This window comes from Ascaphus truei, chromosome 5 (genome assembly GCF_040206685.1).
Source record: "Ascaphus truei isolate aAscTru1 chromosome 5, aAscTru1.hap1, whole genome shotgun sequence".
NCBI lineage: Eukaryota > Metazoa > Chordata > Amphibia > Anura > Ascaphidae > Ascaphus > Ascaphus truei.
In genome coordinates, this window is record NC_134487.1 from 155,496,422 (window position 1) to 155,568,510 (window position 72,089).

The 72,089-nt window shown below is 44.1% G+C and overlaps 2 protein-coding genes across 8 annotated transcripts in view; one reads left to right on the top strand and one right to left on the bottom strand.

Annotated features, from left to right (window-relative positions):
* Window positions 1-12,397: 12,397 nt before the first annotated feature.
* Window positions 12,398-16,663, bottom strand: SOWAHA (sosondowah ankyrin repeat domain family member A). The gene has a single exon (XM_075601101.1). The coding sequence runs from the start codon at window positions 16,518-16,520 to the stop codon at window positions 14,904-14,906; it is 1,617 nt and encodes a 538-aa protein (XP_075457216.1). The 5' UTR covers window positions 16,521-16,663; the 3' UTR covers window positions 12,398-14,903.
* A 21,903-nt stretch (window positions 16,664-38,566) lies between these two features.
* SEPTIN8 (septin 8) overlaps window positions 38,567-72,089 on the top strand; it is a 113,245-nt gene continuing 79,722 nt past the window's right edge. The window contains exon 1 of one of the 7 annotated variants that reach the window (XM_075601103.1): window positions 38,567-38,864. In XM_075601103.1, coding sequence (XP_075457218.1) covers window positions 38,835-38,864 — 30 coding nt within the window. In that variant the 5' untranslated portion in view covers window positions 38,567-38,834. Of the gene's footprint in view, window positions 38,865-52,859; window positions 52,879-72,089 lie in introns of those variants that run through there. The other 6 variants (XM_075601102.1, XM_075601104.1, XR_012801754.1 and 3 more) reach the window with 6 other exon arrangements.

Consider the following 72,089-nt stretch of genomic DNA (forward strand, 5'->3'; position numbering starts at 1 on the left):
TATGAACATACGGAGTGTTATGGGCATATGTAACAGTTACAAACAAGATAAAAATATGTTTGGCTGCAAAACTGGGGGAAATAATCTGCACCAACCGCCCCAAAGAAAATAATTTTTGGGGATGACAATGGGAATAGGATTTTTTTCTTTGATACAACAGCTGCAGATTATGTGCCCCAGTTTGACCCTGGTTTTGCAGATGGCAGACTTTAGTACATTACCAAAAATCTTTTTACTCCTCCCGTACTGCAGGGTGGAGTGGGTACTGCACTACTAAACTAGGTGTTATAGGCCACTTCTTTGCTTATATGTTATCATTTACATGCATGCAAAAAAAAGTTAATTATTATTTTACTTTTTTTTTCCAAGTTTACTCTTGCGTTGGAAATATTTGCTCCACTGCTTGCAAAATTATGTTTATTGAGCAGCATGTCCTGCTTCTCATACCAGCCTGTACATACCAGTCAAAATGATTAATCGGGACAAACGTCTCAGTGAAAAAAAAGGGTGTGTGTGCAGAGCACGCACATTCTAAGTGAAACTTCTTTGTCTTTTCTCACAGAAATTGTATTTGTGATGGTGATGTTTTTAATTAAAAATCAAAACACAATTTCAGTGACAAAACGCAAAGAAGTTTGACTTAGAACGTGGGTGCTCGGCACACCCCTTGTTTTAGCTATTTGTGCTGCTATATTTATACTAACTTAATTCCTAGTGTGTGACTCCACGTGTGTGTGATTACGTGTGTGTGATTACATGTGTGTGTGTGACACCATGTGTGACACCGTGTGTGTGTGACTCTGTGTGTGACTCTGTGTTTGTGAGTGACTCTCCGTGTGTGTGGGTGTAACTCCATGTGTGATACTTCGTATGTGTGAGACTCCGTATGTGTTAGACTCCACGTGTGTGAGAGTGTCTGTGAGAGTCTCTGTGAGAGTGTCTATATGAGTGTGTATGTGTGTGTCTTTGTATGATTCAGTGTATGTGTTTGTGTGTCTGTATGTTTCTGCATGTGTGTGTGTCTGGGGCTGTCTCCCAAGTGTGGCTGTGGATGGGGGTGTGTGCTCAATGTTTCCCAAGTGTGGTTGTGGGGGGACTTGCACACAGCATTTGCCAAGTGTGGTTGTAGGGGGCGGGGTGGAGGGGGACGTGCAGTCTCTCCAAGTGTGGCTGGGCTGGGGGGGGTGCAGGCTCTCCAAGCGGCCCAGTGCAGGCAGAAGATGGTCATTAAGTCCCTGCGGGGCATGAGGCCGGGTTCTGCATCTCCCAATGGCCCCGGCATGAGGTTAGCATACAGGTGTGCTTCAGGGGATCCAGCGCCGCCGACCAACCAGACACCGACCTGCCACCTTCCTCATCCTCGTTACCAGAGCTGTATGAGTCCCGCACTGTGGCCACCTCTCCTCCCCCCCAGAGCTGCGGGGACATGGCTGATGGATCTCGCAGTCCCGTCACATCTCCCAGCCGCCAAGGAGGAGATCTCGGGGGAGCCGGGGCACAAGAAGTGTGTGTGTGTGTCCAGCGTTGCCTTCCTTCTCACCGGTAACTCCTCCTGATGGAAGCTGGCAACACTGACGGCCTTTTCTGCCAGCAGTGACGTCACTTCCATCACCAGTGACTTCCACCTTCATCAACTCCATTTACTTCCAGGCAATTTTGCTCATGTGGTAGGTGTGCCCAAAGAAGTTTCCCTTCCAAAACCTTCTCTTGCCATGGTACTTTTTGAATTGCTGCTTTATTGGGCTGATCTCATTTGGGTAATTTGCATATAACTAAGAAGTTTCTGGAACACGGACCTACAGAGATTACAATAGTTTGTGAAATCTGGCGACATTACTGCTAGTGATTTGTGTTTGACGAATGCAAGCAAAATGTCTGCCGTCTGCACCACTATTGACAATGTGGCAAGTTGTAGTAGCCACGTTGGAAAAGATTCACTGACATGCAATGCGGCTTATCGTGATCTTGCAATAACACATTCAAATCAATGTTGGGTAATGCGGGATGGAGGTGCAATACCACTATGGCACCTCTGTGTATTTTGGCATAACCCTAAACAAGTGTGAAAATAAGGCAGGACACACAGAATTGCAGAGGGCAATGACCCCTATAGATGTGTAGGCAGCTTACCAGATGTTCTTAAATGGGCAGGCCTAACCAGGACCAACTTAAGGCAGTTGTATGTTAAATGTAGGTATTCATATAAAAATTCAGTATATTTAAATACACTTTAAAGTTGTAATATTTGCATGGTAACCAAATGCTATAGAGACTGTAACGGGTGTTTGTATCATAATTATGATGCTATCATTAGCTAAACCGATAAGTGTAGCACAATACATATCTGATAAGAGGTGGTTAAAGTGAGGGTCCACCAGTTAGTACACATTACCCCTACTTTTTAATTTACAAAGTTATAATTTCACTTTCTTTTGAAATCAGGGGTTTTACAAAAGACTGTGGCCCCACATATTTACTAAGCATTGTTCTGCCATAAGACTCCATATGGCTCTGGAAGGTCCCTTACTGTACATCTTAGGGACTTAAGGTGTCTTCAAGCGTCGAAAAGGTGTTGCGAACACTGCTTAATAAATATGGCACTATTCCCTTTTTGTTTTTATACCCTAAATATGATTTAAAAAAACATGTCCTAAATGAAGTCCAAAGAGCTTTAACTGGTTCACGAATATTTTTTGGAAGGAGTGCTGCTAAGAACGTCTTGTACAGGACGTAGTGAAAAAAAAAGACATTATTTAACACAGCACAAAATGAGATTCATTTTCACTTTAAGCTTGAGTGAAGGAAGCCAGTTACATAGATGTGTCATTTTCGGAGTTAGTGATGTGTTCAGAAGATATTTTAACTGGAAGAGACTTTCTGACAAGGGGCTGGTTGATTTTCAATCTGTGTGACAGCTGTTGGGAAACCCAAAGAACACATGTCAAACTGGAATACCAAGAGGCTGCACAAGTTTAAAGCTCATCGTCAGATGCATGACAGCGTGATGAGTAACCTCAGGATTCCATTTATTTCTTACATGTTCTCCAGGTGGGATTTAACAAGCTTCAACGCTTATGCTTCTGCATTCTTGAGTGACAATCATGATGTGTAGTTCATGTTTACGATGCTTTTAGGCGACAGTACAAAATTACATTGCACGCCACTGCTTTCGGAATAGGTCAGTCTGGTTGAAATTGTGAAATGTAGTCGAGATAAATGTTATACTGCTCCGTTTGTTGTGGCTATGAGCTCTCTTTCATGGGAACATGCTAAGACTCGTGCATCTCATCTGATAGGCAGCTGGACCCTTAACCATGGTTGACCACCTGGTTCCATAGTATCAGGTGTCACAGGAGACCAGGTTACTCACACCTTCTTACCGGGATCATTCATTGAGCAAAAGAAGGCAATGAAATAAATTGTCATTTATTCGGCATAAATTTGCTTACACACAATGAAACACAAAATACAGACGAAAATACACACTTACTTTGGGGCTGGGGCTGAAAACTAGACTTTCCTAGGTGCAGGGAACTCTATGGGAGAGTTTTACCCTCACCAGGACTTGGCCCGGAATCTCCTGGAACCCAAAGCGGCATAAAATTCCATACGCCACTGCTACGTTGTCTTCTGAGAACTTGGTCCCTCCTGACCACGAGTCAGCCCAAATCTCCTGGAACTCAAATCAGCATAGATCCCAGCCGCGACCGCTACGTTCGATTCTGAAAACTTGGGCTCAAAATGCTGGACTTTTAGTCTCTGGCGGGCAGACTTTTCAGGTATGAAATTGAAGCCGGTTGCTTTGCTATTATAAAGAAAGCCTCTTTCAAAAGCCTGCCTGCGCTCTTTCGGCTCTGACTCAAGGGTATAAACCCCATGTGATTAGCTCATGGCTTCTTATAGTATTCTCTGCTTCAGTCATAAAATAGAAGCAGAGTGGACAGCCAATCAGCTCGTGGGAACTTTCTTAATTAGCCAATCAGAGCCAAGCCGGGTAGAAAAGCCGGGTCAGTGGGAAATTTGAAATAGCTAAGGGACATGCGCAAGCCTGCAAGATCTCCCCCAATTATCCCAATGCCACCTGCTGGGCAGACGCCCCTAGGTCTGGCAGAACAAGTGGCATCCCGGAGCACTGCCATTGATCTCCGGACCTAGTACTCCGCCTTTCCCCGCTACCCACATGCTTTTCGCACCTCTGGGCCTCCTCTGGCTGCTTTGAACTCCGATGTCCAGCAGACATACCGGAGCCTATGGGTTTGCAAGGGCTGCCTGTTTTGACATGGGTTCTGAATGTAAAAACATATTACAATACATTAAAGTATATTTTAATACACTCTGAGTCTTGAGGTACAGGGAACAGAAAAGGAAAGCTGTTGTCTCTTTATTTCTGTCTGCCTTATTTCCCCACACACTTTCCCTGTGACTCAGTTTGGACTCTCAGAGTCCCCTCAATCTTATATTTGGGTGGGCACTCACAAACCATATACTGGTTGTAGGTCACCTTGGCACTATCTGGGATACCCCTCTTAACCTTGGGACCCCCTCAGCTACAGGAATACATATTTATCCATGTGCCTCATTCTCCTTTCTGGGCTATGCTGAAGCAGGGTACCCTAATGGTGAGTTGTGCATATGTTTTCACGGGGATGTATTACTGGGACTATGTGCCTACATGTATCCGAGAATCAGGCATGATTCCCGGGTACATTTATTGGGGACCCGGTAACTCTGGACCCCAACCTCCTAGTCACAGTCTGTCAACGGTTCCTCTGCAAAAAAAACCTTGAAACCATACACTAGAAATTCCTGCTTGACTGAATGCCCGGAAAGGGAAAAAACACAAAAACTGGTTTTATTACAGAGCGTACAATGCAATAATACAATGTTACTGGGTCCAAGAGCTAACTCTCTTGGACCCTTATACTCTGAGCAGGAGTAACCAAACGGGTTTGACCTTTATTATATACTGTAGCCTGGTTACCCCCTCCCATCACATCAGGGTCAGTTAAGTTAGCCCTGGTGTTTCAGCTTTTGTCACTTAGGCCAAAAGCCAAGTCACCTAAAACCAGCTGCAAAATATAGAATCAGATGGAATAAAGAAAACAAATAGTAATTTTTTTAATTTTTTTATTTATACACGTAGTACTATTTTCCACCAGTTTAGGTGTGCCGTCAATAAATTTAATGTACTAAAAAAATGTGTTTAACTGACTTTGCATTAAAGAGAACTTTGTCCGTGCAGCCCAAGTGATACATAGAGGAAGGGCGGTGTGGCGAACGGCACAGCTGTGAGCACATTACTTGTATATGTGACGGGTTAATACACACAGCTACCCGCAGGGTCCCACAAATGAGTAATATCCACCCGCAATCCGTCACAATATAATATCTTATATTGCTTCCACAAACCAAAGAGATATCAATATTTACTTGCAGAGTCTTTGGTCCCTGTTTACTAAGCTAAATATATGAGGAAGTAGAAGAAGAAAAGAGTGAACGACCAATCATAGTTAGGACCACCAAGAGGTGGAGAGCTAGGCCCAGCGGCTGTGGGGGGCCCGGCCGGCCAGCCAGCTCTTCTCCCTGCAGCAGACCTCTCTCCCATGTGAGCCCCAATCCCAAAAGTCGGGCCCAACTGATCAGCGCGGCACCAGAGGCCTCCTGTATGAGGTGTGTGTTATGTGTATTATTATGTGTATTTTATTATGTGTATGGGAGGAGTGGGTATTATTATTTGTAGGGGTTGTTTATTGGGGAGGTGAAGTTATTATTTGTATTGGGGAGGGGGGTTATTATGTGTATTGGGGAGGGAGGGGAGAAGTGGGGGAGAGAAAGGTGGGGGCGTGAGGGAGAGAGAGGTGGGGCGTGAGGGAGAGAGAGGTGGGGGCGTGAGATAGAGAGACGTGGGGGTGTGAGGGGGAGAGAGGCGGGGGTGTGAGGGAGAGAGAGGCAGGGGCATGAGGGAGAGAGAGGCGGGGGCATGAGGGAGAGAGAGGCAGGGGCATGAGGGAGAGAGAGGCGGGGGCATGAGGGAGAGAGGTGGGAGCGTGAGGGAGAGAGAGGTGGGGGCATGAGGGAGAGAGAGGTGGGGGCATGAGAGAGAGAGAGAGGTGGGGGCATGAGAGAGAGAGAGGTGGGGGCATGAGAGAGAGAGAGGTGGGGGCATGAGGGAGAGAGGTGGGGGGCGTGAGGGAGAGAGGTGGTGGCATGAGGGAGAGAGAGGTGGTGGCATGAGGGAGAGAGGTGGGGGTGTGAGGGAGAGGTGGGGGTGTGAGGGAAAGGTGGGGGCATGAGTGAGAGGTGGGAGAGTGAGGGAGAGTGGTGTGGAGGCATAAGGGAGAGAATGAGGTGGGAGTAATGGAGAGGGGACTGAGAGGGAGGAAGGAGAGGAGAGATGGGGGTGTCACGAGGGAGAGCTACGGCAAGAGTGAATCCCAGTGGCCGGAACAGTGATGAGTAAGAGAAGGCATAAACCGGTCACAGGCAATTTCGGAAGCAGGAAGCAAGGAGGCAGCGTCGGGGTAACTAGCAGCAGTCGGAGGCAGGCAATGGAGAGGCATTGTCAGGGTCACTAGCAGCAGTCAGTTACAGGCAGCAAAGAAGCAGGGACAGGACTGGAACACTGGGAACAGGACTGGGGCACGGGAGTAGGGCACAAGGACAAGGCACAGCAAGAAGCAGGAAATGTAGCTGGTGCAGTAGGAACCAGTATAAACAGGCATCTGGCTGCAGGAACAGGTAGTTTATAAAGGCAGTCACAGAGGATCTGATTTCAGAGTGAGAGGGACACAGAGGGGGATCCAGTCAGAACAGGAGCAGTACAGTAGCTTTCCCTGTGTAGGTGTAAGGGAACTGCAGACCAGGCATCAGGATGACCCTGACATTACTCCCCCCTCTCAAGAGCGTTTTCCGGTCAATCATTCTTTAGGCCAGATATCTTCAGTGGAAGGCACTGACCAATCGTGGAGCATGAACAAAATCTTCTGGTTCCCAGGACCTCTCCTCGGACCATAGCCCACCCAGAGGACCAGATATTGGAGTTTTCCTCAGTGCAACCTGGAGTCCCAAATTTTCTGCAAAATGAACCAGGACTGGGTCAGAAGGGGGAAGGCTGCATCCAGGAAAAGGATTCTCTCTGAGCTTCACTAAAACCGGTGTGAAATACGGGGTGTACTTTAATGGACTCGGGAGTTCCAATGTGAAGGACACAGATTTTACCAGTGCTGAAATCTGGACTAGTTCAAAGTCAGACCTTATCCCCAATGAGAAACCTTGGGTAAGGTCTGTGGTGTTGGTCTGCTGCTTTCTTGTATTGGACCTCACACAATGTCACTTGAAGGGTCTTCTGGACGTCTCGTAGGACCTCAAGTTTCTCTTTGACTGCCGGAATGGAACCAGAAGTCGGAAAGCGAGTAATAAAAGTTGGTGGAAATCAAAAATTTGGAAAGGGGCTTAGCTGTGTTGAGCAATCATATGAGTTATTGTAAGAGAACTTTGCTAGAGGTAAAAAGTCAGCCCAGTGATCCTGAAGATAGCAAACAAGACAGTGATTAGTCCAAAATCTTGAAGTGAACTGCACCCCTCTATCAGATATGATCTCATCCAGAGCCCATAAAGATGGAACACCTCTCTTAAGATCAACTTGGCAGTGAAGTGGGCCATCTCCGTCAGCCGATTCACTACTACGAGAATGGTATAATTCCTACTTGATCTGGGTAGTTAAACAATAAAATCTATTGACATGGAGTAGGGATCAGAAGAGGCTGCAGCAAACCCACAGAGGATGCTCGGGGAATTTTGGTCCAAGCACAGGTCTCACAGGAGAGGAGATAGTCTTTAATTTCTTGTGATAGTTTGGGCTACCAAAAAGAGCGGGATAACAGTTCCTGTGTCTTGACAACACCTTGTTGACCAGTGGGCCAGGAGTCATGCATTAATTGGAGCACTTCTAATCTTACTTCCTTAGAGATGAACAGACGGTCCTTACTGTTCCACAGACCGTCACGTAGTTCAGCATCCCGTGGAGGTTTGTTAAGAAAAGAATCATTGGAATAAGCTCCCTTAATTTGTGCAAGGAGATCGGTGGAAAATGTGATGCCCAGATTTTTATTTTTGTAGAATAGTCTCTTCCTGCACCATACCTGAATAAGGATAAAGAAAAAACCGAGACAATGCGGCAGCCTTCCCTTTCTTGGAAATGGGGTGGTATGAAATGTGGAACTGAAATCTTGCCCACCTGGCTTATTGGACAGACAGTCTTTTCACTGATCGTGTGAATTCTAAGTTCCTGGGATCCATAACGATGATAACCAGATGATTAGCCCCCCCAACTAAATGTCTTCACTCAGAGAATGCAGCTTTTATAGCCAAAGGCTCCTCATTTCCGAGGGGAAATGACATAGGTGAGAAATTGCATGCTGGTGTTTTCATATCCCACTTTTCTAATTTGATGTACAAGTTGTGCTTTCTGAGACACTCCAGGACAATTCTGGTGATCCAAGATGTTATCTGAAAAGATTAGGATAACATCCAGGTATGCCACTATGAATTGGTCCAGTAACTCCTGGAGAACGTCGATAATTAGATGCTGTAAGGTAGCAGGGTAGCCATATGGTAATTACCAGGTATTTGTAATGCCCATAGCGGGTTCGGAAAGCCATCTTCCACTCGTCACCTGGGTCAATGTGGACCAAATTGTACGCTCCTCGAAGATCAAACTTGGTGAAGATTTTAGCTGTATACATACGGACACCTGCAAGCTCATATTAAATCCCAAAAATAAACTAAAAGACCATTTTATTTAATAGATATCTATACATATATATTTAGGCACTGTACCGTGTATAAGTTTCACTGGATGTGCACTGAGCTCTGTCTGTGTTTCATGTTCTGTCTCTGGTTTTAAATATATATTGCCATGCTCAGTAGCACTACACCGTGAGACTTATATATATGTTGTGGTTAATTTGGGGGTTTAATATGAGCTTGCAGGTGTCCTGTATGTTTTAAAATTCTTGTTCAGCTGGTCTTAACTGAATGGAAGGTGGCGCTTCCTATCTTGTTGAAGCTCACCCCCTCCCACATTTAAATGGTTAAAAGCTCACTCCATAGCATCTCCCACTCTCTGGGGAACTCTAATGCCTTTCGGACTCTGTAAAGCCCCTGCTACCTTACAGAAAACCTCCACCGTTAGCATATAGCCAATAACCACTTGTTACCACTTGTGAGCGCATTCACATGTCTTAGACAGGTCTGCAACCCTGGAGGTTTTCTGTCGCCTTTTTCACCCACCATAACTTAAAATGTATGGTAAACCTAACCAGCCTAGAAATATTTCAAAGCAAGTTTATACCAACCTCACACTGATGATACCCATCAAGGTTGAAACATGTCTGTGAGTGGTTTAAACTTGCTTTGCTAGTCCCATGCTGTGTTTAAAAGCTGTGTGAATGGCGATACATCAGCTTAAATGGGCTCCATGTGAATGGATATTCCAGGCAAAAGGTGACACATTGTGCGCTCATTTGCATGTTATCTCCCAGAATCCCTTGCTGCAGTGGGAGCACTGTATGCGAGGTGAGAATGGTTGAAAGGCAGGGGTGCAGACCTGTCTAAGACATGTGAATGTGCTCACAAGTGATATTCTTTATTGTATATACATATATATATACACACACACACATATATATATATATATATATATATACATATATATATATATATATATATACACACACACACATATATATATATATATATATATATATACACATATATATACACACACACACACACACACACACACACACACACACACACACACACACACACATATATATACATACAAATCATGAATATCTGGCACTCCTGTATCCTGTAGTGATATAATGACCTGGTGCTTATGTCATAAAAAATAATAAAACATACATTATCAGCAAAGGTAAGGAGACAACAGCACTCAGAAGGTATAAGCAGCTATAAACTGTATTAAAGAAACTTGCACAAATATCCAACGTTTCGGTCCGCTGAACGGGACCTTCCTCAGGGGGTAATCCTCAGGATCAGGGGGAGAGTGTGATGCTGCCAAACCTCCCCACCCAGTCACGGCCCTTGACCAAGGGGGGGAAATGGGAGCTGTGAAGGGGGGGGCGAGCTGTCAAAGGGGGGGGGGATCGGACATGTGAACGCGAAGGGGGGGGGGGATGCAGCTGTGAAGGGGTGATAGCGGAGAGAGAGGGGGAGCGCGAAAATTACATCCCGGGTAATCCCTCGGCAATATCTCCCACCCACCCAGTCACAGCCCGTAACCAAGGAGGGGAAATTGGAGCTTTGAAAGGGGGTGGGGGGGGGGGGGGAATGGAGCTGTGAAGGTTGCTGAGCTGTGAAAGGGGGGGGGGGGGGGGAAAATCGGACATGTGAACGCGAGGGGGGGAACGCAGCTGTGAAGGGGTAGTAGCGGGGAGAGAGGGGGAGCGGGGAAATTACATCCCGGGCAACGCCGGGTATATCAGCTAGTGTATGTGTGTGTGTATATATATATATATATATATATATATATATATATATATATATATATATAACAAAAAGCAGCAGCCAGCACTCCAAGCAACAAATGTAAAGTCAAGGTGCATGCTCCATAGAAATCAATATAGAAACCCTGTCTTCCCATAAGAGATGGCACAAAAGCAGCAACACTCAGATAAAGCAAAAAGACATGTATTAGCAGTTACAAAACAGCACACTGTAAACCCAACGTTTCCGTCCTAGGCAGGACCTTCCTCAGGGTTTGCTTTATCTGAGTGTTGCTACTTTTGTGCCTTCTCTTATGGGAAGACAGGGTTTCTAATATATATATATATATATATATATATATATATATATATATATATATATATATATATATATATATATATATATATATATATATATATATATATATATGTAGAGGGATAAGTACCGTGTTAGCCGAGCTTCAATAATCAAAAAATAAATAGATGATACCGTTCTGTGGCTAACGAAATGCTTTTATTTGTGCGAGCTTTCGAGATACACTGATCTCTTCTTCCGGCGATGTAACAATGAATGAAGCAAGCAAAATGTATACTTAAAAACGGTGTCTCTTGGAATGTTATCTGTGCTAGTCCATGTTCACTGTATATACTGTGGGCTCTCCATTCATTTATATTTCTCACAGATACACACACACACTCTTACATCACTTGCTTTCAGGAACCTTTTGACACCTCTAGCCATAAAACACATCCACACCGGGGGATGGACTAGCACAGATAACATTCCAAGAGACACTTTTTAATTAAGTATACCCTTTGCTTGCTTCATTCATTGTTACTGTACATCGCCGGAAGAAGAGATCAGTGTATCTCGAAAGTTCGCACAAATAAAAGCATTTTGTTAGCCACAGAACGGTATCATCTATTTCTTTTTTGAATATATATATATATATATATATATATATATATATATATATATATATATATATATATATATAAAAAATCATAGATATATTCTGTGTATATGTTTTTATCTCTGTATACCACTACAGTATGTGTATATATCTGTCAATGTCAATGTATATTGGAATATATACACACCCCCAGCTCGCCCATGTGTGTGCAGTACAATATATATATATATATATATATATATATATATATATATATATATATCACTCCCCCTGCGGTTCCTCACCTCGCACCTGCCCGTGCTGCCCCCGGGGCTCTCCTCCCTCCTGCTCTCCTCCCTCCCCCCCCCCCACACATCTCAACCCCCGGCCACGCATCTCACTCCCCTCTGGCTGCAGGTAGGAGCCGGTGAAGGGAGAGGCAGAGAGAGCCGGGGGAGCGCTCTCAGGGAGGGGGAGCCGGGGAAGTGAGAGCCGGGGGAGCGGCCTGTGGGGGGGAGAGGGTGGAAGGGAGTGCGCCGGGGAGCGGGCTTAAAGGCTTGGTGTGTATGAGGCGGTGGGCATGCGATGTATGAGTGTGGTGTGTGAGTGTAAAAGTGGGTTAGAGCGCACCGGTCAAGGAGAGCCGTGGGGGGGCGGACGGACCGACAGACCAATCAAATTGTCTATAGGGACGCACAAACAACACTTTCAGTCGTCAAAGCTATCCCACCGGTCTTTTTTCATTGAGACAAGGATGTTAAGTTGAAATTTAAGTCTCTCCTTTCGAACCAAAGCGAGTATGTGTCTCCCATAAAGAATGAAGAAATATCAAGAACTGGATTTTACAAAAAAATCATATTAGTCTCTTAAAACTAGAATGTAACCTCTGAAGCAGGAAATATTGCCTGAAAAAAAACACTATTAGCACACTGCTGTGTACACAGTCCACTGTTATTTTTAGAAGGTATAAATGAAATACAGATACTGTCCAAGTATCAATTTATGTTCATTTCACTTTATTGTAAAGAAAAGAAAAATCTAAAATCAGACATGGTAATATAGTAACCGTGTTACTATTACAAAGCCACAGTTACTAAACATGCACATCAACCCACTGCAGTGCTGGCCCACTGTCTCACACACAGCCTTGTTACATTCCCTGCCAGCACTTCAGAGGTTAATGTAATTTCCAGTTATACCTACTACTACAAACCAACATTTTCACCAGTGTATGTATGTATATATAATATATATATATTTTTTTTTTAATGAAACGTGTCATGACATGCATATATTGTCACACCTTTTAAAATATGGTATTTTTGTGGAATTTAAAAAAGAACATTTTTATACATACAGATATTGAAAGTTTAAAAGAAAAACACCTTTATTGCACTAGTATTATGGAGTTGAAAGCACTGCAGTAAAATTATTGATAAACCACCTGTTTTCGTTTTGCAAATGAGCCTTGAGTTCCAGGAAAAGCTAACCAAGTTTTATGTTAAATTTCATTACTGCATTATAAGCCCCTCTGGAAGTGATGGGGTTAAAATGTCCTGCCCGTGCAAAATCATGTTTTAAAGGGCTAAAAACAGTATATTAAGTGAATAGAAATGAATTTTATTTGGGTCACATGTCAAATGACTCAATGACAACACCTAGATTGGCCCCATTATTATGTGTTGAAATGCATGTGCATGTATGAACAGAGTCTGCAGAAAATATATATGACAGCAGCAACTATTATACTGTTAATATGTCTTAATTTGGTCTCCAGTGACCGCTTTTTAAAGTTGAATATTTATAATACAGGCAGAACATATAAAATAATATTTTTAATCAGGGTACCATAAGGAATTTATTCACCATTAACTGTCAATAATTGCTATTGCACTTTATTGGAAAAAAATCTGATTATTCAAAGATTAAGGTCCCTAGTCAATGTTTGATGAAAATGTATTTCCAGTGCTGGAGGAGACTGCAGCTTCATTCACATAAATGGGACTAATATCCTCTCCAGCATTTTGCAGAAGGATCATAGAATAATAGTCACTGCAGGAGTTAGGATAATTGGTTCTGGCTACAGGGATTAGCAGGGACAGCCTGAACAACACATAGTATTGCAGCTCTTAGACCCTATAGAGTTCAGTGCAGTTTCTCAGTCTCTGTAGGAATATAAGGTGGGGTATATGAAACCAGGACTGTCTGAGCTGGTCCTTGGTAATTAAGCTAAAGCGGTCACCCCAGCTGTAGCCTTTTCGAGATAGACTAATGGCAGTAATTCAGGTATCAGACCATCTTACTGACATCAAACATCAACCTTATTTCTAAATAAAAAGTTTCATCTAACTTATTTATGGAAGCAATGTGTTTCCATAAAAAAGGACAAGCTGAAAGAGGGGGGTAAAAAAAAACTATAGTTGTGTTCACCCTGTGATTGTAAAATAATGTTTGCATCAGTTCATGATTATGTATTGGTTTTGAAAAGTAGGTTGTGCTCTGTTCATACAATGCTATTTGGAAATGTATCTCCCATACTGTACATATTCAATGTATCCTCAGGTCTCATATTTAGTGACTGTGAGAACTAGCTAAGCAATTAAAAGAGAACAGGTCTGAGTATTCAAGTGCTGGAAAATATGAAACCGCTTCCCTATAACTCCTAGTATTTCAAAGTATGTGCATTAATGTTTATCTGGGCTTTTTCAGCTTTTACACAAATTAATTTGGAAATAGCAAAAGCTCTGTTATTTTAATATACAGTTCACTTTACCCTGCACTAATCAGTGAAATAACTGTTTATGATTCAGTTACTGCTGCAGTAGGGGTCCAGAAGCTGTTGACGTGCAGAACACCTGCAGTGCAAAGCGAGGAAGAGGTTAAACCCCCAAAAAAGCAACAGCAATCTATTAAATCATTAGAAAATAATAAACAAACAGTCTAACACAGATCTAGAAATAAACGTATGCTTCAACCCACCATCTATAATCTCATAGCAAAAAATTAGACCCAGAAACAAACTTCCTAATAAAAAATAAAAAAAAGAAAGAAAGAAATGGCAAATGTATCAAGAGACCGATGGAGCTGATTTTTACCCTAAAGTGCTGAAACTTCAAAAGAACATGAGGTCTGTGCGTTGTGATTGCTGGAGTCTGTTCATTGCAATAACCAGCAATGATGAGGACAGGTTGTTTTTGCCAAGAATAAATGCCATGTTAACCCCTTGGTTGCAGCAAAGGGGTTTGAAACTGAACGTTTCGATTCCAGGTTCTGGCTTTCTCACAGCATAAAATGTATGTAAACTTTAGCCAAGGGCTTAGGAAAAAAAAGAAAAAGCTACAGTAACCCTAATTGCCTTAAGTGAATCATTGATTCAGAAGGCTACTCCCAGGGTGGAGAAGTGAAGGTGAAACTGATGTACTGTCTCTGATATTGGTCCACAAATAAGTTGAGTTAACACCAGTCTTTGTGATACAGGACAGATTAAATGAAGTGTGACCTAATGGTTGAAGAACTCAGAGACAGGTCTGCGCTTCCCCACAGGCTCCTCTTGTTCCTCTTCTTCACAAAATGACGAGACAGACACAGAGCTATCCCTTGCTTTCGATTTCTTCCTCTGCGCAGTGGGTGCAGTGAAAAACTTGTTTAGGGGGCCAGGTTTTTTCAGGCCTTTTGCCAGGTCATGGAAAGGCATGTCATCAGAGAGGACTCCCAGAAAGGCACTGGTAGTCCCCAATATAGATGTAGCCACCTTTGAAGTCCTTTTGATGGGAATGACTTGCTCTGCAGTGTTGGACTGCGGGTCATTTAGCAGACTCCTGATTTTCAGAGATGACCCTTTGTTTAAGTACTGGTAAGGCTTTTTCCCACTATGGTCTCTGATATGCACTGTAGCATTGTAATCCCTTACAAGCATGATAATAACGTCCTTCTTGTCATGTATAGCAGCAATATGCAGTGGTGTGTAACCTCCATAAGACTTCACATTCACATTGAGGTGGGTGCCACCTTTTTTGGCCACTTCAATTAAGGTACTAACCACTTCCGCGATCCCACCCTTGGCTGCCCAGTGCAGAGCAGTAAAGCCAGACATGAAGTCTCTCTTCTCAGCCAATTGGCTGTCTGTCAGAAGAAGTCCATGGAGTCTGTGATTCCAGCGGCCACTGGTGGCTTTCACCAGCCACTCATGCTCAGTGGCCTCCAGAGGAACTACATCAGAGTATTTGTTCTCCTCACTCACTTTCACCACCTTGGACGACCTCTTGATATGGGGGGACTTTGCACCTGTGTCATCATATAGTCTCCTGCTTACATGGGGAGACTTGTGTTGGGCAGGATGTGCCATGTAATGTGTGGTTGTATTGGTAACACTCCCTTGCTTTGAGCTCTGCTCACCCGGGTCTCCCTCTTTATCATCAAGTGAACGCTGTGGGTACCTGAGGGGCAACATAACAGGCTTCTGAGCGGGTTCCCTGGGTTGCCCATCTGCCCAGGCTTTAGGGGCGGGTGCTGGTCCTGTATGGTCCATTCGGGACACAATAGCAAAAACAGACTCTCTCTCACCGTCACTTCCAGTTGATGCCTCAGAAGAACCAGATTCCTTCAAGCTCATGGACTCACTTAGCCCAATGGCAGGGTGCGTGCGCCCCCCCAGACTTTCATCCTGCGACACGGGCATATTGTCACCTGCTTGTTGGTTTTCCATAATCCAAGGTACACCCTGCTGGGAAGATCTTCTCTTTGGGCTGCTGGGTGCTGCCTCCCCTTGCTTGGACTCCTGTTGGCTGGTAGGTAATAGTTGTGCTCCCCCCGCTCTTTCCTCGGGGGATGCCCTCCTCTGGCCGGGATCATTGTCCTGCTCCATTGGCACGGTGGGCACACCCCCTGCCACCAAATGCAAGTGCTTCTTCTTCAGCACCACAAACTTGACCCCATCCTCGTCCTTCACCACTGCCAGGTTATTGACCAACAACTTGAAGAGCTCCCTGTTGCTGGCCTTTTCATTGGGATCAGGGGAATCTACCAGGGGCTTGAACTTCCTGAGCAGATCAGCGTTCTTCACCTTCCCTCCCTGCTCCAGCAGAAAGTTCAACACAATCTCCCTTGATACAGCCATCCTCCCGCCCTCCTCACACCCAGGGGGTTCCTCTCTTGTAGTTTGCACTGGATCCTATCTGAAGAGAGAGAGAAATGAATAAAGGTTACAGCACCTGATCTGCTTCCTTACATGACCTCTCTTCTGCCTGAGTGTAATTTACCTGTTGCTTCCGGGGTGAAACTTTCTGATCAGCTCTGCTACGCCCAGCCCTGACTGATCAGTCAATACAGGGAGAGGGGAGGGCAGGCTGCAGATGCAAAGAGGTTTGGGAGTTGTAGTCGCTGCTCTTGCTTCACCTGTTGTAATAACTCCCTTATCAGTAGCACAAACCTGCTTTATTACAGGTAAGCAATGACTTTCAAACATGACCATTATTTTTACATCTAAAACAAATCGTTTTAGAATTAAATTAAGGTTTGTGTTGATTTGAATATGATGTGTTATTTGCTTCACATTTTAAACATGTAAGTTATGTTAAATTAGATTTCTTTTTACTATTTTAGATTGAAATACTCTGTCTCTTTCATGTATCTGTTGAACATGCTGTCTGTGTTTTCTTTTCCAACTGAGCAATACCCACGCAGAACTTGGAAAGAGGTTGAAAAATGGCTAAATAGTGTATTACATTGACTGTATTGGTTAACTCATTTGCTTTTACTAAATAATGGGACTTGTAGGGTAGTGATATTATAAAAATAATTATAGATCAGCTCAAAGTAAATGTTCATCTTGTTGTTGTTTTTGCAGCGTAGAACAAATTATGAAATCTGAAATACGCCATCCATAAAAGTTTTGAGAAAAGCACAACAAACGGCGGCATTATTCTCAATAGTAATATAGATTGTTTCATTTAGCACTTTTCTTCCAATGGGACTCAAAGTGCTTCACAATTACAATACAGCGTGCGGTGCGCCGAGATGTACATAAGTTTATAGGCACAGTCCCTGCCCTGAGAAGCTTACAGTCTGCTTGATGCCTGAGATACAGTGACTTTGCCAAGGTCACGAGGAGCTGACTCTGGAATTTAAACCAGGCTCTTCCGCTTCAAAGTCAGTGTTCTTGTTATCAGACTCCATGCCTTTTACTCACTGAGCAGCCACTCATTCAGATTATAATAAGCTCGCTCCTTTCTCTCTGTCCCCCAACCAACACTAACATTTGCAAGCAGGGACACCATTATTAATGAAATAAATAAAAAGTTGAGTCGCTGTACAGAAAATAAAATGTTTTATTGGAAGGCAGCATTAACAACATTGTGCGGCTTCCCTCTCGCAATGGGACATCCTATGGTGAAGAGGTTTAACATATTTAACGCCTTCCCTGCCAGATGTGACTGCAACACATTGCAAATAAATGAACTGATGCGGGTTAAACTTATTACCCATTTCCTTTTTACTTTAGTGATTAATGTTGGAAAAATTCTCTATTTTATTTTTCAGTTCAACTATTTTATTCTAGAACATAATACCTGTCATGCATGCTGTTAACAACTCAAATGCTCAATGCTTACCTATTTACCCAGGCATCTGAGTAATGCGCCACCACTACACCTGTATTTAATATTGAACTTTCCGTTCATCCCATATTTCTATTGTGTATTTGGGTATACAATAGCTTTAAAAGATTTTTTTTTTTGTAATTGTAAAGTGCTATTTGGAGAAAAGTGCTATATACGTTAAGTTTTTATAATTAAATAATGTAAATGAACACAGGCAAACTGAGAGTTTCTAACCATGCACTTTTTTGCTGTTTAATATGAGAGCAAAATAATTCATTTTAAGTGGTATTTAATATCCTTAGTCCATAAAGATTGTTAAAAAAAACCTGATTCAAATATATACATTTGTTTAATATAATAGTTTGTTTTTTTTCATCTTCTATACTTTTCTCTTTTTTTTTCCCCCTCCCTTTTGATGTTTTAAGTCCTGTCTCCCGTGATAATTTATTTGGCTCTGGATTCATAGTATGTTAAAGGGACAATGCCGCCTAAGACCAAAGCGCACTAATAGCAGTGACGTGTAAGGGGTTACACCTGAGAGATTGATCTGAGATCTATAAGTATTTTAAATAATTTTTTTCAACTGCTATTATGTAAATGGGGTGACCTGAGACTTGGGAGAGGTTTTCGTCTCCTCAGGCTACTTACTCCCTTTTGTCTGATGTCTGTGTGTGTTAGGCTGAGGACCTGCTGCAAGCGTCCGCACGGCCGCCTTGCTTGCCGGGGCGCGTGCAAGTCACTGCACCGTGATCTGCGGTCTGCAGCTGACTTTTTTCCGCGTGGGGGGCGTGGCCAAAATGGGTCGGGGGGTGTGGCCATTGAGACGGGATGGGGTGGAGAAGGCTGTGGGTCCGGGAGGCTGTGGGTCCGGGAGGAGAGGGATAGGGGCCATCTACTTTGCACACACCACTTCCCTCCCAAGCCACCTCCTTCCCGTAGCTCCCCTCCTTCCCTCCTCATTGGCTGACACGTGCACCACGTGACCACCAGAAGCTTGCAGCTCCAGCAGGCTGACGCGTCACAGCCCGCAGTCAGCCACGTCGGAAAGAGGCAGCGGGGACCACCAGACTGGAGGTAACGGGCTGGTACCCCGCACGCGGCTGCGCGTGCCGCCGACTGCAGCGGGGCCTCAGCCTTATGGCGGCAGAGAGAAATAATCAGCTTGGTAACCTCTGTAAACATGGAATGTACAATACATACAGATTTTATGAGCTATTCAAAACATATTTCCAATTGGGGGAGGGGGGGGGAAGAAACTGCAGCAATGAAAATGTAGGTCTTGGGATATTCTCACAGATTTTGTTTGAGAAGCACGGCAAAAACTAGGGTAGAAGAATTTGACTGGTGTTGTCTGTAGGGTTTCTATATGGCTGTAGCTTTTTTCACTACACAGATTGTATCAGGCTTAGGGAACCATGAGTGAGATGTGTATGTACTCTTGAGCATATTCTGTATTTAAAGCTGCAGTTCAAAAAATGTATATATTTTTTTCTCATTCAATATGTGCATCAATACAATCTGTACACTGACAAGTGATTAGCTAAGCTGCAGATCAATCCGTTCTCCTGTAATCAATCGATTGCTCCGGGTTATTTACTTCAGTTCTTGCACAGCATTTTGGGCAATGTAGTCCTGGAATATGATTGACTCGGCAGTTACTAGATACAATTGGTTCACTGCTAGAGAGTGAGCGGGGCTCAAAAGCCAGAGCCTATCAGAAGGGGAAGGGGCTGTCACTTTGGAAATGCTTCCTACATTAGAAACATTAAAAATGTCTTTAAAACATTTCTTTTTTATATTTTTTAAATGCTACAACTATTTTCTCATAGTACAGAACTAATTTATTTTAAAAAAACACACGTGTAGGATATTACTTGAACTGCTGCTTCAATGCACTGTGTACAGTACAAAGTATGTGCCCGCTTTTTTCTTATCAACAAATGACCCTACTTTACAGTAGGTGTGCTCATGTGCATGTCCAAGCTGTGGTGTACCGAGGGCAGGGCCTAATTAGACGAGGTTGGATTACAAATATTTAAACACACCCTGCTACCTCTACTGTGGTGTGGGGAGTTGCATTAAATGTTGGAGCATATCTTTCCCAAACTTGCTGGCGATTGGTAACCTCAATCTGCCAATCCCCACCAAGTCTGGGAAAGTTGCTCCCCTGAATGTACTGCTTGTCAGTGCAACTTTCTGACTCGAGGTCCTTCTTGCCCTCAGTAAGTTATCGGCAGGGGTCATGGGCAGATTGTCCTATTGGGCGATCGGGGTTGTGCTGGTGCTGCGGCGGCCTCCCAGCTCTTTGTCCACCTGCAATACTCTCCCTCCTCTTGTTGGCGCTGGGATCCAACTTTCGAACCAGAGGAGGAAGCTGCAGGGACCCCAGAATGGCGTAGGACCGCTGCTCACCCCAAGGTGAGTGTGTTGGAGTGAATGAGAGCGGGCTCTTACCTTCTCCAGAGCGGCCCTCCCCCTGCAGTGTCTCGTTGTCATGGTGACATGTTGCCATTACAAAGTGACATCACATGAAGCTGCAGAAGGATGGCCGCTCTTCAAGAAATACCCCGGGCAATCTGTAAATCTGCAGCTTAAATTCTATGCAGTGCAGCAAGTCTCTCTTTGCCATATATTCCTTATAGTAAGCTTATTTGTAATCTCTTCGGGGCAGGGACTCCTTTGCCTAATGTTTACTTTTATATCTGTAGCGCTTATTCCCCTTCTGTCTCCTATTATTTTGTCACATATATTACTGCACTGACGCGCTATGTACATGGTTGGCACTATAAAAATAAAGATATACATACGTACTTAATTGCAACATAAAAACGGCACTGGATGAAGCGGGTGCTCCATTTGAGAGCAAGTAGCATACTTGTCCCTGTTAATATAAACTAAGGTTGGTCAGGTCTAAAAAGGTGTGCTTCTTACTATTGCAGTTTTAATGTTTTGGAAGTTGTAAAATGAGAGTCCCTGTCTGAATGTATTTGAATAAAAGGGTTGGATGTCCCATGGAACATTATATGCTAAAGCCTGTATACACAATATCACAGACGGACTGGCGTTCCTATGATGTGTTTATTTCTTATTATTCATCTGTTTAACCACCATTGCAATGTATTTTGCTTGCCTTTTTAAAGCCACAATCCTCATTTCTTATACGTATTTTATTTTTACATTATAACGATACACAGGCCCCTGACCTTTTGGTAATTCCTCGGATCCTGATATATTTGTAGTATGTTGTGCTGCTAACACATAAAAACTACAGATATGGCCATGGGTCACCAATAGAAACCTGTAACGTGATTGCCTGATGACATTACAGCTTTGTATTGGCCACTAGAGAGGGTGTTACAGTGGGGTCCCCATGCTCTTCCTTAGTAACCAGTACTCTATACGAATTGTCACAACACTGAATTGATTTCAGCTTTAAACTGAACAAGAAATTCCTTTTACCCCAGAACGTAACCTGACTTTGGAATCTGCTTCCATAGGAAGTACTGATTGAAAATTCGGTATGGGAATTTAAGTAGAAATTTGATAGGTTCCTTGAGTAAAGGCAAATATGTAACATTAGGAATCTGTAGGTTAAGATTCTCAAACAATACAAATGTTTCACAAGGGCAAGTGAATGTTCTGCATACTTAGGCGTAATGAAGGAATTTAGCTCTGTATATGTTGGCTGATCTTCTGCCTTCAGGTTCAGATTAACGCATAGGTTGGTGAAGACTGTACTCAAGTGTACTATAGTGTACACCTGTGTTAAAATATTACTCGGCTGCAATGTCTGCTTCATATTAACCTCTTTAGTGCCCTGTGCATGTACGTTGTAGGAAGGAGGCCCTTTATCATGAAGCAGGTACATTTGCGAGGTCATGATCAATACAACCTGAACCCTTCTGTATATCACTGGGTGACGACGTGATCAGTGAGGCACGATCACATGATGGCAACTTTCCAGAGGGGGTCATGGCACTACACTGCCCGCCCCCCTGCAGCACAGGGAGTTTAAACACTGAATATCATGGCTGGAAAGAGATCTTTGCAAGTTTGTTTTGAATTGAATAGTGGTATGGCGGGTTGGACAGGCAGATACTGAATTGGCCTAGATTCAATTGATTTATTACAAAAGAGAATTGCAAATCTATATGTAACATCCACTTTGGGTTACTAAAGTTATACAAGGGGTTAATGTCTGGGGAGTTGTTGCAAGGCAATAACCTGTAAGGTATTGTTGCCATTTAGCGAACTGTCATGTAAGCCTCACCCCTATTCTGGAAAAGAGCTAACCCCTATTTTGCCCAGTAACAAGGGTGGGGTAAGATGAGCCCAACCACTGCCAGGTAACTATGGTGACTTGTGAGGTCACCAGGTGGTATAAAGATGGAGGTATAGGAGGTTGGACCTCAGACCCCAGGAGGGCCCAAGGAGTGCTTCCACAGCATCAGGATGACTCCCAGAGAAGTGTATGTATGTACAGTTATGTGAAAAAGAAAGTACACCCTCTTTGAATTCTATGGTTTTACATATCAGGACATAATAACAATCATCTGTTCCTTAGCATGTCTTAAAATTAGGTAAATACAACCTCAGATGAACAACAACACATGACATATTATACCATGTCATGATTTATTTAACAAAAATAAAGCCAAAATGGAAACGCCATGTGTGAAAAACTAAGTACAGCTCAACCCCCTTATAACGCTGTGCTTGGGGTCCAAAGAATCACATCACATTATAAGCGGATCGCGTTAGAAATAATGTACCATTGTATGCGTTGTACAATAAAGTATTTAAGTATTGTAAAGTATACATAATTACGAAAATTGGGAGCCACGCTTGCACCTTGCTATAAGCTGATTCGCGTTGTAACGGATCGCGCTATAACGGGGTTGAGCTGTATACCTTATGATTCAATAGCTTGTAGAACCACCTTTAGCAGCAATAACTTGAAGTAATCGTTTTCTGTATCACTTTATTAGTCTCTCACATCGTTGTGGAGGAATTTTGGCCCACTCTTCTTTACAACGTTGCTTCAGTTCATTGAGCTTTGTGGGCATTTGTTTATGCACAGCTCTCTTAAGGTCCAGCCACAGCATTTCAATCGGGTTGAGGTCTGGACTTTGACGGGGCCATTGCAACACCTTGATTCTTTTCTTTTTCAGCTATTCTGTTGTAGATTTGCTTGTGTGCTTGGGATCATTGTCCTTTTGCATGACCCAATTTCGGCCAAGCTGTCGGACAGATGACCTCACATTTGACTCTAGAATACTTTGGTATACAGAGGAGTTCATGGTCAACTCAATAACTGCAAGGTTCCCAGGTCCTGTGGCTGCAAAACAACCCCAAATCATCACCCCTCCACCACCGTGCTTGACAGATGGTCTGAGGTGTTTGTGCTGATATGCTGTGTTTGGTTTTCGCCAAACGTGGCGCTGTGCATTATGGCTAAACATCTCCACTTTGGTCTCGTCTGTCCAAAGGTCATTGTTCCAGAAGTCTTGTGGTTTGTTCAGATGCAACTTTGCAAACCTAAGCCGTTTCTTTTTAGAGAGAAGAGGCTTTCTCCTGGCAACCCTTCCAAACAAACCATACTTGTTCAGTCTTTTTCTAATTGTACTGTCATGAACTTTAACATTTAACATACTAACTGAGGCCTGTAGAGTCTGAGATGTAACTCTTGTTTTTTTTTTTTTGCAATTTCTCTGAGCATTGCACGGTCTGACCGTGGGGTAAATTTGCTGGGACGTCAACTCCTGGAAAGATTGGCAATTGTTTGGAAATGGCCTTATAACCCTTCCCAGATTGATGGGCAGCAACAATTGCTTCTCTAAGATCATTGCTGATGTCTTTCCTCTTTGGCATTGTGTTAACACACACCTGAATGCTCCAGACCAGCAAACTGCTAAAACTTTGGCTTTTATAGAGGTGGTCACACTTGCTGATGATCAACAATTAATCAAGGGCATTTGATTAGCAGCACCTGTCTGCTACTTAGCATCTTAATTCTACGGAAGCAGTAAGGGTGTACTTAGTTTTTCACACACAGCTTCTCCATTTTGGCTTTATTTTTGTTAAATAAATCATGACGGTGTAATATGTCATGTGTTGTTGTTAATCTGAGGTTTTATTTACCTAATTTTAAGACCTGTTAAGGAACAGATGATTGTTATTATGTCCTGATATGTAAAACCATAGAATTCAAAGAAGGTGTACTATCTTTTTCACACAACTGTATGTAGCCCTGTTTCCCCCTAAACAAGAAGGCTACTGGTGCTGCCGCTACCTGTTGGTTCACAGAGGATCTAAGCCTCCACCACTGGGAGCCTGGGGTATACTTATTGTCCTGGTACAGCGCCTCCACCGGCAAGGGATCCCAGCGTAGTGGGAGGAGTCCCTCACCGGAACCAATATACACAATAATTACACACAGGTATATTATAACAAGGTTTACTAAACACATAAGAAAATATAGCATCCAACATAACACGGCCCTGCAAGGCCTTCCCCAACCAATAACACCTCCCCGGTGGAACCCCCAAAATCCTTGAGTGCCTGGGCACTTAACCCCGTAGTGTCCACAAGCCAGTCCTTCCCCCAAAGAGACACCTTGAGAGAGACCAACGATCGAAACGCGTTGGTGAGGGGCCCTTGGACAGCTGTTTTATATTTGGAACCAATAAACTACTTTTTATGGGCACGCACTTGATGTAACCTTTTATTTACCATGCACTAGTGAAGTAGTGCTTTGTTTTCTATCTTCCTCATCTGCAAGCTGCTGAAGACGAAGGCACATGGATATCCTGAAAGATGGATGCTCATATCTGAAGAACTATACCCCACAAAAACGTGAGTTATTACACTCTGGTTCTTATATCTTTTGTATATCCACTCCGATGTTACTTTGACTGGACACCGGGGGTGTGGATTCTCACCGCAGTGCAAGTGGAATCCTGGCCAGCTATTCTGAATAAATATGGAGTCATATATATACTATTCCAGTGGAAAAGTGGGGTATATTATTTTGTTCATGGAGGATATCACACTTATGCATTTTATTCTATAATGCTTAAAGACTGCTAATTGATTTGTCTGGAGTTTGGAGCATCACACAGCTATTTGCAATCTTCTCCCAAAGAGTATGTGTGGGATAGCGCACTTCCCTTTGTGTGTTGGGGCCCGTTGGTGCACGTGAATAATACCTCCCTGGTCTCTGTCCAGACGAGGTCAACTAGTAGAAGACTCCATGGATCCGTGACGTGGTTCTTCACCACAATCCACCGGCTCATCTACTGCGCAGATCCGTAGGCGGATGCCTCTGGAGGGGCTTCCAGCTGGAGTGTACCCCTTTAAAATAGTCTTTGTTGGAGTGTCCTTGCTTTGCTCACAGGCAGCAGGCCGTACTTCACCTTCAGAGATAATGTCCTGCAGCTGATGCCTCTCACGGACACTCTACTGGGGAAAGATCCTATCTAAGGCCTTTCCCTGCAGCATACACCAGCTACAGTGACTCAGGGGAACTACCTTGGACCTGGAGGGGAATCTGGCCTAGTCCAGGGGAGCACTGCTCCCTGGACATTACCTTCACCCTCTCTGTCTGGATCCCAACTGCCGCGTGCGCCCAAGCATGTGAAATTTATCCATTTCTTTCCTCCATGTTTCCAGGAGCCCTATTGGTCCTCCCGCAACACATGTGCAGCCACCCCATAGGATGCTGGGGCTTGCAGTCCCCTTCCTTAGCCTTTTCATATGGGCCACCGTACTCCTCTTGCACTGCGCATGTTCGGGATTGCAAGGATCACCGGGTGCTTGCTGTGCATGCGCTAACCTCCTAGACATGGCGGCGCCATTAACCACCATTCGCCGTGGGTCTCCGGTGACTCACTCGCCCGCAGTACCTGTGCTGAGTCCGCCTACCATTCCGGCGGCACCCGACACCTGCCTGAGTCCCCACGGAGCCGTCCCCCTCTCGCGCAGCTTGGAGGTAGGCAGGGGACCTGGCTACATAGTCCCCCTGGTGGAAACTCCAATGACCCCACTTGGGAGCAACGTACCACAGAGAAGTTATATAATTAAAATGCTGTACATGTTTATAAAACTTAACAAATACAGACTCTAAACAATGTTGTACATTTCAATTAACATGTTTATCAGTGAGGCTAGCTTAGCTTTAGCTGGCTGCTGAGACTCATAATGAGGTGCCCCTAGCGCATCATATGCCACTCTAGTGGGAGGGCGTCTTACTCGCTTGCTCCTGCGAGTCTGTCTCTATCTCTTCGTCTTGGGAGAGACTGTCATAGGCTTGAGGCCTTGACTTTCTTGTAGAGGGTGGACTAGTGTGAACAAAGTCTCTGCCTAAGTGAACATTGTCTCTACTTGGCACAAAACTTGGACTTCTGGGATTTAGCTGACGACTTGGTGAAGCCTCTGTTGAGGGTACGTGAGGCGCAGGCCCATTACCCGGAGCTCCTTCGGGAGGAGCCCACCAGTCTCCGGTGGAAGTGGTGGATGTTCCTTCCAAAGGATCTTGAGTAGTCTCAGTTACTGGAGCTGGAGTCTCTATAGACGCTTCGGGCCCATTGTCGGTCACTACAGTCTCTGGTTCTAGGTCACTCCCACTTGTGGGGTGGGCAACATGTGGTTTCAGTGCCAGACCTTTACCCTGCCATTTACGTCACGTATGCGGTAGACAGGGAGGCCCGGCATCTGGCACACTACTTTGAAGGGTCCCTCTTTCCAGCGATCGGCCAGCTTTTGTTTGCCGGGGATCCCTAAATTGCGTAGGAGAACAGTGTCCCCGGGCCGAAGCTCCCAATAGTGGACTTTGTGATCATACCTTCTCTTGTTATTGGCAATTAACTAAGCCGTGGCCCTTTCCGCTAGCTGATAGGCACGGTGCAGGCTGTCCCAAAGTCGCTTTACATAGCGGTAATGAGCCATATTGGGTACCCCATCAGTAGATACTCTTAGACGGATGTCTACGGGCAGCCGTGCCTCTCGCCCAAACATCATGAAGTATGGTGTGTACCTGGTAGACTCATGTCGGGTGCAATTCTATGTGTGCACCATTGCTTCAACATGCTTGCTCCATTCGCCCTTTTTAGAGCCCTTTAAGGTGCCTAGCATGTGTAACAACGTCCAGTTGAATCTTTCGGGGAGGGCCTCTCCCTCCGGGTTATACAGAGTTGTCCTAGACTTCTGAATATTTAACATCTTGAGCAGCTCCTTGATAAGCTTGCTCTCAAAGTCCCTTCCCTGGTCTGAGTGCATCCTGTTTGGCAGACCGTAGTGCACAAAATACTTCTCCCACAGTACTTTGGCGACTGTGAGAACTTTCTGATCTTTGGTCGGGAATGCTTGAGAATAGCGGGTGTAGAGATCTGTCACTACCAGCACATTTGCCTCTTGAATCGGGTTCGATACATAAGTCCATGCAGACTAAATCCATCGGGCCAGAGCTTTTTAGATGGCCCATTGGGGCTGCACGGGTGGGTAGTGTCTTTCGTTGTATGCATCTTAGGCATTTTCTGCAATGCCGTTCTACGGACTCCCGCATCTTGGTCCAGAAGAATCAGTCTCTTATTAACCCGAAGGTCTTATCCACCCCTAGGTATCCGTGATCATCGTGCAAGGATCGTAAGACATGGTACTGCATGCTTCGGGGTAGAACCAGCTGTCGTCGGTCAGGATGATTGTTGTAGAGGACGACCCGATAGAGTAGACCACTCTCTATTTCGAATTTGTCCCATTCTCTCATGAGTATGGTGTCGGTGGGGGCCCATTTCACCAGGGATGGATTATTCTGATGTAGGGCCTCGCGGATAGCGTTAGCCACTGTATCGTTTATCTGCGCCATCACTGTCTCCTTCCATGTCACGAGAGTGTTCGGAAGGATTTCCAGACTGTCTGGGCTGCAGTAAGCGGCGGGAAGGGCCTCTGGGCGACATCCCAAGGAATCTGCTAGTCTCAACTCGGAGAACGCGACTTTGTCTTCCACGATCGCCGCGGTGGAACACATCGCCTTCATCCCTGGTCCAGGGATTTCGTCACAGGGGCCATTATCTGACATCGTACTCAGTCCTGGTCTCCTAGATAGAGCGTCGGCGCCTATGTTCAGAGGTCCGGGTTTGTATTTCAAAGTGACCTCGTAGTTGGATAAGGCGGCCAACCACCTGTGGCGGTGGCATCCAGTTTGGCTGACGTTAGGATGTAGGTCAACAGATTGTTGTCTGTTCTCACCTCGAAGTAGACCCCGTACAGATAGTCATGGAGCTTTTCCACTACTGCCCACTTGAGGGCGAGGAACTCCAATTTGTGAACTGGATAGTTTTTCTCGCTAGGCGTTAAGCTTCGGCTCACATACTGTATGCCACTGGACGCAGGATACTTCTGGTGTAGCACGGCTCCCAGCCTATTGGAACTAGCATCCACGTGCAGTACGTAAGGTTTCTCAGGGTCGGCATAAGCCAGGACCGGGGCTTCCGTCAGGCTTTTCTTAAGTCCGGTGAAAGCCTTTTCTCTGGCAGATGTCCACTTGTCACCAAAGGGGTGTTCGCGGAGACGTAGCTTTCTGCCGAGGTTCCTCTGGATAAACCTTGAGTAGACTATTAAGAACCTTAGCTTTACTGGAGTATCCTTCTACGATGCGATGGTAGTAACCGCAGAACCCTAAGAAGGATCTCAACTCCATTACATTGTCTGGTCTCGGCCAGTTCACCACGGCTTCAACCTTGGGGGAATCGTGGCCACTCCATCTGCGGACACTATATGACCAACGTAGGTGACGGATGTTTGGCAAAAATAGCACTTATCTAGGGATAACTTCAGGCCTTCTTTGCCTAATCTATCCAACACCTTCATGAGACGTTCCTCGTGCTCTTCGAGGGTCTTCCCAAACACGATTATGTCATCATCGAGGTAGACCAGACACTCGCGAGGGTTCATATCCCCAATCATCTTTTCCCTCAGCCTCTGGAAAGTCCCTGGAGCACCACAAATACCTTGAGGCATTCGGGTAAATTGATAGAACCCGAGGGGGCAGATGAACGCCGTCTTCACCTGGTTTTCAGAGCTCATGGGAATCTGGTAGTACTCAGATCTCAGGCCCAGCATGCTGAACCACTAGCTTCACGTCAGCACGTTGAGGATCTCCTCTATCCGCGGCAGAGTATACTGATCAGGTATGGTACGTCTGTTCAGAGTTCGATAGTCCACACACAGAGGCACGGACCCATTCTTCTTCCTTACCACCATCGGAGAGGCGTAGGGACTTCGGGATTCGGTCACTATGCCGGCTGTCTCCGTCTCGTTGAGGACATTTCTCACGTCTTCCACATCTCTGGGAGTAATACGCCTGGAGCGCTCCCGGAATGGCGTGGTGTCGTTCAGACGAATCGTGTGCTGGGCATTCTTGCTACAGCCCACGTCCATCTCACTAGTGGAGAACACTTCTCGGCGTTCCTCCAGCTGAGCACTTAGCCGCCTCGTCCAGTCTTCAGACAGGGTCGATTCCCCAAAATCAAACTATAGCCCATCAGGCTCTTCTCGTGCGGTAGTGGCCTGCACGTGCGCTATAGTCTCCACGATGGTGACCGGGTATATCCTGCCAAGTCTCTGCCCGACTTCAAATGGTACCTGGTGCGGTGAGATCTTTTGAATGGACACCTTGATTTTCTCTGGAATATTTGAGGTCCATTCCCTAATTTCTGGTATAATCTTGTACCCTCTCTTGAGATCTTCCGCTGAGGTGGTCTCTAGAGAGAAATAAGTGTCTGCTCCATCGTGGTCCAAGTACTTGACAACTGCTGTCATGTGCCTCACTCCCCCTGGTGGAATCTCTATCAACCTTTTCTCCTGTTTGAAGATCTCTCCATATTCTTCCAATGCCGCGGCACTCTAGCACTCGTCCTTGAGGGCCGGATGGATCTGCAGCGCAGATAGGAGTAATTCACCTGCCTCGTGAAGGTATGCTCAGATCACGGACCTCACCACATCAGCATTAGTTATCAATATGATGGGGGCACTGGGTGTTCTCGAGCCTCGGGACAGACCAGGGCTTCCACTTCCATTGAGTGAGTTCAATTCGTGTTCAATTGCACTATATTTATCCGAACTGTCACAACACCGTCGATAGGGTAATCTTCCTGAGACCCCACAACTTCATCTTCTCCGCCAACTGCAAGGGCAAATGGCTGAGGTGTTGGTCGTAGAACGCCCGGTAAATAATGGTCACCTGGGACCCGGTGTCCAGTAAAGCTGAGGAATAGATGCCTTCCACGATGACTCTTATAATTGCGGCGGGTCCTACCCTACTATAGGCATCCTGTTGGGGAGCCGCCTCTGGGATGGCTTTCGACTCACCTTCACCCTCCTAGGGTGGCTCTGGGGTGGTGGAGAGTGATTGCTGCACCTGTACGGTGAAGGACTTGGCCCCAGTGGTAGGTTTTCTGGGCTTCTGGCAGGTCCTAGAGAAATGGCCACCCTCCCGACAATTTAAGCAGCGATAATCTGAGCACAGGCCCGAACTGTCGGGTGACCTGGGAGCAGACTCGGGCACCTCCTGAGGTGGAAGTGTCTTTTCCACTTTTGACCCCCTTGGCTTTCTGCACTGTTCCCTCTTTGGTCGCTTCCTTGCGGGAGTCTTTGGCCTTCAGGGAAGTATGTAAATGCCCCTTTACTAATCCCAAGATGTCCTTGAAGGTAGGGGAAGGTCCTTGTAGTAGAGAGCACCTGATCATAATTACTATGTGATGAGTGGGGATTGCCCCTCGAAGGAATTGCTTGCGCCGATATTCGTCCACAGTTGAGGCGGGGATGATATCACGAGTTTGCAGCTTCCAGAGGACCAGTTGGATCCGTTGAAGGATATCTGACAGATCTTCTCCGTCCTTTTGTCTGAGGCCGTAATATTTGAACCACAGTTCGCTTTCCTCTTCATCCTTTCCGTAGATCTGTACTAGCAGATCCACCGTCTTGGTCGCGCTGCGCACTGTCCATGGTCGAGGTCGGAGGCTCTCCATTATCCTCTGTCGCCTTACTGCCTCGGAGCAGGGTCATTCATCTATCTTGAGGGTGTGTTCCCTCCTGGAATCAATTCCTTCTTCGCCCACGGGGATAGGAATCGTCCCAGGGCTTCCACTAATTGCCGTAGGGTCACGCCCAGGATGGAGTCGCCACTTGATACATGACTATCACTGGTAGGCCTTGGACTAGGCCCTGAGATGGGGGTGGGTGTAGGTGGTGGGCTTCCGGCCCAGCTGGTGACCTTGCAAAGCACACAGGGTGAGGGTTACTCTTGGTATGGTTGCATCTACTCGGTTAGGAGTACTTGAAATGGGAGCAGTAGTCTGCCAGTCACCGGTGGGACACTTCGGCCTTGGGAGGGACCACTAACGTAAACATTTCTCTGATTTCTGGTAATTCCGAGTATGAGTGGGTAGCCTTCTAGTGGCGCCTCTGGGGCTTGTAAAGTCTGAGGGGCATCTTCACGGTGTATGTCCTGACCCACCGTCAATAGTATGGTACTCCACTGAAAGGTGGTGTCAAACTCTCGGCCTCTCACCCACAATCTGTCTAGGCCGAGGAGTTTCCTTAGGGAGTCCCGGATCTCGCCTTCATCCAGAAGAGCGGGAATGTTCCCTACTGCGACTACGTGACTGGGCGGTTCTTGAACCTTGAAGGCCCAAGCATGGACCTCGTGGCTTGAGGGAGTTGGCATGATTCTGGTGTATTTTACAGTTATTGGGCACCGAGGTCTAAATTTCAGCAGTGCCTCCAAATGTAGCCCTGTTTCCCTCTAAACAAGAAGGCTACTGGTGCTACCGCTACCTGTTGGTTCACAGAGGACCTAAGCCTCCGCCACTGGGAGCCTGGGGTATACTTATCATCTCGGTGCAGCACCTCCACCGGCGAGGAATCCCAGCTTAGTAGGAGGAGTCCCTCACCGGAACCAATATACACAATAATTACACACGTATATTATAACAATGTTAACTAAACACATACGAAAATATAGCATCCAACATAACACGGCCCTGCAAGGCCTTCCCCAACCAATAACACCTCCTGGTTGGAACCCCCAAAATCCTGGAGTGCCTGGGCACTTAACCCCGTAGTGTTCACAAGACAGTCCCTCCCCTAAAGAGTATGTGTGGGATAGCGCGCTTCCCTTTGTGTGTTGGGGCCCATTGGTGCACGTGAATAATACCTCCCTGGTCTGTCTAGACCAGGTCAACTAGTAGGAGACTCCGTGGATCCACAACGTGGTTCTTCACCTCAATCCACCGGCTCATCTACTGCGCAGATCCGTAGGCGGATGTCTCTGGAGGGGTTTCCAGCTGGAGTGTACCCCTTTAAAATAGTCTTTGTTGGAATGTCCTTGCTTTGCTCACAGGCAGCAGGCCGCACTTCACCTTCAGAGATAATGTCCTGCAGCTGATGCCTCTCACTAACACTCTACTGGGGAAAGATCCTATCTAAGGCCTAACCCTGCAGCATAAACCAGCTACAGTGACTCAGGGGATCTACCTTGGACCTGGGGAAGAATCTGGCCTAGTCCAGGGGAGCACTGCTCCCTGTACATTACCTTCACCCTCTGGCCTAGTCCAGGGGAGCACTGCTCCCTGGAAATTACCTTCACCCATCAAGCGCGCAAAATGTATCTATTTCTCTCCTCCGTGTTTTCCAGGAGCCCTATTGGTCCTCCCGCAACACATGTGCAGCCGCCCCATAGGATGCTTTGGCTTGTAGGCCCCTTTCTTAGCCTTGTCATATGGGCCACCATACTCCTCTTGCACTGCGCATGCTCGGGATTGCAAGGATCGCCGGGTGCTTGCTGCGCTTGCGCTAACCTCCTAGACATGGCGGCGCCCTTAACCGCCATTCGCCGCAGGTCTCTGGCGACACACACACCCGCAGTACCTGTGCTGAGTCCGCCTGCCATTCCGGCGGCACCCTACCTGAGTCCCCACGGAGCCGTCCCCCTCTCGCGCAGCCCGGAGGTAGAAGGGGGACCTGGCTACATCTATATCTATATATTTGAGTTTCGATCCCCAGAGGGATCTTCTTCCTGGGTGTGTGATTATATCTATATCTCACAACTACAGTGTAAATGTTGTAAATAGAAAGATATATTGGTGCAAAACCATTTGTTGAAGGAAAGTTTTATATAAAAACATTCATTACAATATACCTTTCTATTTTTCCCATGCGCTATAGGTACTTTTTGCTCCGACGATCATGCTGTACACAGCAATGGGATACTGATCCCAGAAAGCAGAGCGTATTCCCTACAGGGGCCCACTTGAGATGGGGCATTATTGATGCTATGCAGAAAAATTCTAATCTAACCAATACACAAGTAAACCAGCATAAGTATCTCCCCAGTGTAGGAGTGAGAGCTACCAGGGGAAGAAGCACAGAATAACTATGATTTGCCACCAGTTAATGTCTGAAGTATGGCAAAACCTATAAATGGATGTAAATAAAGATCTTTTTGTAGTACAAAAGTTCCTGACGCCCATTCGGTGGCGAAATTAAAATAATGCCGCCCTTAGGCACTTACCTAGTGCCTCCCACATCCTCCAGAGCCGGGCTGTCCTGTTGCCATAGCAACACAATGCCATGTGACGTCACCAGCCGCGCATGCGTTATTGCTGCTTGCCGCTTATGCACATGTGCGATCGGCGCTTGCCAGCTGCTTATGCGCATGCGCATAAGTGGCTAGCAAGCGCCAATTGCGCATGCCGCCCCCAAATTTAGCAGCCTCCAAATTTTGCCGCCTTAGGCCTGTGCCTATCGGGCCTAATGGGAAATCCACCACCGCGCCCATTCTTATTCTATCTGCCTATCCACGCCGAGCCTGCACAGACCCAGCACCCTAAATAGGTATGAGAGATTGAGCACTGCCATCTATATATGACCGACACAATGTAAACTCATTTAGAGCCGGGCAAAGAGAGTTACACGTTTTTGTTTGTAAAGACATCCCTAAATCAACCACCCCAGTGTACACCTGCTTCTCCCCAAATGCGGACGCCTGATGGGGTTCCAGAAGAGCTGCTCCCCTCTGCACAGGACCAGCGTGCTAAGGCTTAATATTTGCTTGTACTTTGTGGAACGTCAGCCCAACCAACTGGAGTGTTAATGAGCCAAGAAGACACGGACATTTGTATTCACAGCTGCATTGAATCTCAACCACCCCCCCCCCCCCCCCCGTGTACATCTGCGTTGCCCCAAAGGCGAACAGCCTTTGGCGAAGCCGAAGGGCAGCTAAAGGATGTGAGCCGTTGGCTGCTATTCACTGATGTTAAAGCTGCTCTATTTCAGTTTGAAAATCACAAGCCCTTTATCCCTTGTACCCAATTTTCTAACTCTATCTGTCCATGAAATGTCTGTGAATTGACTGTATAACCCTGATCTTTTAATGTAACCATGTTATTGTTATAACTGTGCTCAGGACATACTTGAAAACAAAAGGTAACTTTAATGTATTACTTCCTGGTAAAACATTTTTATATATAAATAATATCCTTCTCTGCTAAAACAGTCATGTTTTGCGATGTGGTAAATGTTATAATCAACATACAGCTCCTGTTTTATATCCCATTGCAATTCTTATGCATTAATATTTATGCAATCTGACATAATCAGTTTATGAACAGCATTTGTTAACTTGTACCACCTTGTGTCCAGACACGATATCCTGTGATACAGAGATTATAAACCGGGTGAATGGGGGGGGGGGGGGGGGAAATCATTTAGTCAATGGGCAATTACTCGTTGTAAATACACAGAGGAATCCTAGGACATGTAATCTCATTTTATGGAAGGCATCTGATTTATTTTCTTACAGCATTACTGGTTTATGTTTAACGTGGCCTTATTAAGAACTAAATACAGTAGTGTTTTAAAGCAATGATTCCTACTCATTAACATTATTCATCTCTTTAGAAATTAGTCTAATAAAAATGAATGTTTTTAATTTCATTTGACATTGTGATATATGTGTTAATATGGCGTTAGCAACAACACAATGGTTCCAGGATGAAATTACTCTGTTTACTGTATATTTATAATGGTGGTTCTCATCCTCTGTTATAGCAGTGAGTAAAACATTCCTTTCAAGTGATTCTTGGTGTAATTATCCTGGCTGCCCGCCTTTCCTTTCTTTGCTCGCTGAAGACATATCCCGTTGTTAATAATGACATATCTTACATTACACACCACCACCTATAAGCACACGCACTCTGTGTCTCTGTCTCTCTTTATCCCATTGAATCATGCATAAGCTGTCATTTTGTGAAAATGTGCTATTGTGTACAATGTAAACACTGGTTCTTCCAGGTTTAAGCAAACGTAGTCCATGTGTGGGCCAAGCGAAGTTAACAGATCCCACAGGAGATATTTGTTTTATTATTATTATTTTGCTCTAACTTATTTATTTTTAAATGTGTGTATTTTATGCATTAAAAAAAGTGTATATATATATATATCAACTGTAAATATTACTGTATGTTCATTTGCATGTCTTAGACAGGTCTGCAACCCTGTCTTTCCCCATTGTCACCCAGCATACAGCACTATACAGACATAGCATACATACTATATATATATATAATCATTCCAGAGTATCCCAAATAGTCTTTCCCGTATTTTTGTTTTCTTAATTACTGGAAAACGACTGCCATAAGTTATTTTTTCAGAGATTATGGACATGTGGACAAATCTATGAATGTTAAAGTTACCAATTTTTAAACAAGGAAACTAAGTTCAAGTGGGATTTCTAACTCATACACTGTTTGTTACTCGCTGGGCTTGACAGGTGTGATGTTTAAAACATTATGAGGAGTGGATTGCTGTCTAATTTAAGCAATTTATGAGGTGCTTGATATATTGAGGTTTCATCATCCAAACAATTTCTTTATTTTTCACTACAGGTGTTCAAAAAAGAACTCTACAGGACAGACAATTCCTGCCCCAAAGAGCTTGTGATCTAATTTGAAAGAACAGGGGCCGTATTTAATTAGGCAGTATGAACATTTACTTGAATGGAGCATAAGGCACCTTAGATCTTAGCACCACTTAGCAAATATGAGCAAAAGTGTGTAGTGCAAAGTTAGGTGGCACCAGACTATTCACTAACTGGACTGATGCATTTAATGGGTTAAAATGAGTTGACATATATTTTTATTTTTGAAAGTCTGAAAATTCTCCACATTTTATATTTACTTTTGATAATTTCCTTATTTGATCTTATTTGTGCCACCTCAGTGCGAAGGTAATCCTATTTATACACAGTCCCTGTGTGTAAGATCACCAACTAGATACTGTCTATAGGAAAAGCCAGAGATGGGTGCAGATGGGGGCAGAAAAATCCACCCTAAACACTTGACAAACCTTGCCAGGAAAACTTTCACAAATAATGTAAATACACTTCCATGTCTTATTTGTTACTTATAGGTAGCAATATATTAAATAGTCTATTAAACATATTGTAATAAATAATGTTGTTCCATTTCATTCTAAAAGGGACTGCACATTTAATAGATCAGTATTGTAGTTCCAGGGGAGTTCTTTATCTATATTGATAAATCAATAACCAAAAAATCTATATATTGTTGATGACACTTGTAAGACAGGCACTAAATTAGCATGTAGTGCCTTGCGTTAAACAAGCACAAATAAAATGCCAATCCCCCCCCCCCCCAAAAAAAAGCAGATGCTTTTAACTCATGGAATGTCAGTGTCTTGCCCTCTGTAGCTTCGGTTGTTACCATGGTAACCTTTGGACTGCACATTGCTCTGGGGAAAGCTCCATTTTTAATCTCCCAGGCATTTAATATTTCAACCGCTGAAAACTCCTGAACAGAGCATTCCAGTTTAAAAATTAAGTGTTTTTGGAAAGGGCTAGAAGAGATCATTAAGTAAATATTAATACTGTATGCAAAAAATGGTGGCCAGTGCGGACTTACTGCTTTAAACTAAGGCTGGGGCCATGGTGCCTTCTCCCACGCGGAGGCTGAGGGAAAGCGGGTGCTTTCCCTGGCCATAGTGGAAGGGCCATGGGGGGCGTTCCTAGCGGTGTCACAAACCTTGTTCGCCCTCATTGGGCGAACCGCTAACGTGACCTGTCTGTCGCGCTGAGAAATCAATTTCTCGCGCAACGTGCGGCCCCTCCTACTTCCGCGCGGCCGCGCCCGCACGCCACATGGAAGCGAACACTGCCTTAAGGCAATCTGTTCGCTCAGCATGCGGACGCCTCCGCACGGTCTGCAGTACCATGGCCTCAGCCTAAGATGTATTCCTTTCATTTTTGGCACGGTTAAATGAATTTAAGGTGTTGCACCCTTACCTATACGTTATCCCACTTTTTTGCAATACGGATTTAAGAGGAATGTACTTTTTCCCAGTAAAATGAGATTTGATGCTGGCAACAGTGCTGTGTTGAAGTCATCTATGCAAAGGAATGAAGACTGGCACATTGAGAGGAGGTGTTACAATCCCTCTCTCCCCGCAGTTATAATGAAGCCATTGTAAATGAAGCATGAAGAATGGTAAATGTTTGCATACATTATTTTTTTTTTTTAACTGTCCGTTCTTATTTGGCAGTGTAAGCAAAGCAATGAACTCCATTCACTGTAAGCAAAGTCCGTCAGTGACAGAGGGACTGCAGCATGTAGCAATGCATGGCTGCTCTCTCAGTGCAGAGGTTAAAGCAGCAAAACATGTGACATCTTATGGGTTTGTACTGTAGTTGTGTAGTATAAGATAACCGTGCCTTTTTTCCTTCTGTTTAAATTCCACGCTGCCATTTTTGATGAGTTTTAAAGCATCCTTTGATCTCTATAGCAGGTTTTAGCCCACCTCCCAAGTAGTGCAACTTATTTGCAACACTTTCCTGTTTGTGATCATTTGTTGCCAATGTTCTCAGTAGTTTGAGCTGTAAACTGAAACAATAGATGTTACCTTGGGATATATTGTAGCTGCTGAGACACTGACAGAAGGATTGATTGTAACTGAAAGGCAGCCATTAAATTAGGCACACAATCAGGACTTTACAGATTTGGAACAGCAAGGTGCCAGCTAAGGTAAGAGTGTAGAATTATACATTTTCACATGCGTTATATATAAAAAATAATTAAAAACAAGGGGGGGATGTAGTATTGCTGCTTTTAATGAAGAGAATAACAATCCAAGCTTTACTCTCAGGACCTATGATAATTAACCTCCTTTTTATGTTTGGGATCAGAAAAATGATTTAAAGTCTTTCCTGCAGCTCTTTGGATCAACCCTTTTATTTTATTTTTGCTGGTGAGCTTAACCTGCTCCTGCCAGACAATATCTTCTATAGCCACAATAATCTACTGTGTACAGCAGCAGCTCAGTGGTGACTGGCACCTCACACAATGCTCCCCCTCCTCCCTCAATAAAATGACAGCATCACCTTCCTAGGGGCTCTGGGGAGAACTGGACTACAACCCCCGGCATGCTTAGCGGCACAGGGGAGGGGACGGGCCAGATCAAAGAATATAACATGTTTTATTTTGCCATTTTCCGCGGAAAATATTTGCATTTTTATATATTTTTTTTTATTATCAAGGAGCACTTGCTTTACTGGGGTTGTACATGCGATATCAGCAACACACGTGCGCTTGGGATAGTGGAAGGGACAGTGTCTCTCTCTCTCTCTAATGCAGATGGGAGTTTCCAGGAAGTACAGGAGCCATATTGGATCCCATTGAGATCTGGGAGCTGCTGAGATTGCATCAATCCAGAAGAAACACAGCTCGGGAGACGGCGGGGGACTGAACCACTCACCCAAGTGCACCATGGCCGCGACTGACGGGGAGAGGGTGACTGTGAGTACACCCTGTGTGTCTCTGTGTGTGTGTGTCTCTCTATGTGTGCCTATTCCCTGCTGTGCACACATGTGTCAATCACACCCTGCCCATTGTCAGCGCGCTGTTCCCGGGCTGCTGCTGCTGCTGCTGCTGCACATAATAAGGCGCAATGTGAAAGTTTCCGTGGCGTGTGCAAGTTGTGTTATTGCTGCAGGACTGATGTGCACAGAGAGGTTTAATAGTATATTTGTGTATATTTGCGTGTGTGCTGTAACGATCGCCTGATTTCTGAATACTGTGCCACGATCAGACTCCATCTGCCAGTTCTAGTTTTGCAGGTTTATTTCTGTTCTCATTCACTTTATTTTTTTTTCCTTCCAAAAATGTTTTCTACCTATTGTTGAATTACATTTAGTTGTTGTTGCTATATTAATGTTAAAGTAAAGATGAATGAGGGCTGTTCTCCTTGCATATATTGTGTATACACAGCAGTGCTGCTTCCCATTATGGAAATGTATAAAGGTGGGTGATTTTGATAAATCAGTGTTGTTCCTAATAATCTGGACCCGTTCTTATTCAAGATGTAACTGGATTAAAAAACGGGCATCTAACCTATTAAAAAAAAACAAAAAAAACATTTTGTATTAATATAAAGATCCCCTTTCATTTTTGCTTTTGGAAAAATCTCCACAGTTCTAATTCTTTTAAAGCTGTTTCTCCTAGATCAATAAGAGATCCAAATTGAGGACCATCAATCGTTTTGCAATGGGCTGTTTTTAAGTGTGAGCTGGGTGCCGTTTTTCTCACCCTTTTTATTGATTGCGACATGCTAAATGCTCGTTTTGATATTCCAATCAGTGGATCTCCCATAGGTTTGGATGGGGTTGCTGTGTTCCCACTGATATGCCTGTGCTGTCATTCACATGCAACATTCCCACACATACACACAGACACCAGAAGAAGGTCGCTCCCTACATCTCCCTGTCTCTGGATGGTGCCACTTGTGCCTGCCACATTTCCAGCAGCCCCTGCCGCAGTTCTTTCTAATCTCGCCCTTGCCTTGTTCAGCAAAAGCGTTTTGCTCAATGTGTTGTGCATTGTGTAAGAGATAGTGTTTGGGATTTGCAAAACAAAGGCTGACACGGTTAATGCTTGGTTTATAGACTCTGGGCTGGGTGACAAACTTTGTGTTTGGAAACCGGACTAACTACTTCACTGCCAATGTGCCCAAAACCTGTTGCATTTTTGGCAGTGAAGGTGTTAAAAGGGGCAGTGCCACCACAGTGCAGTTCCACCCCAAGCATAATTAAACATCAGTGTAATTGGCTTTCATTAGAAAGATACAGTCAGCCCTAGAGTAACAATTTAATTTATTTGAATCCTGTTTAAAAACAAATGTGTTGCTTTTCTCTGCTGAATTCCAGCATATCAGCTATTTACGCTTCTGATTGACTAATGACGGCGTCATAATTACCATAAAAACAATTGGTCACTTCCAGTTCTGAAGACTGACAAACAGTATTATCACCGAGAGACGTTGGATATAGATGAGGAAAACCATCCTAAACGTTTGTTCGCCTTGGAAAAGAAGCTTGTTCATGAGCTGCATTTAATCTATATTCTTGGAAAACGAATACACAATTCCTGCACTCCTCCCAAATTGTCTTGCAATTTATTGGTGAAATTCTACATTTTGAGCCGAAGTTTAGTAACAAAGGAGTTGGTTTGTTGCATCTTTAAAAGATGTTTCAAGCCTGCTAACCCAGTCAAACTAAACTCCATTTCATCGGGTACCTATAACAGGTTCCTCTGTTGTCCTATGGACAATAAGAAATAATATGCATTCAGTGTAGGGACCTGCTGAATTGGAGTGTAACTTGATGGGGATTGCAGCTTGAATCTTGTTTTGATTAAAAGATGCACCTAAGTGACACCTTTTTGTTATTTACACAGGATCAAAGTGTAGAATTTCTCTAATAAATTGGGAGGCAATTTGGGAGGCATGCAGGATTGGTGTATTTAATCTATTAAGCCTTTGAGCGCTAGGGGAGGCAGGGGGGGGGGGGGGAGAGAGGAGGAGAGTCACGGCACATGATTGCAGTATGTTATTGGATGACGCGAATAGAAGTGGAGAGTGCATACTTTTCTATTTACACTGCGTTTACCGCTCCTGTGGAGAGCTGGACACACACACACACACACACACACACACACACACACACACACACACACACACACACACACACACACACACACACACACACACACACACTATAGCTACCAAGTCATTGGGCCCCTGGAGTGCCAGAGATCAAGAGGTAGTAACTATGGCATTTGAGCACTTAAGAGGTTAAGTGGACCACTGTCATTAATTCACTCTTGTCCTAGGAGGGATGGCCCCTTTAAGACACAACATTATAGAGGCTAATAAGTGATTGTACTTGCTTAACCCATACTTGGCTGTGTGGTGGGTAGTAATTGATTGTATTTGCTAAAACGTCGTGCTGCTAGAAACCCTGCAATGCATTGTGGTGCAATGTATTGCAGACCCATCTGGCAGCAAAATAGTTAACACATGTTTGTACAGCCAATCTGTTTAATGTACCAGATTTAAGCTTTTGGCAAAGCCCTTGTATGAATGGCGATACAGTAGTAGCAAAAAAAAGTGCCAATTTACATGTTCCCACCAGGGTCTGGATTACAGTTTATTTACGGCATGCTTGTTATGTATCAACATTTCCTGGTTGCAATAATAGTTCTATTTTGTAGCCAAGAGCTTGATACCTGACTGGGTCAGGTTTGGGGAGACATTGTAAGACTCCTTGAGTGTGTTTCTGACCCTGAAGGATGAAACACATTTGTTATCGGTGTGACCCTAAAATAATGATGTGGAGAAATACTTGTCCAATAACTTACTATGAATTTGCCGTATCTGAAACCGTTATAACAATTATAATGTTCTAAAAGGAAGCAATACGCATGTTATATGAACTTATTGCATGAACAGTCTGTTATTTATCATGCATTAAAAGTTGTTCTTAACATCCTTGTATGTCAAGATTAGTAAACCTTATGCTGAGGCCATAGGACAGTCAGCGCTGAGCCGCACAGACGCTCCGCGATGAGCTCCGTCATCCTCAATGAGGATGTCTTGAGAGGGGGCTCTCGCGAGCGTCCGCATGCGTGCTGAGGCGCAGGGATTTTCAGCCGACAGCAGAACCTGTTTCTGAGTGCGCTGTCGGCTGAAAACCTCCAATCAGAGCGAAGCAGCGTCATCGTCACGGTGCTGTGACGTTGACATCGGCGCTTCGCGGACTATTGGCCCAATGACTTCAGTGCCCCACCTCCCGATCGCGCACGCTGGCTCGTCTGCTAGTTCATGCAATCGCTCCTGATTGCGCAGGCGAGCCTCAGCGTCAGCGTGGAGGAGCGCGGCTGCCCCCTCTATGGACGCAGCCTTATATTCATGATGAGGACTGATTTTCTGATATTAAAGCTAGAAAACACCACTCAACCCGCAAAACTTCATATTGGCATAAACTCGCAAAACCTTCCCATTACCCACAAGTACACACCGACATACAAGTCCTAGTGTCCAATGCTGCTAATGTAATAATAATAATAACTTTATTACTCCTAGCGCTTTTCTCCCAATGGGACTCAAAGCGCTTCACAATTAGTTTTAATGCGCAGTAAGCAGCATTGTATGTAGACTTTTTACAGCCACCCTCCCTGCCCAGGTGAGTTTACAATCTATTTTTGGGTACCGGAGGCACAGGGAGATAAAGCGATTTGCCCAAGGAGCTGACACAGGATGTAAACCGCGCTCCCCTCCTTCAGCGTCTGTGTCATTGTTTTCAGAGTCGGGGCCTTTACTCACTGAGCCATCCCTTCAACTGTAGGAGATCAGTGCAGAATCTTTTTTAGGAACCTGTAATTAAAAAAAAAAAAAAAAAAAACCTCTCTTGTCGAGATTTAATGTCATTGCGGTAGAACTTTGAGAAAAAACTATTCCGAAAAGATTCCTTAGCTTTTGAATGAGTTTGGAGAGAGTGGATTCTGTGCGTGACCTCATGTATTTCTCTTCAATGTGAGAGATGAAAATAAGACCAAGATCTGCTTCATTTTTAAAAGTGGAAAGCTGGTCGCTGCAATTCGGGGTTGGTCATTACCTTATCTCCAATGCAGCAAGCTTTTGTTTTAATTGTTGTGCTGGGCTCCAGCAAAGCCCACATCTCATACCACTGCAATCAGACGGAAGCACATGCTCGACATGCGCTATCTTTTAATTGCTGCTGGCATCGAGCGTTTTAGTGATTTTGAAGGGGGAAGATGGGCTATGAAATGTCAACGTGGGAGCGACGCATGCAAGTGATTCTTTAAAGGAGCAATCCATGCCTTATTTATATAAATGCAGGATTGAAGCAGGGGGTCTCCGGCACTGAACCCTGTTTCCAGAGGTACTTCCCTCCGAAGGGGGAGGCGGTATCTTCTGCAGTTTAAAGCCCCAGTCACATGGGCCAATAAGGAAGCCGCACTGGATGACGTCCCAGCTTCGTATTGGCTCACATGGCCCTGGAGCTTTCAAAAGTATGTGAACCCTGGAGAGGCTACCGGCACCCACTATGGAGGTAAGTACCTCTGGAAACAGTTAGTCCCCGGAGCTGAAATTAATGGTGTTCAGGTCGGGAGACCCCCTGCTTTAATCCTGTGTTAAAAAAATATGGAGGAAAAAAAAAAAAAAAAGAGTCTTGGATTGTCTCTTTAACATCAAAGTGGTTTTTAAAGGAGGCTTCCCTTTTATACACGTGCACGCCCCAACAAAGTGTTTGTTGATCATCGGGAACAGCTCATCGAAATGTCTGTTTATGGTTGCGTCTTATGAATTCATAATAGATACTTACAATGGTGTGACTGTCTTTAACCCCTACACTGCTAGAAGGACCAGTAACTGCAGTGAAGAGGTTTAACATCCTTTTAGCACTGGAGGGACAAACCATTTCAATGCTGCAGGGTAAGAAGATCCCTTTACACTGTACAAATTCCTTCTCTGGCCATTCCTTGCAACTTGCTCCATTCATGGGCAGAGGGATTTTTCAGCGTGTGTTGAAGTTCAAGGCCTTCATATGAGAAGTGTCGCAAATGCCACCTCCGATCAATGATCAGTGCATCCACTCCAAAGCCATATAGGTCTATCAATTTAACTTCAGAATCCACTGCCCTAAATAAGAAAACACATTTCCATCCTAAATCTTTGGGTGTGTGTGTGTGTGTGTGTGTGTGTGTGTGTGTGTGTGTGTGTGTGTGACCACACACACAATTCTTCCGGAATAGGACATTTGCTCACGGCTGTTTAACTGCGACCAAATTGCTTCCGCAGCCGATTTGCTGCTGAAATCCCCACTGCCGGCTGCTCCTAAGGTAAGTTTTATTACTGGGTAGGGGTTCATTTTATGGGTTTTAGTGGTTGGGGTAGGGGTTCATTTTAGGGGTTTTAGTAGTTGGGGTAGGAGGTTAACTTAAGGGTGGTTGCAGTTAGGCACTTCTCCAGCCCTGTGACTGTGCACTCACTCCTGCACCTACTAGCTCCTGCCAGTCAACAAATAACTTCCACTCTGGGTTATTATTTCAGGTGGCAGGTGCAAAAAAAGTAAACAAATTCACTGTATAATGCTCCATTGATGTGAAAACAAGAAATTGAAAACATTGAAATCATAAGCTACTTTTTATAAGTAGTAAAGGAAAAGCTACATTCGCACCTTTTTGTACTTTCTTTCCTATTTAGTTTGTGTGTGCTTTTATTGCACGTCATTCGCATTGATTTTGGCTCCTCTGTACATTGACACATTGGCAGATGGACTGACTTTTATTGAAGTGGGAGCTGAATCTAGTCGGTGCTTTGCCAGTTTAACAGCTCTATCTTGTTTTCCCACATCCCTGTTATCCTAACACTCATTTCAAGCTGTGGTCTTGGTACCCGATCAAATGCTCCAAGCTGCCACAGGCCACGGCGTGATAAGAAATATATGTTAAGCGCTCTTATTTTTACACGGACGTAGAATAGCTTGATTCCGTTCCTTTCTAGTTTGTGATGTCTCTTGTGTAACGAAACACCGGCAGGGAAAATGTATCACGCCTGTTGTATTGTTATAAAGGTGCAAACCCACTTGCTTAACCAAGATTGACAAGTAAATGAGATTTGGTTATTGTCTTAACCCGCCTAGATTTTTTTTTAGTGAAGCCGCCTGTTTTTTAAATTCCGTAGGATAAGGCGGTTTCTGGAAATGTCTCTCTGGGATTAAAAAATGGCCACAGGTATTCACGCATACACTGTTCAACCGCATTACTTATATGAGAGGAATTGCCATCTGTTCTGAAAAGTGATCAAGAAGATTTACATTTCCAAGCCGATCTCTGCAGAGTGCGGCAGAATAAGCATGGTGGGAGAGAATCGAGGTGCTGTAGACAAAGTTTGATTAAAAACATACGGTTTCAAAATGTAATAGGGTTGGCTGCACCTATAAGCAAACATTGGTAATTACTGATGCTGATAAAATTGATGCGAATGCAGAAAAAGTGCTTTAGAAATAGAGGATGACCGCCTATATATTTCAACTTCAGGGAGCATTTTCTACTCCGTTAAAATTAACTTTATAGGGAAATGAACCATCACAGTGTCATGATTCTTGCGATGAAAGCAGTAATCCGCTGATCGTCATTATTGCATTTAGTTTTTATTACGAGATCCCACTGTGCCCTTTAGAACGCTTAAAAAAAAAATAAACAAATTCTAATGCTCCATTTCCGAGATGTAAGCATTTGATTAAGCTTATTAAGTGTCTGGCAGGTTAAAATGGAGCTCTCTCCAGAGCTCAATGCAGGCTAAAGGTTGCCATGGTAACATGAGCCGCTAAAGATGAACAAGTACAGAGCATGCTGGGAGTTGGTGGGGAGGAGAAATACATTAACATTCGATGAGTAAGGCTGAGTTCCCGCTGGCGCTGAGCGCGCTCATGCTTAGCCTGCAACTTGCGGACGCGCGAGGGGAGGGACGCAATTGCGGGCTATCGGGCAAGCGAGAAAGTATAAAAAGTTTATTTACAAAAGCGCCGAGTGTGTGTGCCCGCTATATATATATATATATGTAACCGCTCCAAGCGCCGCCCGCTCGTCGCTAGCGGGGCCGCAGCCTTATAGTATTTGGTGATGAGTGCTTTAGAGCTGACTGGGGTAGCACGTTTATCATGTGATGTGCTCTTTACAAGTCTCCTCATAGCTACAACTGGAGATGGACATCAGCCTGCACTTTATGAAACTTCAGTGGTTTAGAGAGGAAACGAAGTGAAATAGGTGTAATTTTCTAGAGGAAAGAAATAATTTGGCATGTTTGTGTGCTGCTTTTAATATAGGTTTATTATTTATTTTTTCAGTTCACGCTACATTCTTGGAAGTTGCATTATAATTATGGTATATAACCCTGGCAGTTTAAGGCAAGAATCACCCTATGGTATTTACATTATGATTGAAAGGAAGCTGTATTTTTTGTTTGTTTTTTGTTTTAAGGGTTGTGTTAAAAAAAAAAAAAAGTGTGTATTTCTACAAAAAAACAAAACACAATGTTATTTCAATGCTGGCGAGAAGACCATTTTAGATTGGCTTCCAATGGGCCAAGTTATAACAGGATGTGACTTTTTTTTTTTTTTACATTTACACAAGTGTTTACATTAAACATCATTTCAAAACCATTTGTCATATGAACAACTCTCCCTATTAATGTGGGGAACTCCCTCCTTAATGTGCTGAAAAAAATGTATCATTTTCAATGCCATATCGCTCAGTGAGCGGCTCCGGGGTTAATACTAGACGGGCAGGGAGACTTGCACAAATAAATGCCATGTAAAAAATATAAATACAAATAAAAAAAAAATAAAGTAGCTATTTCTGTATTCAGTATGAGAAACATTAATGGTTCCTCTGCTTTTTAAAATCCTGTTCAGCTGTGTGGTGTAAGCCTGTAAGGACCATCTCTAAGGAGTCGTTTTCCCAAGTATCTATTGAAAATATAAATCACAAAGTAGCTGATTCGCTGCGATAAAATACAGGCTGAACTCCTCTTGTGAAAATCCTTTGCAAGGTTTTCACAACTGTAATGAGGATTCCGTCACGTTTTTGAACATCAAAGCCCTTTTGAGAAGAGAAGCTCTCTGCCAGCAGAATTTCATTTCCCATGTTTACAAATTATTTAGAGCAACCAAAGTTTACTTGGAAGAATCCTTAATCACCTCCATAAATAAAATAAAAAAATGCATGCCAGGAATGTTTCACTGTCTGTAGAGCCGTGCAATCTATTTTTATGCCTCAGACACAAAGAGAAAAGGTGACTTTCATAAAAGTTATACACTGGTATTGGAACCGGATTTGCCCATGTGGAAGGCAGTGGAATGATCACTAGACTACTCATCCATTTAGCCGATGTAATGGTAACGGACTTCTGTATGAGATTTCATGGTAATGCGGATTACTGGGAACTGTTGTCAGATGAAAGCCCCCCCCAAGTTTGGGAATTGACTGCTGTTAACACCTGTAGACTTAAATTACCAGTTTCATAAGTGGGGCAATGGTCTGGTTACTGTAAACCAATACTTAGTGTGTCACATCTCACAAGCAGTGATGTGTAGTCTCATGCTTTCTTCTAATGACCAAGTACTGAAATATTTATTTCAAGGTCAATGAGTACTTTACATTTCCTTCCAATGTTTGTATGTTCACAAACCTATTCTATTCCTTCCCATAGAGTGATTAGATTGTTATAGTCCCCAGAAGGCCTGACTCTACACGGTAATGTCTATTGTGTACCAAGGAGACTGCATCTTGGTATTTAAATTTGATGTTCACGTAGTGGAACGTGTTTTTTATGCTTTAGTGATATTGCCTCCGCTCTGGGAAGAGGAGTGGTTACTGCTAGCTTGCCCAAACGTATTATAACACTTCATCAGTTCATAGTTAATACTGATGTGAGATAGTCATGAGTATGGGAATTGGGGTGTAGTCTGTTTAACATGAGCCAATGGTGAGGGAGAACCACCAAGACCTTGGCTATAAGTGATGGGTCAGCTTGAGACTGGTAGATATTAACCCTTTGCTACAAGAAGCAACATCAAGAGCTAGCTACTTTGTAATTGCAAGACTTAAGGCCGCGCTTATAGTGCGCGCTATGGTGACGCAACGGATGACGTCGCCCGTCGCCGCTAGCGAGTTGCATTTCGCTTTCCGGCGACGTCGCGGGCGACCAGGTTTTTGATTGGTTCAGAGGCTATCACATGTGGCGACAGCCTCTGAAAAATCAAATTTGACCTGCTTCAAAAATTCGCGTTGCTCCCGTCGCTCCGTCGCGCTTACTATAAGCACACGCAACGGTGGCAATACATTTGTTTTGCTGCGCTGTCGCCGGCACTATAAGAGCAGCCTAAGCCTCTCTCTAGTTTGTTTTTTCCTCCCCTGCTTTTTCTGTTGATTTACACGTTTTAATGTAAGATTTCTCTGGGTTGCAGACTTCTAGTAGCTGTGTTTTGGCTTCTAGAGAAGTGTACATTCCGTGCAAATTGTGAAGTCATTTAATGGGCTAACTTACTGTAATTCTTCATAGATATAGTTTGTACTGTGAAGCTCTCCCAAGTTATTTCTTAAGATGTAATGTGCAGAGAATATCAGAAAAAGCTAGTTATTTCTTAAGATGTAATGTGCAGAGAATATCAGAAAAAGCTAGTTTTCTGTTCATAGACCTTTCAAGAAATATCATATTGGTGCATTAAGAAAGCCCAACCTGCAGCAAACCTAATTTTTATGGAGACTAGAAAAGATGAGCATTCTACATTGGTTTCTAAAATCTTAATTTATTAATAGCAAACATTTAAAAATGCAGTGCCAAGACAAATAAGACCAAACAAACCTAAAATAATTCTGAATCATTTAATTGGACTGTACGTTGTAAATGTTGAGTTTGTGTAATATTAGTGGCACTGCTCTTTCACCTGTTCCAATTACAGATTGCACATCTGTCCCGGGACAAAGGAATGTGCTCTCACTATGTTGGTTACCAGAGCCACCTTTTCCAGTGTAATAGTCATACAAACCCCATTACAACAGCACAGGGCCATATTGCTAAACCTTGTTCAAAGCTTGAGTTACATATGGGCTACACATGTTGGTTCAAGTTTCATGATCCTAATGGATATTGCTGCAGATGGCCCTTTATTAGTCTGGTTGGTCACTGTAGTTGAGTGAGAGAGCATTGCAATCAGTCTAAAAAAAAAACAACTATGCCATTTGCTGGCAGAGGTGCTAGCAATGCAGTGCATGCCTCTCTGGCTGCAGTGTGATCAATGGCATCTTCAGGAAAGTCATTCTGGATACATGAGAATTCGGCACCCGTAACAATGGAATGGTCTGGAAAATTTGACAATATAAATCACAATGCCTCATTTGCCACTGAGAATTCCCTACTCCCAAATTTAAACCAATTGTATTGTACTGTAGTTTGCAAAAGTATTTTTCAAAGCATCTTACTTGCACGTTATTCATAGCAGTAATGTTACTTACTACCCGTGTATGCGTTTCAGTTTGGATTTCCAGCATCTATTAACTTGCACAGGTTTCTATTGGGGCAGATGCTTTTTGGTGAGTTCATACAAAACTGTATGTTTAATAGCTTAAAAGCAGACCAATAAATGTAACGTAGTATACTGACTGCATTTGTTTGGGTAGTAATAGATTACACCTGGGTGGGCCTGCCATCGAATTTACAGAATCGCCATCACATGATCACTTGGGTAGCGGTCATGGGGTCATGCTATCCCACAGATTGTATACATGCAAGTGGTCCTCCACTTCTGCTCACGTCGCCGCGATCACCACTGGGGAGGAAGGAAGGCGCTGAGAACGGAAGTTGTTTACATCAACGCTGGCATTCTTTTTCAACGCACCAAAAAGTCCATTCAATATAGCCTCGTGCATATTGGTACGTGTGAGACAACCACTGTGGGAGGAAAAGGGTGGCTCTGTTTCCGATGGGGATGTGCGCGAGCGTGTGCTGTCTTTTCGGTCCCCTCCGTAGTTAGAACTGTCAATCACAGCTCTTCTCTCCTGAAGTTGAGCTTCACTTTGCGAAGAATTGTGGTACGCAAGGCATTGTGGGGCGCGACTTCGAGGAGTAAAGTAGTGATTGACATCTCTGCCTTCAAAGGGTTTTTTTCAGGGCTGGACCCTCTGCCATCGGAGGCAGAGCTGGCAGTATAATGCCATACTCCTGTTGAAATAAAAATACTTTGTAGCCATGCTTTAAAAATGGCATACGGTTCTCTCTCAAGCTGGCAGTAAGCCTGGTAAATTACAGGATTGCCAGCATCAATCATGGAGGTTTGCCCTCACACCCTGGTGAGGTGTCATATGTACATGAGGGGAGTGGTAACAGACCTGGTGTCCATTGTTAGTGACACAGGAGGTGGAGCCATTTCCTTGGTATATAAGACACAGCACTGCCCAAAGTTAGTGGTTCAGCATGTATTCAAGTTTATGTTCAAGGTCAAGGGGATAATCTCCCACGATTCTGCAGCAAATAGCCTGACCTGCAGCAGTAAGGTTGACAGGGCCTACACTGTGTCCAGGGACCTGGTACAGGTGGTGATCTCCCTGAGGGGAGAGGTGATCCAACTCCATTGGGAAGGCAGATAGATCTTCTGAAAGGAGAGCAAAGAAGATGAGTGGCAAAGCTGTTGCTGCGAGGGGCAGTCTGTCCATACCATCATCAATAAAGATGCCCTTGTTCACGACAACCCCAATGTGTGAGTGTGAAGTTACTCCACAGCGGAAGGCACCACCAAGAAGGAGTTCCTCATCAGAACCATCTCCTTGCAGACGCAGAGATCCTGATGAGGTGGAGGCGCTGCACTGTATGTAGGTAGGACTCTAACCCACTACCTCGGCTGCCTGTCTGGGTTGACAATCCCCAAACACCATCATGCGGGAGACTCGGGAGTCCTGTTGCCAACAGGTGCACCACCAGGCATGACCATGTAATGGGGACTGGTTAGACCACAGGGGCCAATGTGAGATTGGGGGGGTCAGCCAGGTCAGAAAATCCGTTACAACTCCAACATTTTTAGAGGCGCATTTATGTTCTGTAGAAAAATGATCCATAAATAACCTCTGTCCGAAAGGGATTTCTCCTGGAAAACGAGCAAAGAAATTACGTTCTAAAGACATCGTAGGAGTGCCTGGATTATGACATCTGGTGAAACAGATTAAGGAATCATACCATGATGATGACAGAATGCAGTTATGACGACAACATTGCGATTATTTGAGTAGAGGTATATAGCATCCTACTATTAAAACTAATCCATGCCTCGAGTTTCCTGGCTGGCTGAGCTCCTTTCCACAAAATAGTTTCTGCCTTTGGCTAGGTGGGCAGCTGACCACAGCATTGTGACGTGAGCTCACCGGTGACGTCATAATGCACTGACTATGGGTTAGCTATAAATGCTGGAGCCTGCCAGGAGGAAGCATCTCATTGGGCAACATGTAGGAGGTGGATGGTTTCGTTGGGCCAGCATCAGCTTGGTTACCTCAATAACTTTCTAAAAACCAATGAAGGCAGAGAGATGATGTGAGTGCAACTTATTCGAACAAGGGGCAGGGTTGAATTTGGAGTGGGTTTTTTTATTTTATTATTATAAATGTCAATATTCCCTTATATTACAATCTAATGTCATCATGACCAAATGAAGGGGGTGAGGGGGTGGGTGGTATGGGGGAAGAGGTGGGTTTAGTCTGATATTCTCATGACCAAATAAAGGAGTGGCAGGAGCGGGGGTCTCTGAGACATTTTTCACTCCACCCTCACCCCCACTTTCATCAGTCCTATGGCCCGTTCTATAGTGCCGTGCACATGCACGGAATTTTAGTTGGCTGCCATTAGTCAGCCTTTCTATAATGGCGCCACGCATCACGGGTAGCCGACAGACATCGGGGAAGACAGTCAAAAGAATATTTTTGCGCCGCTACCGGTGCTGAAAGTGTGTGTGTGTGTGTGTGTGTGTGTGTGTGTGTGTGTACACGAAGTTAATAAATATTTTATTTTTACGATAGTGTTTTTTTTATTTAATAGATAATACAACACACACACACACACACACACAGTACCTTCACACAACTCACAGCTCAGCATACACACGAAAACCATGCGGCACGTGCACGCGTGTTCGCACATGCACACGCGAGCGCACGGCCGCAAACAGTAGAGAACAGCCCTATGTCATCATGACCAAATAAAGGGGGTGGCCAGAATATTCTTTAAATCCTAGAGAATATAAAAAAAAAAACCTCAAAACAGATTGTCTTGGCATTTTATTATCTAAAAAAGCACATTACATTTAGTGCTCCGGAGTACAGGATTGTGAGGAGTATACAAATGACAGGTGGCTCTTATTTTCTGTTGCAGAGTAATGGGCTATCTATTAGTGTCTTTAAAAAATCCACGGCTGCCTTCATTAAAAGTCCCAGCAACAAATACGTTGCATCATTATTTCTCTTTTTGAAAACTGCTGGGCTACTTTGTCAATGAAGGATGTGATCAATGTCTTCTCATCCTAAAGGCAATTTCTAAAAGAAAAATAATGGCTGAGGATTCAATCCTTTTTTTTTTTTTTGTAAATTCACATGCACCTCGAGACCAGTAGACTTGCACAGAAATAACTTGAAGTTTTGTGGTTAACCTGTTTCTGTGTATACACCATTCCCTGTGCAGCCGCCTAACCAGAGTGACTGCATTCTGCAGGTGAGAAACTTGTTCAGCCTGCAATGCCGGATCATTCCTGGAGCTGAGATGTCTTCAGCATCTGTGTTGCCTGTAATGGGTGGGGTTGATGCATGAGAAGAAGAAATATGCTTCCTTTGACTTGCTGGTTGAGATTATTGCTTTCCAACTGTCGACCCACATGCAACTTTCAAGGAAGTGGACAGGCGAGCTAGTTGGGTGAGCTGGAAGGGAAACACCCTGTGCATGCGCTGCAGCAACTCCAAAGATGCAGTGATCAGGGCTAAAGTTATGTTCAGAGAAAAAGAACTTTGGGTTCTTGTCCTTATGTCTCAACTATACATAACACTATTGTTCCTGAAAGGGGTCATCACATCTATTAGGGGGGTGGGGGAAATAGCTTATCAATTTTGGGGGGTGGACAAAAATGTAAAAACTTTAGGAGCCAACTTATATCATATCTACTTTTCAGAACCAATGCAGCGCTCTACAGCTTTGAACTACATTAAGTAGTTTCGGAAATGTTTGCGAGTAATGTAGACTAAGACACGGGCGCCGTTTCAGTTCCCTTATCTTCTGCCTTGTGCTGGTCTGCCAACTTGGAAAGACCCCTCCCTGTTCTACATCCCCCCCCTCCCCCTAATTGAAAGAGATTATGGTTACAGAGTACTCATCAGTTTTCTAACTTTCCCGCTACCAGGGAGGCCTAAAATAGAGCTAGGGGCCTAACGCTTTTAGTGTAAGAGGCCTGATAGCCTCCTGGAAGCAAAGAGATTGAAAAAGATTGTGTGCTTCGGGGAACTGACCATGTAGAGCAACTTTGTAATGGAGCAATCTCCATACTATGTAACATCCCCACCCCCAAATCTTAATTGGATAAGCAAATGTGCTGCGTCCTCTCCCCCTCTTTCTGCCTCTGCCTACTCTCCCCCTATGTCGTACCCCGCCCTTACCTCTAATGTGGCGTCAAATTACACAGCTACCGCTTTGCCATGGAGACGCGTGGACTGAAGCCAGGTAAGTGAGCCCCCCCCCCCTGCTCGCGCTCCCCCTCTTTACCTTGTCTCCCGCATTCTGATGCCGCGTTGCCATGGCGACAAATCACCAGAAACCACCGGAGCCAAGGTAAGGGAAGTTACAGAGGCCTTCGCAGCTTCCCTGGCATTTCATTTAAATGCCTTTGGGAAGAGCGCAAGCCCCCTATAACTGCTGCACCCCCCTAGAAAATCAGGTGGGGTGCCCCCCAGTTTGCACACACCTGCTCTATCCCACAATAGGCAGCCACTTTACCTTTCTGGTTCAACATTGCCCCTTTATTCCCTTAAGGACTGTAAGCTCATGAGCAGGACCCTCATTACCCCTTTGTATCTGTGCATGCTTGTCCTCATTTGTATGTAACTCTGTTTATGTAATAATCAAATCTCTGTAACCCCATTTTACCGCGCTGCGGAATATGTTGGCACTTTAGGGCTTTAAGATAGTGCGCGTGCATGCGCTGCTGTGTGTTTATAATTTACAATTATAATTGGCTGTGTTAGCCAGACGTTTGTACACTTGGGTGGCGCGGCAGACCAGAAAAAAACCAAGATAATTGTATTTTCGCTCTGTCGCCCCGCCACGTGACACTATGACCCAATCGCGATGTGATGTCATAGCAATGCCCCCTAACTGCGAGCGTCACCGCTTGCAATCTACAAACGAAATACCTGCGCCACACCGCGCGCCCGCACACGCACCAGCGCGCACTATATTACACGCCTTACAAATGAACGATAATAGGCTGTATGTCTGACCCAGCTTTCACCCTCTCCCCCTCTGCCTGTCCCAGCCATCCCTGCCAGGGCTCAGACTGATTTATCATATGCTTAGAGTGCATGTGAGAGCTACGTCTTATCTGATAAGACGTCTGCTGCTGGCGGACTTGACATGCCAGAACACTTTTGCTTAGCTGTTCTCTCACATCACCCCTCTTATCAGATAAGAAAGTAGCCCTCACACATTCTATATACATGTACCCAATGAACAAAAATATATCTTTTTTTTTTAAAGTTTCAAAATCTAATGGCGATGGAAGCTATTTTGCTGGAAAAGCCCTCCCCATGCTTTTGACTTGAATTCGTCATTCTCAAAAATAGTGGGGCAGGTTTTTGTCTGTCCTACTACCGCAAAGCTAATTGTTTCCTTCCTTTTTACCATTGCAAAGTCACTGTGCTTCTATTTTTACATTCTGTTGAATTCTGCAGCCGTCAGTTGCTGAGAATTTGCCTTCCTGGGGTGTTAAAATGGCCACTGCCGCTCATAAAGACCCCACAGGTCGCCATGATAACATCTGAGGCCAGTGAACGAATAAACAGGTGAAATCGCGAAAACAAATGAAGATTTTGAAAAGAAAATGAAAAAATTAAGAAATGGATCAGCCGAACATGCACTATATTTATTGGGGAGGAATTGCTGCTGTAACATTTGCAGTGTTGCAGGTCCGGTGGAACTAGAGCGTGAAACCGGACCTGGCAATTGCGATCATGTGATGGCTTGGGTTGCCAAGTGGCTTCTCCAAAAATACTGGACTCAATGGTGAAAGGTGCGTCAGGTCACTATGTCCAGGAGGAAAATACCGGACACACACGTCCAGTATTACAGTACCTCTCATTTTTTACTGGACAGAGTATCCAAATACAGGACAGTCCAGTTCAATACTGGACACCTGGCAACCCTAGTGATGACTCCCACTTCACTCCAGTTCCCATCCTAGAAAAGAAGCATTCGTGCTATGAACTACCTGTTACGGCAAAAGTGCCTCAGCCGTTCCAGGGCCCATGCTGTACCATGTAACGTCACAAGGACGCTGCTAAAGGTTAAAACGTGCAGTTTCATTCAACATACAAAAAAAAAAACCAGGCAAATGTAAGTATTTGTAAAATGTGAACGTCTCTCTATGGCTGGGGTTGGAGACAGTGTACTTTACACACGTCACCACAGACAAATGATCGGTTCCCATTTTTGTTATTTCATGTAAATTAATAATGACGGCAATTACTGGCCTAACCATGTGAAACTCCAGTAAGTCATATTTTCAATTTAAGGGTTACTGACTCTTGAATATTTATTATTGGTCGAAAAATGTGACTTGCCTGCACCACCGGTCCACCGTGGGAGGCCACCAGTCCAGCGCGGGGGCTGTCACGGCAAAGACCGCGACTGCTGCACAACCTGCCGTATTAAAAGGACCTAGATGTAACCAAATCCAAACCTTAAATGTTAGTAGTACATGCGTGTGAGATATATATTCACACGTGTCCGTTCCTCTGTCTCGCACTGTATCTCTTAAAGCCGGCATCGATGGAATGCTCACTGTGAGTACTTTGCCGTAACATTAATGTATTCTTGAATTTCCACATTTTTAGCCCCCCAAATTGCTACAACTCCATTTCAGTCAACTCTCCCATTACCAGGAGGTTCCACTTACCCACTCCTGACGTCATATTCAAAATAATCAGCTTTGATCTACTTTATAATGTTCTTGGTCACTGTTAAATTCTACAAACTACCTATTGCTGTAGGTGATTATTACCCTGAGCCAGACTTCCCTAAATTGCAGTTCTACGTAACGTTATGAAAGTACTATTCCTGTCCCAGCTCCCGAACAAACCTTTGGTAGGCAGAGATGTCTGGTTTAATTCATTTGTTCTTTTTTAGGAGGCCTGCGGCTCCCGTTACAGACGCTCGTGACTGACATTTAGATTATTTCTTTAATAACATTTTAAACATGACTAGAGGGCTTGCGGCCGATGCTGGGCAGGGTGCGGAATAATAAGTCTCCATTTCCTCTGAAAATTCTTCAGATTCTACAATGCAGGGCGGACTGGTCGCCCTTTCAATATGGTTTGATCTCACAATATTGTAGTTTGAACTTTTCTCAGTGGATGGAACGGCAATTGTAACAATTATGACCTATCCAGCAAATATTCCTTTTATAGTACGGATTGATTGGTTCTATATTGCACTGCTAAGAATACGATACAGCCACTATTCAGCATGTCTTCCCATGCTGGGGGACATGTAATCCCCATTTCAATGAATGGAGTTTCTCAGCAAGGAGAAGGCGGCTGCACAGCATATTGAAGGGTGACCTAAATCTGGGCTGGAAAAGCAAGTACTTATCTTGAAAACATAAAGGGACATTTCACACGCATTCTTTTCCCCCCATAGCACTGCCTTGTTATCCCAGTAATTTTAACTCCGAATCCCCGAATGTTTTTCTTCTCATTGAATCTTGGCATCCTCCTCTCGATACCAGTGGTGACCGACTCGGGTCAGGACTAGAAACTTCCCAGCTGGGATAACAGCATTATCATTCCTGCAGTCATTCCCATAACCTTCTGCAATGTAGCAACCTCCATTCCTGCATTGAATTTGGAAGATAGCATTTTTTTTTTCTTCTTAACATTCATTTGGTTCTTATAGGGCAGAGATGCAAAATATTTTCTTTTAACCCCATGCTGCCTGGATTAAAATAGATTGAATAGGATAGATTGGCTCTACAGTAAACAATGTCCGGCTGACTAAAACATTTTTATTTATAAAATGTTTTACCAGGAAGTAATACATTGAGTTACCGCTTGTTTTCAAGTATGTCCTGGGACATAAGAACTCTAAATTGATTACTGTTGAAGCAGGAAAATATAGATTAAAGTTGCAAAAAGTGTTCAATCTGATGTCATTACTTCAAGTCTGCAGCGTTTTTAAATTTCTGTATTGTCTCCTCACACTAACCCATCCTTTATTTATTTTAATTCTCACTTTAGTCGGTGGTAAACCAGTTGCATTTGCTGTTCTATATGATGGTGCACTATTTGCATATACTAGAATCACAGAATGGATAATTTGTGCAATGCGGCTAAATAATCGCAGCACCAGAGAACTCACAATACTGTATAGTTTTTTTTTTGGTGGGGGGATGTGGGGGCGAGAAAAAGGAGATGTCTAGTCTTGCCATATGTCACATGCCATCTTTAAATGTGATCTCCAACACGAGAAATCAGATCTTTAGCCACATATTCATTGCACACCATGAATAATGTAGAGTTACTGGCCTCAAACTAAATTTAGAGGTGCTTCTTATGGGTACTTGTTTAAAAAATAAAAAATAAATACTTCTGAAAAGCAGACCAGCAATAACCGGTCTAAAGTGCAAACTTTCTTAGGATGTTACGTGAAAACCCCCCAGAAAAGATATATAGTCCAAAACATTTAGATAAAAAATGGGGAATGGCCCAAAAACTATGATATTCCCACTCACGGGGTCTATGGGAATATTAAAGAGTTTTCAAACACAAAGTGGATTCCAACAGGATTTTTATCTTTGTATGGGTGCAGGGCATGATTTTATTATGAAGGAGAGAGAATAGAAACATGATACAAATAAGGTTTTATGACTAAAACCACATGTAATAATAATAGCATGTTCTTGTATAGCGCTGCTAGTTTTACGTAGCACTTTACAGAGACATTTTGTAGGCACAGGTTCCTGCCCTGTGGAGCTTACAATCTGTTTTTGGTGCCTGAGGCACAGGGAGATAAAGTGACTTTCCCAAGGTCACAAGGAGCCGACACTGGGAATTGAACCAGGCTCCCCTGCTTCAAACTCTCAATGTCAGTCAGTGTCTTTACTCACTGAGCCACTCATTCTCCATATAAGAGCAGTGCAAAGACACTCTCGTGCTCCCAAAGAATAAAAACCCTACGTGTTTCATTCATCAAATGAGTTTCCTCGGATTATAAACCCCCTGAGGAAGCTCATTGGATGAGTGAAACACGTAGGGTGACTTGATATCACTGTAGTGGACTTGTGAGAGGTGTCCGCTTCTGTGCTCTATTTGCCTGCACAGATGTGAGACTGGGATCTGCTCTGCCTCTGCTGCACGTTGAGATAGGAGGACAAGTGAGCAATTGCCTGCTGGAGTGGAGCCTGTGGACAGCCAGTCTTCAAACCCTGGGTGGTCTATATGCATTTTATTCCTTGGGAGCATATGTGTCTTTCCTCTGCTCTGCTACATGTGTTTTTATTCATAAAACGTTATTTGTACCATGTTTCTCTCTCCAACATATATAATGCGTTCCTGCCCTGCACCCATATTTATTTATAAAATGTTTTTACCAGGAAGTAATACATTTGAGTTACCTCTCGTTTTCAAGTATGTCCTGGGCACAGAGTTGTGATGACAAATACATGGTTACAAATACATAGTTACATTAAGTGAACAGGGTTATACAGTATATACAAGACATTGCATGCACAGTTAAAGATAATATGTTATAGGTGTATGTAACAGTTACAGACAAGATTAAAATGTGAGATCTAAAAAGATAAAGAATCCACTTTGTGTTTGGAAAACGTTTTAATATTCCCATAGACCACGTGAGTGGGAATTTCATAGTTTTTGGACCATTCCCCAGTTTTAGCCTAAATGTTTTTGCACTATATATCTCTTCTGTTTTTTCTTGTAACACCCTGAGAAAGTTTGTACTTTGGACTTGGTGCTTCTATACTGTGTGGATGTTGGGAGACAGCCTTGTGAAAAAGCTGCATCTTTCCCAGGAAGGTCCACGGCCCTCCAGAATGAGAACATATAAAGATACATTCATTCATAAATCATAAGATACAAACAATAAAATCTTAATATAAAGATACATTAATTCATAAATCATAAGATACAAACAATAAAATCTGATATCTATATCAAATTTCACCAAATAATTTTCACATTTGCCTCAATTGAGAACCTTTGCACTTGGACGTATGTATTATACTTTATCACTTCATTCAATTTGCTCACTGCGTGGGATTATTTAGTGCTTGTTCCTTTTTTTAAATTTTATATAATATATAATCTGACCACCGTGTCCCAGGGTAGTCTTCTGTATGAAATAAATCTGAAATAGCACGGTGTCCGTATTGAAATAAAATGTTCATCCTTTTTAGGCCCAGATCCACAAAGCTCTGTTAAATTTGGGTTCATAACGTCATGTTCTCAATATCCGTAATGGACGTTCTGTTCCCTGAGGTTAACGCCAATCCACACAGCTAATTTATACACACAAACAGTCGTTTGTTGTCTTATTAGGATAGGCTTAACGCCATTTTAAACTAACGCAAGGCAGCAGTACTAACTTCTCATGACTTGTTTTAAGGGAGCGATTTGAGTCCTACTTTACTAAAGTCCATGCTCCTACATAATCCCTCAAACCAACTTTGAATATGTGGCGAGACACTGGTGCTCAAAAAGGAGCCTGCCTGGGAAATATGCGTGTAGGATATGCAAAATATATTGTAATGACTCCTATTAGCATATCTCCTTTTTGAGCACAGGCGTGTCTCCACATGTTGTTTCAAGGTTGGGTTTAAGGCGTGTACTATAGTGCGCGCGTCAATTAGAATTGGCTGTGTCCAGGCCTGGCGTTCTATACTTCAGCCGCGCGCACGGCAGTGAGCGGTGGTGCGGCAGATCACCGCAAACACATGAAAATTTATATTTTCGCACTGCTGCCACGCCACTTGACACTACCAACTCACAGAGCGGCTATCGCTGTGACGTCTATAGACACACACGCCACCACTTACAACATATAAACGAAACGCATGCGCAGACGTGCAAAAGCGCCTACTATATAACAAGCCGAAGGGAGACTTGCAAAGCATTGCTCTGCTCAAACACACGGGGCGGGTAGGAGGGAGAAGATCTGGTTCTTTTTTAAATAAGAGTACTTTAGGTTTTATACACTTTGGAATGCATGGAGTTATTGAAAATATAGGATGAGCTAAACCTGTGAAGTTGCCATCAGCCATGTTGTTCAATCCCGCCTAGGTCATGAAAAGTTAAGCCTTTGTTTTCATGAAAGTGACTACCCTAGGTCTTCAAATCGGTTTAAAGCAAAGCAACCAGTTGAAGAACTACTATTTAATCCTTCTGGAGGCTTGTTAGACCAAGATGATAAATGGAAAGTAATTGGTTTCTAATTTGCACTTAATATCTAGATACAAGGAGGCTCCTAAAAACCGCTTTTCCTATTTCTAGTGTGTATTCGAACAGCAGCATTGCAGAATACAGCAGCTAAACAGTTATAGTTAAGTTGTGCGGTCTTTTGTGTTGCTGACATGTTTTATGATGTTGTTTTTGCAATAGTCCATTTCACTGTACGGTTTCTATTAATTAAGCCTGCGCAGCACCATTTGTCATATGATGAACTAAACAAGTTGCCAGGACCGGCAATTCCCATGCAGCCATTAGCAGTACAAATTACCTTAACCTCTCTTGGCGTATAGTCTGGTGTAATGTCATCGATCTGTTTCATATACAGCAGGGCTGACCTCTTTTACATTTGTTGAATGGAGTGTTTATCTTGTGTGGATCTAAGAAGACATTATTTTTTCAAATGATCACAGTGCACTTGAACCTTTGAGCTCTTGAAAGCTCTGTACACTGTAATTAAATCTGTGAAGAACTTCAATCTTCGTCTGCTAAGCTGGGGGGCGGGAGGGGGGGCACAAGATTTTGTATAGGGCGCCGAGTGAAGCAGGGTGGTGATAGAGGCAGACGGGGGGAGATGATGGCGACAGGAAAAAATTAAGTGGCGGCTGGTCGCCAGAGTGAAGCAGAGGGGTTAGGAGTTGCACAGAGGCAGAGCAGGACGGCCGCTGGGGAAAAGCGCGCCCCAGCGGTCCGACCCGGAAGTCTTTCTTACTTCCGGTGTGTCTGCTTCTACAGCGAGCTCCTCTCTGGCTGTCCTGCTCTGCCTCTGTGCAACTCCTAACTACTCTGCCGGCTGCTCCTCTGCTTCACTCTGGCGGCCCGCTGCCGCAGCGTACCATCTCCCCCTGTCTGCCTCTATTACCACCCTGTCCCACAGGAAGGCATGGAGGAGGAGGAGGAGGGGGGAGCTGGGAGAGGACCGAGGAGGAAAGTGGATCGGGGGAGGGAGAAAAAAATTGCAGTCGGTATTATCTTGTACTACTATGCCGATTTTCATTTAAAAACAAACCTATAACATGTGTCATATTTACTGTTTTAAAAATGTTATACCGATTTAATAATAATAATAATAAAATTAAAAAAGTAATGTGATTTAGATTACATTAGGAAGGGGGGCGACTAAGATCACAGGTGAAAAGGGGGCTAGGTGTAAAAAGTTTGCTCAGCCCTGCGCTATGCAAGCTACATCGAACCTGCTTTTTAAATAATAATGCAGCGCAAATCCAGTTATTGATTTATTCATGTCCCCTTTATGTAGGCAAAACCTGCTGGGTGTTTTTTTTTGTTTGGTCTTTATTTATATTTTCGAAAATGGGAATGGCGTAAAGAAAGGCCCAGATCTTTGTTTATCCAAATAAAGTTTCCGACATGTCACAGTGCCAGAAAATATTCAGTGTTTTAATGAACCAGCACACAAGCGTATAACCTGAGTTTCGTGTTCCAATTTAAGACTAAATGTATTGTTTTATGGCAGGTCAAGCCAGTGACCAAGCCTGGTTTTCTGTTTTTGTCTAGGACAGGGGTCTCCAAACTCTGTGGCTTTTATGGATATCCCTGTTTCAGCACAGGTGGCTCTGCCTTTGTCTCCGACTGAGCCACTTATTGAGCCACCTGTGCTGAACAGGGATATTGATAAAAGCCGGCCTGGTGGCGGCCCTTGAGGACTGAGTTTGGAGACCCTGGTCTAGAAGTAAGATTATCTGGTGCCAAACCCTGGTTTGGAAAGTGGGGTGATAGAAAGAAGTTGTCACTCCAGGTATCAAAGAGAAATAAGCACAAAAAAATAAATAATTTAAAAGTAATTCCTCTGTGTTCTGGAGACATCAGAGGGTGTGGCCAGGAAGGTATTCCACATGATGATGGTGTAACTTTACTAAATACAAAATATCATGGGTCTGACAAGTGATTCACAAGAGTAACCAATATATTTTTGTAACATGTGTGATCTGATGAATTAAATTATTCTAAACAAGCCATGATTGTGAGGGTGAAAAGGTCAGGTATCAATTTAGGCTCTCAAACTTAACATTTAACCCCATCAAGTTTGATATCCACACGTGCATTTTAATTATACCAAAGCAAGCGTGAAAGTGGCATCCTTGCAGATATGATGGAACGAAAGCTGCGAGGTATTTTCTATATTCATGCATCTTTTGATTCAAAGGGAAAGCTGTTTTTTCCCCTCAAGCCATAAGGTGTCACTGGAGATTGAGGGTGGGAGTTGGACATGCCTAGAAGGTGGTCTTATCCTGTCCCCAAGCCAGAGAGTTTGGGGATAAAAACCATGCATTTAGCAAATGATATTTCGATTTGAACCAGGGGTGTCAATGCTATGACACATGAAATCTCATATTTTCAACTCAAGACCTTTTGACGAATCTGGTGTTATGTGTATATCTTTGGTGGTGTCAGCATTTTAAGGTGATATTTGTGACGGATTGAGGGAAGATATTACTCATTTCAGTGTCCCTGCTGGGAGATAAGTGTCAGTTGGATAGCTGTGTGTATTAACTCTTGTCACATACCGAACTCGTGTGCTCACAGGTGTGTCGTTCGTGGCAGAACAGTTTCTGTATCTTTTTTTCATCATTGTGGAGGGATGGGAATGGATTAGTAATGCTATAAATACAAAGGTTTAGGGCGGGTGTTAATTTGTACTGAAGTAATCCTACCTATCCACAGGAGTATCGGCTTGTCCCATTCCAAATCTTTCAAAATAGATCTAAATAAATTGGGGAATTTAGCCGTATGTATTGAAGAGGTAATCCAAGCATTTCTTTTTTTTTTTTCTTTCTTTTAATACAGATTTGAAGCAGGGGGTTTCCGCAGCTGAAGCCCCATTAATTTCAGCTCCGGGGACCTACTGCTCCTGGAGATACTAACCTCCATAGTGGGTGCTGGTAGCCACACTATATGGCTGCTTTTTAAAGCTCCCCGTGCCCTGCCGGCCAATAGGACCTCATCCAGTGCAGCTTCCTATTGGCCCATGTGACTGTGGGCATTAAACTGCAGGAGATACCGGCACCTTCTTTGGAGGGAAGTATCTCTGGAAGCAGGAGGTCCAAGAAGCTAAAATTAACAGGGTTCAGCTCCGGAAACCCTCTGCTTCAAACCTGTATTAAAAATGTAAAATAAACTTGGATTTCTCCTTTAAAACGGTATTCTAAGACTGGGGCCATGGTGCCTTTGCCCGTGCGGAGGCTGTGATGTGAAGCGGGTGCTTTCCTTGGCCATGGTGGACGGGCTGTGGGGGGCGTTCCAAGGGGCATCACAGAGCTGGTTCGCCCTCATTGGGCGAAACGCTCATGTGACCGGCCTGCCGCACCAATAAATCAGTTTCAATTGATTTCTTGCGCAACGCGCGCCCCCTCCTGTCTCAGCCCGCACGTCGCATGGACGCGATGACTGTCTTAAGGCAGTCTGATCGCTCAGCGTGCGGACGCCTCCGCACGGTCTGCGGCACCATGGCCCCAGCCTAAGAATTAGTGAGCTGTATCCCAAAGTACTTGATCTAGAGCGTAGTAAAGGGGACATCACTGCCTTGTTTCATTTGGCTTTTGGATTATATTCGAATTTCCTCCAGGCATATTTATTGTTGCTGTAGGAAATGTATAACGTGCCTCTACACTAGCCACGAAAAGGGGTTCTAGACCACGTTTTTGCAAGACTATATTTAGCATTAGTGTGTCCTTTCTTTGGGGATGGGAGGGAAATAATTTTTCAGAAAGCTAAGATTTATGAAAATATTTCTATTTAATAAGGAACTCTGTCTCTAGCTACTATACTGAAGAGGAACCTTTTCTGCATTATGTATAACTGAAATTAAGGTTTGCAGCATACTCTAGGACAGGGGGCGCAAACTGGGGGGCGCGAGATTCTCTGCGGGGGGCGCGGTGGTTACAGAAGCCCTGGCACTTCCTGAAGGCATTAAAATTAAGTGCCGGGGGAGTGATGAAGGCCTCTGTAACCACTTACCTTGGCTCAGACGGCTTTTGGCGACCGCCATTGCAACACAGCGTCAAATTATGCCTCGGGGTCACATGATGCTTTGTTGCCATGGCATAGTGACATCAGAACGCCAGAGCCAAGGTAAGGAGGGGAGGCGCATGGAGGGGGGAGAGCAGGCAGGGGGGCACAGGGGCCAAAGATTGCGCACCCCTGCTCTAGGAAGAGGTGAGCCTTCCATTACCTTGGTAAAAAACCGTCAGCAGGAAAGGACACGAGACATTGAAGTACCTCTCATAAAGTGTGTTCATGAAGCCATTCAAACCAGGGGGATTTGGAGGCTTTTAAAGATGTGATCATTTCAAGGATCTCCTCAGTTTATACGCTCTTCTAAAGTGGAGGCTTTCCATCTCACTGAAATTAGGAAATGACATTTTTATTAAATAATGGGATAACACTCCAGGACTGGCACTCTGAGGCTCTTTAAGAATACATAGATCAGTATAATATTGACAAGATTCGTCCTCAGTCTCCTCGGGGCCATGAGTTATTCTACCAGAGAGGAGCTTAGTTGTGTAGACCTGGCTATTCGATTGGGCACATTTTCATTTATGAGCTAGATTTCGTTTGGCCTTACTGTAGTTTATTATTCAAAATTGTTGTCTGGTGCAAGTTAGAGATTTTTTTTTTTTTTGGACCAGTACCCCACGGGTTTTAATCATCGTATGTCTAATTGAAGGTTCATTACTACATTTATGATTTCTAATTTTTGTAGCCCAACCGTCAAACTAAACAAAAATCAAATAATTGTCCTGACAGTAGCCTTAAGTGCCACCAAAACCGTTATGACAGGTACAATCCCAGTATAATGGCAAAAAATAAATACATAATCTTATCAAATATTGTAGAATAGATAATTGGGATCATTTCACTTGTTAATGCGCCACAAGTATTATAGCATACCTTTTTTTATAACCACTAAACCTGAGTTTGATCTGACCAGGACATTGGTCCTACTGTATGTCACCTGAACCGGCCGAACTAACCAGAATGGTACAAATTAAACATGAATATGGGGAATGGGAAATAATCTTTAGAAGTGGGGAATAAATACCTCCAAGAGTCTACCAGGGAGACATCTTAAACATTTCGTCAGAACTTTACGGCAGAGGCCAAGAGTCCCTAATCTGAGCAGAACAAGGCCTAGCTAAATGTGGATTAATTTACCATGTAGAAGTCGCCTTCAATAATCAATTGGTCCCTTTTTTTAAAGTTGTGTCAGGGGTTGAAAAAAGTTCTGTAAGAAAATTAACTGTGTGTTCCCCAATCGGAGGGGAGGGGGGAGTCACCAGAGCTAAAATCAGTATGGCTTGGTTCTGGAGAACCCGTGGTTTGAATTCTGTATAAAAAAGAAAAGAAAAGGTAGACAGATTTGCTGTCCTACAATATGTACAATTGATTTTTAAATGAATGCCTCAAAGCCATCCATATGCATCAAGGAACAGATGCTGCTTTTGTTAGGGGCTTGCTGCTGTCAAAATGGGGAGAAATGTAGTGATTTATTATAAATATAACTGAAGTCAACAGTTGAACCCTTTTGCTGCCGTTGGGGTCTGTATTGCATTGCTTTGACATGTCTAAAAAAAAAAGTATATGAAAAAACCCGTTGCAAAAGGAGAACTGAAAGAAACATGTTGAACTGTATTTTTTTTAAATTGATAATTTACCTCCATTGTCACAATATTGCAGCATAGTAAATGGCTCCAAAGGTAACTTCTGTTCCACTCCTAAACGAACAATACAAATTTCCTGATTAACACATCGCCAGATGATGCATTGGCAGCTTCATAAGTGCTTCTAATTAGGCATCTCGGCTGTGATTAAAGAGGCCGTTATTCTGTTTGTTTTTCACATATTGCTGGGGTTGCTCTGGAATTTGAAGAATGTTTGACTAAAATCAGATGCATGCTATCCAACAACAAACAAAAGGTCACATTTATGCAAGATGATGCCTGCTGCTTTGTGTATTTCTCTTTTCCAAAGATCGCTTGCATTTTCAGCAGAAAAAATATTGTGAATTAACAAGGTTATGATTTTTTACATTGTTTTAAAATTAAGAATGTTCTCTCTCTCTCTCTCTCTCTCTCTCTCTCTCTCTCTTTCTCTTTCTCTTTCTCTTTCTCTTTCTCTTTTTCTCTCTCTCATATTAAATGCATGAACAGGTCTTTCCAATTTGGGGAGCTCTTAATGTCGAATACGTGAGAACTTTTTCATGTCGTGACCAATGGTAGTTGAAGCTAGAACCACAGAAGTGTTTCTAATTGAAAAGCTTAATATGTCACCATGCTGAACCACAGTGATACAGTGGAATGTAGTTTTTTCTCCAGTGCTTTCCTAAGGGATTAAAGTATCATGTATTGTCAGTAGAATACAATGATATGCCAGCTGACCCTGAAGATACTTTTACAATTCCTCCTGCTTTTTGATGATTTGTAGTAGTGGACATCTTAACATTTTCTAAATCTGAGGGGAGCCGGAGATATCGGTAATCGCAGATTAATTTACAGGCAATCCATTGACTTTGATTCTCCTAATGATTCTCAAAAATATTTCTGACTTGGTAGAGGAGGGGTTAAATCATAGATACTGACTTGAATACAGGGAATCTGAATTGTGTTACATTAATGTGTATTATTGAAAGTCCATTTCTTAGATGAATTATGAGGAAAGTCAAAATCAAGTCCGTTTTTGAGAATTTCGAAAGAAGACAGCTGGGGGGCTACAACTTGACAACTTTATTTCATATAGCGCTTTTCTCTAGTGTTACCATAATTCACCACTCTAAGAGGACACAAAGCTGGAACGCCAATCGCGAATCCGCTGTCGGGGCTCATCGCTCACGCATGTGTGGTCGGCTGATTTTCAAGCACGCGCAAGCGGCCACGCCGACCACACATGCGCAAACAATGCGTGTCAACTGCACATGCGTGGCTAGATATCCCGGATGTATTTAGTTTATTTAAAAATTCCTTCCGTATGGAAACTAAAGTTAAAAGCCGGGCATGTCCAGGAAAATATGGATGTATGGTAACCCTATTATCTCCCGATGGGACGCAAAGTGCTTCATAATTACAGTGTAGTGCGTCATGAAGCACATAAGAATTTTTAAACACAGTCTCAGCCCAGATGAGCTTCCAATCCATGAGTTTGGTGCTGGAGGCACAGGGAGATAAAGTGACTTTCCCAAGGTCACAAGGAGCTGATTGAGTTTGAGGCAGGGATACCTGATTCCAATCACTATCAGTGCCTTTACTCACTGATCCACTCCTCATTTACATAGCCCCACCCAGGTACGCAGCGCATAGATTACATTAGGCGGTAAATGCATTACAAACAATGGGAATAAGGCTAAGGGATACCCTTCCACCAAAGAGCTTACAATCTAAGTGGTATGTTGGGAGGCTTACAGACACCGTTGGAGTAAGTGCATTAATAGAAGTGCAGACAGAGGAGGTCAAGTGCACCTTGAGTTAATAGCAGAGGCGTAAAACATTTAATGAGGTGCTTCTTTTAAGAGATGAGTTTCATCTGTGAATGTGGAACATGAAGGTGCTTGACGTATATTGAGTGGAAGAGCGTAGGCAGAGAGGGATTAGTGATAAGGTTTTGATGGGAGAGGGCTGTAGCGGTGCAAAAATGAGAGAACCTTGTGTTGAGTGTAAAGAGGTGTGTAATGAGATTTGAGATGTATGGAGGTGTAGAGCCTTAAAAGTAATGCAGTTGGGAAGTGGGGGGGCTTGGTGAATTTGATCAAATCTGTCATTGAATATAATATCCGACCCTGCGCGGAGGGAAACAGATGCCAGATTCAGGAGCATCCGCCCAGATTTGTTAGTGCTCAATCCGCTTTCCGGTTTGTATTTTGATAATAAATCAGTGGGTGGGATTTTGACTAATTCGCCCATTTCTACACATTACAATACTGTGTCATAGCAAGCAAACCTCACTCCGTTACAATAGTGAATCAATAGCGATCACAGGACCATCTCATTTAGTTTAGAATAAATAGCCTGCCGACCATTGCATACAGCAGTAGTGGTAGCAATATTGTTTGTGTTTAAAATTGTAAATGTGAATAATGAGATACTTTTACATTATTGATCAAGTGAAGTACAGGTAGTCCTCGTTATCCAATGTTTCACTTTACAACGAATGGCATATCCAACGCTTTACAATGCAACCCTAAGGGCCGTTTCCCGCCGTCGGAATGCGTTTTCTGACGCATTCCGACGCTCACCGCCACTGATTAACATGGGACGCACTTTACAACGGTTTCACTATCCAACGCTACTTCCAGAACGGATTCCGTTGGATGACCAAGGACAGCCTGTACTGTTTCCCCCCCACCCCCATATCAACAGGATTATTGATTTGATCACAGTGACTTCATCACCATTGATCACTTTTCTATCTGTTTATGCAGTAGGACTTTGGTGTGTGTGTGTGTGTGTGTGTGTGTGTGTGTGTGTGTGTGTGTGTGTGTCGCGCAGCATTGAGGGACATATTTTACCAGACCTGCCAACATTAGCACTTAAAAATAGGTACCACTGTAATTTACCTACAAGTCCCCTCACCTATGCAGCTTACCACACACAAGTTTTATGATCGCTTCCATGCTGGAACACCCCTTAAGCCCCATTCCCTTGAATGGTCCACAAAGGGCCAAGTTTACTAAGCCACTCTGAATGGTGTTTTATGGCGTGTTACGGCTTGGTACATATTGTCTGAATGTTTACAGCTGAGGGTTGAGTTCCATTTTCTGTGAAGGTTCCAAGATTCCACTAATAGGCGTAGGAGATACAGAGCATGGAACTTGGCTCTGAACAGTCTATGTGCTGAAGAACCTACTGAAACCATATGATATTCAGAATTCAAACAAAATACCAATCATATTCTATAAATTAAATGTATTACTTGGGCAAGGAAAGAGAATTCTTTTTTTTTTTCCTCTTTCTTTTTTGGGCATCTTGTATCTGCCTGATTTTAGTTCCAAGGTCAAAGCAAAAAGTGTTTTATTTTTTACTAACTTCTGTCGTTTGCCGAGTAATGTGGTTTCTATATTGGAACATTTTGTTTTGGCAAATCTAAACCTAGATTTAAAAAATAAATCAATATATATATATATATATATATATATATATATATATATATATTATATATATATATATATTGATTTATTTTTTAAATCTAGGTTTAGATTTGCCAAAACAAAATGTTCCAATATAGAAACCACATTACTCGTATATATATATACAGTGTTCGACAAATCACCCAAAAATCTACTCGCCCAACCAAAAAATCTACTCGCCACCTAGTCCCGCCCCCAACTCCGCTTCTATTCCCACCCCCAACTCCGCCCCTGGTCCCGCTTTAAAATAAAATATATAAATAAAATACATTTAATAAATTCCTAGTCAGAACAACATTCGTTTTTGACATAAATGTATTTATTGTAGTACATTATACTACAATTAGTCGTGTGTGTGTGTGTGTGTGTGTGTGTGTCAATGTCGGATCTAGAAATAAAAGCCAGATGTGAATGACTAGTTTCCTGAACCCCTTAACCAGTGTCTGGACGTCGGCGCTTCACACACAGAGAGAGAGAGAGAGAGACAGACAGACAGACAGACAGACACACACACAGAGAGCGGCACACCCACACACACACCCACACACACACACACACACACAGAGAGAGAGACACACACACACACACAGAGAGAGACAGACAGACACACACAGAGAGCGGCACACCCACACACACACACACACACACACACAGAGAGAGACACACACACACAGAGAGAGACAGACAGACACACACAGAGAGCGGCACACCCACGCACACACACACAGAGAAAGAGAGACACACACACTGAGAGAATGAGAGACAAAGAGAGAGTGCGACAGAGAGAGAGAAGAAGAGAGTGCGACAGAGAGGGAGAGGGTGACAGAGAGAGGGAGAGGGTGACAGAGAGAGGGAGAGGGTGACACAGGGAGAGGGGTGACACAGGAGAGTTTGACACAGGGAGACGGAGAGGGTGGGTCACACAGGGAGAGGGTGACACGGAGAGGGAGAGGGTGACACAGGGAGAGGGAGAGGGTGACACAGGGAGAGGGTGACACAGGGAGAGGGTGACACAGGGAGAGGGTGACACAGGGAGAGGGTGACACAGGGAGAGGGTGACACAGGGAGAGGGAGACACAGGGAGAGGGAGACACAGGGAGAGGGTGACACAGAGAGGGAGAGAGGGTTACACTCACAGACACACAGACACTCACTCTCACTCGGACAAACACACACACACACACACACACACACACACACACACACACACACACACACACAAACACTCACCCGCAAGGCAGGGGGTCGCACATGGCAGCAGTGGGGCCTCCGCACGGCAGGAGGGCCTCTGCAAGGGGCCGCGCCCCCTCCAGAGGCCGACGCCGCAAGTATTCCCTGATAGAATGGAGAAGGACCGGTAGGGGATTTCCCCTGCTTAGAGCAGGGAGAGGCTCCGGTTAGGGGATTTCCCCTGCTTAGAGCAGGGAGTAGCACCGGTTAGGGGATTTCCCCTGCTAACAGCTGAGCTGGCCATCAGAGCAGGAGAAGAGCTTGTGTGACAGATCGGCAGACTGTCCGCAGAGGCGGCGTACCGACGCCGCGTGGGGTGAGGGGGGGGGTCACGGAGGCCGGGAGAGATTGGGGTGAGGGGAGGGTCATGGAGGCCGGGAGAGATTGGGGTGAGGGGGGGGTGGTGGATGGCCCGATGGGAGGGGGTGGCGGATGGCCCGATGGGAGGGGGAGGCGGATGGCCCGATGGGAGGGGGAGGCGGATGGCCCGATGGGAGGGAGGGGGAGTGACAGATGGCCCTGCAGGGGCCTGAGGCAGACAGGCGTGGAAGGGGCTGGCTGCCGGAAGGGGGAGGAGTGGAAGCGCTGAAGAGGGAAAGTTGCTGAGAGGCGGGGGAGGAGCGAAGGCAGTGCTCAGAGAGCCGGAGGCGGGGTAATTTCCCCCAACAACATGAACCCGCCTCCGGCTTTTTTTTTTTTTCTCGAGCGCGGGAAAAACAGCGGGAAATTTAAAAAACACGTGTGCTGCTTGGGCCAATATTTACTCGCCCGGGGGTTAAATCCACACGCCCCGGGCGTGTAAATGTATATAATTGTCGAACACTGTATATATATTTGCATGCAGCTTGTTTTTCGTGTTTTTAACTTACCCCTTGTGAACGTTGAATATACATTTTTAAGAAAGTAATGCGAGATAAGGATCAAAACAACAAAAAATTAAACGTGCTCCTGAGACCCAGTTCTGTCTACAGGCTACATGCTGCTCCACATTAACAGATTTATTACATTTTCTTTGATTAACTTGTAAAGATGCAACC

Excerpts from the sequence above, each read along its gene's own strand:
- SOWAHA (XM_075601101.1), bottom strand. The coding sequence starts at position 16,520 with ATGGCTGTATCAAGGGAGATTGTGTTGAACTTTCTGCTGGAGCAGGGA.